The sequence below is a fragment of the Oryctolagus cuniculus genome, chromosome 2 (assembly GCF_051225735.1).
Source record: "Oryctolagus cuniculus isolate XC-2025 breed Fujian yellow rabbit chromosome 2, ASM5122573v1, whole genome shotgun sequence".
Taxonomy (NCBI): Eukaryota; Metazoa; Chordata; class Mammalia; order Lagomorpha; family Leporidae; genus Oryctolagus; species Oryctolagus cuniculus.
The window spans coordinates 88,818,108-88,890,196 of NC_142868.1; the positions used below are offsets into that span (position 1 = coordinate 88,818,108).

At 40.6% G+C, this 72,089-nt stretch overlaps 1 protein-coding gene across 1 annotated transcript; it reads left to right on the forward strand.

The window, feature by feature from the left end:
* The first annotated feature begins 20,580 nt into the window (after window positions 1-20,580).
* KCNU1 (potassium calcium-activated channel subfamily U member 1) lies at window positions 20,581-54,039 on the forward strand. Its single transcript, XM_089327033.1, has 16 exons — window positions 20,581-20,709; window positions 21,141-21,202; window positions 22,157-22,247; window positions 24,171-24,282; window positions 25,228-25,303; window positions 26,894-26,969; window positions 28,967-29,137; window positions 30,366-30,457; window positions 32,738-32,848; window positions 47,180-47,317; window positions 49,881-49,986; window positions 51,081-51,163; window positions 51,299-51,341; window positions 52,794-52,946; window positions 53,170-53,282; window positions 53,958-54,039. Exons 1-16 carry the CDS (start codon window positions 20,581-20,583, stop codon window positions 54,037-54,039), a joined length of 1,638 nt encoding a protein of 545 aa, XP_089183159.1.
* The last annotated feature ends 18,050 nt before the right edge of the window (window positions 54,040-72,089 follow it).

Genomic DNA, 72,089 nt, shown 5'->3' on the forward strand with positions numbered 1-72,089 from the left:
CCAGACCCTTCTGTGTGAGACCAGAGGCAGATTTGGCATGTGTTTGTGTTTGGCTGATGACTTAGGCTGCACTGTTTTTTTTTTTTTTTTGGGGGGGGGGTTGGTGGGGAACAGAGCCACCTGTGGCCTGGTACCTCAAAAGGGTGGCCCATAGGACCACCGGCCACCATGCCATCGTGTTCCGGTCCAGGGCTGGGCCTCCCCTCCCCGCACTGCTGGAGAAGCAATGTCTCATGATGATGATGCATGCAAACTGGAAACTGTGTTGGCTGTTCCAAAAAAGTCCATAAACATTATGTTTATGCCACTCCTTTGCATGTTAAAAAGAGGATCGCTACAAGGGAGGTAAAAGGGATACAAGACACTGATGTCAACCCCACTTGTGTAAATCAGTCATGCGTGAAGCTTTCGGGCTGCTGTATGTGTGCACTGTTGCGAACACAACAAACCAAGCCACCCAGAACTACAGCCAGGAACTCACCCATCTCCCTCACCCCTGCACGAGCCCAGGAACTCACCCATCTCCCTCACCCCTGCACGAGCCCAGGAACTCACCCATCTCCCACACCCCTGCACGAGCCCAGGAACTCACCCATCTCCCACACCCCTGCACAAGCCCAGGAACTCACCCATCTCCCTCACCCCTGCACTAGCCCAGGAACTCACCCATCTCCCTCACCCCTGCACGAGCCCAGGAACTCACCCATCTCCCACACCCCTGCACGAGCCCAGGAACTCACCCATCTCCCACACCCCTGCACGAGCCCAGGAACTCACCCATCTCCCACACCCCTGCACGAGCCCAGGAACTCACCCATCTCCCACACCCCTGCACTAGCCCTCCAGCCCCCAAAGCAGACGCCTGAGAGAAAACTCTCGAAGGCTACAGTGACAGTTCTGTCCCCAGGGGTCACAGGCACCGTGACTTACTAGGCCCTGTGCAGTTGGCTTGCATTTCTGTTTCTCAAACTTTGATTTGTTGTCTGATTGAGCACAGTAATTTGCATAATGGAACATATTTTATTCACTCGCTGTAATTAACATTGAGAATTTGCTCAAATCATCCTTCTTAATGCCAAAAATTGAGATTAAAGTAAACAATGCATAGTAACTTGGTAGAATGCTAAGGTTATATGGAATTTAGGTTTCTGTATGGGAAAAGTATCCAGTGTTGAAGCTCATGGCTTTTGTTGCTAAATAAGTTCATTCTATCAATGGTTACTTCTACATTAAAGACTTGTAAAAAAAAATTAGAGGACAAATTCTGGGATCTGGATAATGGGTCTGGTGGATCTGCCTCCTGGTTTCTACCTTTTTAGAATTTTTTTTTAGTTTTTTTTTTTAATTTAAAGTATACAAATTCCATACATTTCATTTATACAGATTTAGGAATGTAGTTTTTTTTTAATTAATTAATTTATTTGAAAGGCAAAAGCAGAGAGAGAGAGAGAGAGAGAGAGAGAGAGAGAAGCAGAGTTCTTCAACACCTGGAGCTATGTTGATCCAAAGCCAGGAGCCAGGAGCTTCTTCCAGGTCTCACATGTGGGTATAGGGGCCCAAGGACTTAAGCCATCTTCCACTGCTTTCCCGGGCTATAGCAGAGAGCTGGATCAGAAGTGGAGCAGCCGGGTCTTGAACCAGCGCCCATACAGAATGTCGACGCTGCAGACCAGGGTTTAACCCACTGTGCCACAGTGCCAGCCCCAGGAACCTAGTGTTTTAATGAACAATTAAATGTATAGAAGTTTCACTTCTCTTTATTCCTCTGTTGCAGGAAATGTCCCTTCTTACTCTGTTCATTTATATGATGGCAACAATGTGGGAGCACATTTGTCAATTCACATTCCCTCTGTTCTCCTTTTCTTATGAGTGTAATCATTTCTATGCTCCAGTCCAGATGCACTTTCAATTTCAAATATCAAACAAATGGTACAAAATGTTAAGTGGTACCTGAGCAACCAGAACTACACTGTTCTGCCCTTGAACCGGGAGCAGTTGATAAAAACCGAGTGGCTTTTCAATAATGTGTTACATTTAATTAAGTTGAGAGTGTTCTGTTTTTCTCCAAGTCACAACCCTAGGTACTGTGAAAAGTTCTTTTAAAAATTCTTTGGAGAGTTATGATTTCTCCCTAAGTATGCATTTTATGGAATTTGCTGCATCCAAAAGGGTGATTTTTATTATATCTTAGCGTCAATGTGTTTCTCTGCAGAAGGTACCTCCAATTCTATAATAAAATTTTAAATGTATGCCCCATATTAACGTCATATTGAATTATCATATTTTACTTTTTAAAGATTTATTTTATTTTTTTAAAAGACAGAGTTACACAGAGAGGTACAGACAGACAGAGAGAGGTCTTCTATCTGCTAGTTCACTCCCCAGATGGCCGCAATGGCCAGAGCTGAGCCAATCTGAAGCCAGGAGCCAGGAGCTTCTTCTGGGTCTCCCACATGGGTGCAGGGGCCCAAGGATCTGGGCCACCTTCCATTGCTTTTTCAGTAGCATTAGCAGGGAGCTGGAATGGAAGTGGAGCAGCCAGACTCGATCCAGTGCCCATATGGGATGTCAGCGCTGCAGTCCAGGGCTTTAACCTGCTGTCCACAGCTCCAGCTCCTAAAGATTGATTTATATGTTGATTTATTTTTTATGTATTTAAAAGGCAGCATGGGGGGAGGGGTCTTCCATCTGCTGATTCACTCCCCAAATATGCAATAGTCAGGGGTTGTCTGGCTGAAGCCAGGCATCTAGAACTCTATCTAAGACTCCCACGTGGGTGGAAGAAGCCCAAGTATTTGGGGCAGCCTCCACCTGCCTTCCTAAACATATTAGCAGGGAGCTGGACTCAAAGGGGAACAGAGAGGCCTTGCACTGGCATTGCACATGGGACACCAGCGTCCCAGCAGCAGCTTAACCTACTGCACCACCATGGCGGCTCCTGAACACTGTTTGCATCAGTCCTCAGACAATGCAGTTGAGGCATGGCATGTCTCAGAGGACAGGTCATAAGTCAAGATGTGAACTCTGCCATGAGCCTTTTAATGAAACTTCCCTTCCCTCCCTGTAGACTATCTTGAGTAAAACAGGAAGTGATTTTGAAACCCTGGCCCCGCATGAGATGACCTTCTCTGCTAGTCAGAGACTCGAGCGAGCTTGGCACGGCCATTTCTCATTAGTGTACTCCTTGGTGGCCACGCTGGTGGACTTGGAGACGGAAGTTCAATCCCCAGCCCTTTCTCATGGCCGGATCCCGCTCTCCACCTTGGTTTCCTTAACAATGTAAAAAATGACTGAATCATTCCCATTTCATCTACCGCACAGGATTATTGTAGATTTCAAATGTAGCAGTGTCAGGAAGAATTATAATTTCAGGAGAATCTGACTGCAGATAAGGAAGAGAAATTACTGAAGCTTTCCTTCTCCCTCCTTTCTTGGCAAAGCCGATACTCAAATAATCATCTACAATCAATGTGTGTGTAATCTTGAAGGAAAGTGTGGAAACACTCCCAGAGCAGGAAGAAGGGTGCTGCCTCCAGGGTTCACTCAGGTCAGGTTGAAGGGTCTGGGACTGAACAGGGCGAGCATTGCTAAACTCCGGATGCAAAAGCTGTGCCGAAAACAAGCAAAATGCAAGCCCACTACAACTCAGCCCATGAAACACTGAGTAGGCACCTCAGGCATCCCCGGGCTGGTGAGACAGTGGGATTTCGCCCTGATTCAGAGGTCCCATCAACAGAAATATAAGAGATCGTGTTCTGTGAGATGCGCAGCGCTCACTCTGCCAATTCCTTTCTCTTGCTTGCAGGAACTCTTCTCATTGGGCAGCATCGGCCATAACCCGTTAAGAAGGCTTTATTTTTATGGACTGTTCCGTGATCGCATAGAAATGCTGCTTTCGGCACAGACCTTTGTGGGGAAAGCGTTGGTAAGTCCATTCATTGTTTACTAACCAGCTCCAGCCAGGGGCGTGATCACCATCGGTGGGTGTAAAATCGTCCAACCCATAAATGCTGGTGTTCACCGGCAGTCTTCTTGAAGGTGCCACTATCTCACAGCCACGCCTCCTCTCGGCCACTACCACTGTCTATCCTCCATTCGCCATGGTTTTCCTCCATAGTAGATACAGTTGCTTGGCATTATTTGCTGTATTTATTGTCAGCCTCTAGGGGCTGGCGCTGTGGTGCAGCGGGCTTAGCCTGTAGCCTGTGACTGACACTAGCATCCCATATTGTCAGCCTCTCTGATGGGAGGAACCTTGATGAGAGTAAAAATTGCATAGCTTTTGTAAATGCATACTTTTTGTAAACACACTGATACTAAAAGTATATTGCAGGCCGGCGTTGTGGCTCAATAGGCTAATCCTCCACCTGCAGTGCCGGCACCCCGGGTTCTAGTCCCGGTCAGAGCACCGGATTCTGTCCTGGTTGCCCCTCTTCCAGTCCAGCTCTCTGCTGTGGCCCGGGAGGGCAGTGGAGGATGGCCCAGGTCCTTGGGCCCTGCACCCGTATGGGAGACCAGGAGGAAGCACCTGGCTCCTGGCTTTGGATCGGCGCAGCGCGCCGGCCTCAACACACCAGCCATAGCGGCCATTTGGGGGGTGAACCAACGGAAAAAGGAAGACCTTTCTGTCTGTCTCTCTCTCTCTCTCACTATCTAACTCTGCCTGTCAAAAAAAAAAGTATATTGTACACTAAAGTAGATGATAAAAGAGACATAAAAAACTGATGACGTGTGTGTGTGTGTATATATATATATATATATACACATTTGTGTTTGGTAAACTAATTCAGCCTGAAATGTACACCTGTTTTCCCTTCTTTTGATTCCAATAGACCTCTTTCCTTTATTACACAAACTGGCTTTTTAGTTACTTTTGCATCTCTGTGGTATTGATTACAAAGTGCTTCCTATTTCACTCCTGGTAACCTGGGCATGCAAAAGTTTAATTCAGGTGTCACTTCCTCTGGGAATCTTAGCTGACCCTTGTGTGAGGCTGAGACCCCTCCTCTGGCTTCTACAATATCCACTGAGCGCCAGGATTCAAAAGAGTGAGTGCTCACGCCGGTGTCCCCCGTGCCCTGAGAGCTCCCGGGGAGAACACGCTGTGTCGCGGACACGTCTGCATCCTTTGTCTGGGAATGGCAGATGCCTTACAAAACGCTCAGCGCAGCAGGGTGGCCTGATCTGCAGGCTAAGTGGAACCTGTCATTTAGGGCATGCTGCCCTCTGATGGTGCAAGTACGTTCGTGCAAGCTTGGATTAGCCTTTTGTTCTGTTTGGCGTATTTTCAATTTTTTAAGGCGAACAAATTTTACATGGATTAAATAGATGTACAGATGAGGAGTCGCCTTCCTTCCCCATCCCTGCCTTTGATTTTTACAAGGATCTACTCTCAATCTATGTTATACTCACTAGATTAAGCCTACACTAAGTAAAGAATTCCACTCAGAGTAAGAGGAAACAAGCAAAAAAAAAAAAAAAAAGAAAGAAAAAACCAACACTGTGCCCTGTGCTTTTGAGAAGGCGCAGAACCCTGGCTCTTTTTTTTTTTTTTTTTTTCAGGCAGAGTGGACAGAAGAGAGAGAGAGAGACAGAGAGAAAGGTCTTCCTTTGCCGTTGGTTCACCCTCCAATGGGTGCTGCAGCCGGTGCGCTGCTGCTGGCGCACTTCACTGATCCGAAGGCAGGAGCCAGGTGCCTCTCCTGGTCTCCCATGGGGTGCAGGGCCCAAGCACCTGGGCCATCCTCCACTGCACTCCCAGGCCACAGCAGAGAGCTGGACTGGAAGAGCGGCAACTGGGACAGAATCTGGCATCCCGACCGGGACTAGAACCCGGGGTGCCGGCGCCGCTAGGTGGAGGATTAGCCTAGTGAGCCGTGGCACCGGCAGAACCCCGGCTCTTATACAGTTATTGTTTAATTCTGATACGAGCAATTGGTAAAGTTTGCCTGAGTGTCTGCAAGTAAAGCTGCTCTCATACGTGCTACAGGAAAGTTGACTCTGAGAAGGGGCCCCCCGTCTCTCTGTCCTATTAAAGAATTCAGCTAGAAAATTGCAGGCCCAAACCTCCTTCCCCAAAGCTGAAACCCTGTGGGGCGGGGGTTGTATAGTTTCAGTTCCTTATCTTTACAGCTGCACCTGTGTGAGGATAAGGGGCCGAAGCTGTGTAACCCTTGCAGGAGATGTCCTTTGAACTCCCCGCATGTGCTTTGAGTTTCCCTCCGTGTGAGATGATTTGCTAAATGGTACCATAATGTGTGGAATGTCTCTGAAAACCCTATAAAAACCCTGACCCTTGACTTCTCGGGACTGCTCTGTTCCTGCGTGTTCAGAGAGCCCCAGCATGCTGGTCTGAATAAAGCCCTGGGTCCCTTTTCCTGAGATAGCCCCGTGGATGTGACCTGTTGCACAAAGACCCAGTGGCTCTGACTACACCAGGAGTTTCTCGGTTAGGATCGCTACGAATGCTCAAATGCTTGACCCTAAGAGCCATGCTGGGCGGGTCCTAAGGGTCACTGGAGTGAGACTTGTGGCACTACACTATGGGCATTGCACATCGGGACCCGGTGGGGAAGGAGTGATCACTGATTCCTTACCAACAAAACCTTCTTCTTCAATGAACAAAAATGTGTCCCTGCCACCTGTGAGAGCTGGTAACCATCTGGTCGGAATAGCAGGAGGGTGGAGGAAATGCGAGATTAGAAAAAAAGACTGGCATTGAGAGGCGTGGCTGAGACGGGCAGGGATGTCAATCAAGTGTTTATGAAAGACGGCAGAGAAGGAGGTGGCTTACCGATTTCGTCTTTTCCTCCATCTTCCCTCCTTCCTTTGTCATTTCCCTGCTTCTCTCAGCCAACCGTTGTCGTCAGCCTCACGTCGGGCGGAAGTCAGACACATGAAAAGTACTGGAGGTTCTTGGGCTGGTGGAACTTAATTCCTAGCAGGGCTGGTGGTGGCACACACACGCGTGCACCTGCACACACATAAGTAAGCTAAATTCGGGCGATGGGTCTGCTAGTTTTGGTGGTTTGGGATGTCGAGCCCATTCGACTGGACGATTGTAGACGAACGCTCTGAAACTGCCGAGGATCTGGCACAGGGAGTTATTGAAGGGGGAGAGGACAGGGCCCGAGGCAGAGAGAACAGACTAGAGGAGAAGAGAACTCGGGTTCCTGACGGGTTCCTCCTGGGCTGCAGACCAGGGGCCGGTGGGGAGAGGACGTCTTGGAAGGGACTGGAGAAGTGCACCTGTCCTGGGTTTCACGGAGGGAGCCAGAGGACTCACATGGACTCGCGTGGGATCCTCTATTGTAATGCAGCCTCTGAGACTCTCCCCGCGTGCCTGGCAGGGCCAGACTCTGTGTTAACATTCAGGAGGCTCGAAAGGCTGAAAATAAAGCGATCCTCAAGGACATATCAAGCAAATGACAATCCAATTTAAATATATAAGTTTGAACTCAGGGCAAAAAAAAAAAAATATTAAGCGAAGCCAAGTAACTTGGATGAGTTTCACGTGGCTTCTGTCACCAAGTGCAGCAACGGGCGCAGACCAAACAACAGGCTGGGATCCACCTGGAGGAGAGAGTAGGGTGGGTCCCTTCTGAGGCTCTGGCGCAGAACCCTCTCCATGCCCTCTCCTGGCTTGGTGGGTTTGCTGGGAATCTTTACCACGCCTTGGCTTGTAATGCAGCCCTCTGATGTCTGCCTTGGTGTCCACACGGTGCTGTCCCTGTGTGTACCTCGTCCCCTGTGAGAGGTCACCTCCAGTCCTACTATGAGTAAACCCACGCTCGTGACCCCATCTGAGCTCAGATCCCTCTGCAAAGACCTGGTTCCCAAGCAAAGTCATATTGTGAGGGGTTGCGGGTTAGGACGTCAGCATGTCTTTTTTTTGGAAGGGAACAGCAATTATTACCTTTGTAATAATAAAGGTAGCAGACTGCCATAAAGACATGACATTGTGAAAAACCACCATACCAAAAATACAGCCCTAAGGCAATTGAAAGATGATAAAGGATAAATTTGAAAAACCATGTTGGGAGTAGCAGATTTTAGTTCACATGTCTGGTATTGGGATATACTAAATAGAATATTAGTAATTATTATAAGTATAAAGAAGACCCCAGTAACTTATTTAATAACAGAGAGTGAATTAAAAGAATCATATTACATATGTTTAAAACAGAAATCAACCTTAGAACGTGTCTGCTATTTATAAAAATTTGGCAAATATTATTAGGCCGCAGTAAATAATCACAATTATAACACATACCTGAAAACTGTGTAGTAAATAATAAATAAACTTAGAGGGAAAAGAACAAAAATATGGATATAGCAGCTTAAAAATGTTTAAATTTCTCTCTCACACATGACTCATGGTCAGAGAGATCAAGATAAATTGCAGAATATTTATAATAAAAATAATGAAAATATCACATATCCCTTGCACCCCTAATATAAGAGGGAGGCTATTCTGACTTAAATGCAAAGCATTAAAAAGTTATTTTCTAAAGCAAAAATTAATAAGTAAATAAATTATATATTAACCTCAAGAAGCTAGACAAAAAGAACAGATTAAATATAAGTAGAATAAATTAAAGGCTAAATGAGAAAGCAATGAATTACAAAATGGCTGATTATTTGACACAGACAATGAAAGAACTCAGTAGATAGTCTAAAAAAAGGGGAAAAACACAAATACATGAAAGAAGGCATTAAAAATGAGAAAGTAACTATAGATTAAAAGGAAATTGAGAAATACATATGCAAGTCTAGGGACAATATAAATTGCCAAAACTATCCAGAAAAGAAACTTAAGCAGACCAGATGTACAGAAAACTTAAAGCTATCAAAGACCTATTATTGGGGCTGGCACTGTGGTGCAGTGGGTTAAGGTCCAGACCTACAGCGCTAGCATCCAATTTGGGTGCCGGTTCAAGTCCCAGCTGCTGCACTTCCAATCCAGCTCCCTGCTAATGTGCCTGGGAAAGAAGTAGAAGGTGGCCCAAGTCCTTTTGCCCCTGCACCCATGTGGGAGACCTGAAAGAAGCTCCTGGCTCCTGGCTTCAGATCGGCGCAGCTCTGGCCATTGCAGCCAATTGGGAAGTGAACCAGCAGATGGAAGATCTCTCTCTCTCTCTCTCTCTCTTTCTCCTTCTCCCTGTCTTTCAAATAAATGAATCTTTAAAAAAAAAAAAAAAAAAAAAAAGAAGACCTATTGGGGCCGGCGTTGTGGTGCAGCAGGTTAAAGCCCTGGTCTGAAGCACTGGCATCCCATATGGGCACCAGTTCTAGTCCCAGCTGTTCCTCTTCTGATCCAGCTCTCTGCTATGGCCTGGGAAAGCAGTAGAAGATGGCCCAGGTCCTTGGGTCCCTGCACCAGCATGGGAGTCCTGGAAGAAGCTCCTGGCTCTTGGCTTTGGATCGGCGCAGCTCCAGCCATTGTGACCATCTGGGGAGTGAACCATCGGATGGAAGATCTCTCTCTCTCTCTCTTTCTCTCTCTCTCTCTGTAACTCTGTCTTTCAAATAAATAAAAATAAATCCTAATAAAAAAAGAAGAAGAAAACCTATTATCATCCTCCCATCTACCCTTCTTCCCCCACCTTGTGGGAGATTTGTGTTATTTCAAGATGCAGTCTTCATAACCTTCAAGAAGTAGATATCTCTAAGTAAACACTTCCAAGGATAGAAAAATGAAGGAAACAAAGCCTTCAGTGCTTCTTTTTAATGAATGTACTGTGTCTATATTAAAACCTCCAAAGATAACAAAGTAAGAGAGAGAGAATCTGCAGACTGGTCCTTAACTCTTTGAGGATACATGGTCAACCATTTAGCCTAAGAAGAAAGAGAAAGATGAGGAAGAGGGAGGGAGGGGGGTGGGAAGCAACAAAAAGAATAAATAGGGAGAGAATGGAAGAAAAATAAGGAAGAGGAGAAGCCCCACAGTTGGGGGTGGGGGATCCCCTTCAAAGTAGGGTGGCTTCTAGAAACCTCAGAGTGAACAGGACAAGGTCTGTATCAGCACAGTAGTGTCTGTGGGCTGGTGCTTTGTTGTCTCGCAACGAATGTTTGCATGCCAACCACCGGAGGGGGACATTTTATTTTGAACTCACTTCCAAATATGGTGCTGTCCCTGTTGTCTTTGGGGACCTCGCTGGATATTGTTAACTATGTAGCTGACCATGTTACTCTGCTGCTTCATGGCTGAAAAAATCCAGCAACAGGTGAGGGCTTCTCTTTAGCACATAAATCTCCTTTTTAGGCATTGTGTGAGGTCCAAATTCTATCTTTCTGTCTTCTCTGGCTTCGGTTTTTCCAGATAATCTAGCACCGTTTGTCTATGGATTGTGCCTTAAATGATTTCTGTAAATACATAACGCTTGGTGTATGCTGAATTCTCTGGGCAGATAAACAATGTCTCAGCTACAACAACAGTTGCTCATCTTCATAGACAGAGCAGCTGAACGAACAAAGGAACCATCAGAACACATCTAGAAATGAGAAAAAATATTTCAGAAACAACACTAGGAGAATTGACCAAATAAAAACTCATTTTTGTGGTTTTTGCTCATTTTCCTTAAGTAATGCAACTTCTAAGGAAAAGAGAATAACATAAAATGTAGTGGCAAAGAGCAGTCTCTTTATATATTACATCTGTCATGCATGTCAAAATCAACTTCTCCTCAATCTTGAGATGAATTGTATCTTCATGTATGTTTTCTTTCCATTTCTTCCAGTCTTCCAAATTCTTGTTTTCTGAATCCTTCACCCAGTGTCAGTAATTTATTCCAGCATATACGAGAGTAATCCAAAAGATGCATGAGAAATGGAATTAAAAGATATGCTCATTTCAATGCAAAGACATTGCCATTCATGCATGTGAAGGGTCATGGAAAATGTGTGTAATGAAAAAGGTGCTTATGGTCTTCAAAATTTTTGTACCAGCATAAACTTATTTTTTAAGATTTATTTATTTGAAAAGCAGAGTATCAGAGAGAGAGAGAGAGAAAGAGAGAGAGAGAGAGAGATCTTCCATCTGCTGATCCATTCCACCAAATGTCTGCAACTGCCAGACTCAGGACCCCAAAGCTCCATTCAGGTCTCCCACCTGGGTGACAAGGGTCAAGTACCTGGGCCATCTTCTGCTGCCTTCCCAGGGCATTAGCAGGGAGATGGATTGGGATGCCAGAGTCACATGGCTTAGCCCTCTACACCACAATGCCAGCCTCTAACTTATCTTTTAATCCCTGTTTCAATGAACTTTTGCAGTCAGTCTTCTCGTATATGAGAAGGCACTTTACTTCAGCTATCCTTTTCATGCTAATAAAGACTAGACTATAGGAACTACTGCACTGTGTTCACACTGACTTTTCCAGATGATTGTGTTGTTGATCTTTTATGCATTGATCATTTCTGGATAATTGCACTGTCTTTTAGGCACATGGAATAATATTCAACTACAAGCTCCAAAGGGTGCATGATGAAAATTAAATTTCGCCCTTACCCCATCGCCAAAGGCAAACAGAATTTCTTTGTTTAAGATTGTAAGTTCTCTGCAACATTGCCAGATTTCTTTTCCTTAGGTACTTAAGCCTCTTAAAACAGCTCTTCTTCTCCCACAGATGGATCTACAAAACACAGATTTTTGAAATAATATTGTTCATTACCCCTCGTGGCCATTCTTTGTGGGAAGTAAGAAAGTGATGGGCTACTGCAGCCAGTGGGGGTAACTTTGGATCTGAATCCAGGTTAGACCACTTATCCTGGGTGTGTACATGGGGACAGACCCCAGAGGGAGGGGAGTGGGATAGAAGTCGAAAGACTTCTGAGGGTTCTGCAGGTGCCAGTAAGTCTCCAACATTCGTAGGTGTTGTTTCCTGAACGTGATCTGCCTGGAGATTCCTCTCACCAGTTCATCTGTTTTACACATGGGAGGCATTAGCATCACCCCCTTTCAATAAATGAGAAAACTGAGACACACAGAGGGTAGAATACAGAAATTATAAAATGATGGTGAAAATACAGTATACATTTCAGTGGATAAATAATATACAAGAGAGTTAGCATACTAAAATAATTACATGACTGAAGTATAAAATATATCTATGCTTAGCATACTTATTATATATAGGTATCACTATTAAAAACTATAAATAGGACATCTCAGTGCTTACATCCTATAAATATAAACAGGCTAGTATTTATGTTGAATGCTGTGCCATTCTAACAATAAGAGATATCCATAAAATATACATTTATTGGGGCTGCACTGTGGTGTAGCAGGTGGGGCCGCTGCCTGCAGTGCAGGCATCCCATATGGGTGCCGGTTCAAGTCCCAGCTGCTCCACTTCTGATCCAACTCTCTGCTGAGAAAAGCAGTGGAAAGATGGCCCAAGTCCTTGGGCCCCTGCACCCACTTGGGAGACCTGGAGGAAGCTCCTGGCTCCTGGCTTCAGACTGGCACAGCTGCAGCCATTGCAGCCAATTGGGAAGTGAACCAGCAGATGGAAGACCTCTCTCTCTCTCTCTCTCTCTCTCTGCTTCTCCTTCTCTCTCTGTGTAACTCTGACTTCCATTAAATAAATAAATCTTTATAAAATATGTATGTATATTTATTGAAAGCCTTAATCTCATTTGATGAATTACCCATATAATTTTACATATGGCTGAAAATTATCTATTTATAAAAATGTGTTTATGTTGCTTTAATCAATTGCTGCTTAGTAACTATTGTAATGGTTATTCAATCTGGGAGAAATCTGTAAAATAATATTTAAAGACAAATATCAGGAAGTTTAGACTTCCTTTTAGTTTCTTGCACCTGTATTGAGATCTCAAGCCTGTTCCCACGTTTCTCCATTTGACTCTCATTTGTCACAGGTGTGTTCAGCAGTAATTACTAAATCCCCGTGACACTGTATGATGATCACAAAGACAAGTTTTTCTGATTGTCCTAGTGTAATTGTGAATGCATTCTCTTTCATTCTTTGAAGTTTATGTGCTTGGACAATAAATAGCACAAGGGTACTTCAAAAAGTTTGTGGAAAATTAGAATCAAAACAAGTTTATTTTGCTGCAAAAACTTTTAAAATCATGCATAATTTTTTTTTTCATAATACACATTTTCCATGAACACTTTTGAGGACTCTTCCCGTAGCACTTGTTCTTTGTTTTTCAAAGCCACATGACATTTTCCCAGGGAAAGGAGCCACGGAGAAAACACAGCTTTGGAGTTCTCCTGGACTGACCCCACAACTAAGCCCCACTTTGGTTATTAAGACTTGCTTCTCTCTCAAGTCACATCCTTTTTCCAGACCCTGATCTCCCTTTTCATTTTGCTTAGCCTTTGTATATAATGCATTAGTCTCACAAGAACACTATATCTGCATACCAACTCTAAATAGTCATACGCACATATATGCCTAAATGGGTATGTGCAAAATTTATATATACATATACATATTCACGTATACTTATATGTATGTATAATGCATCATTTTTAGCCTTAATTTCAGTATCCTGGTTTTCTCCACTTGTCACATTTAATTTCTTCTTTTCCTGCTCTCCAGTTTTAATGAATGATAGTGCTGTATCACATGCCATACCACCAACGGTTCAGCTTGAGATTTTTCTAACAAATCTTCAGTGATATTAAAACCACTTCCTTTCTTATCAAACGGAGGTGCACCCTGAGCTAGGGAGGAAGGCTGAATGGGCCCTTCCAGGGTTTTTGGAAGAGAGTCCCAAAGGACACGTTTGCTTTTTGCAAGAGTCAGAGAGTGAAGGGCAAGCTCTACCCCCAAGGGAGAAGGGATGCATGAGCAACACACTCAGTCTTTGTAAAAGCTTGCCCTTGAAAAGAACATCCTTGGGGCCGGCGCTGTGGCTCACTTGGTCAATCCTCCGCCTGCGGCACCGGCATCCCTTATGGGCACTGAGTTCTAGTCCCGGTTGCTCCTCTTCCAGTCCAGCTCTCTGCTGTGGCCCGGGAGGGTAGTGGAGGATAGGCCGAGTGTTTGGTCCCTGCACCTGCACGGGAGACCAGGAGGAAGCACCTGGCTCCGGGCTTTGGATCGGTGCAGCGCCGGTCGTAGCGGCCATTTGGGGGGTGAACCAACAGAAGGAAAACCCTTTCTCTCTGTCTCTCTCTCTCACTGTCTAACTCTAGCTGTCAAATAAAAAAAAAAATCCTTAAAGCACAGGTGTTGTTTTTTTTTTTTTTTTGTCTGTTCTACTTAATATGACTGGTTTAATTCTGTAATTATCACACAGTTATTCTTAAGTGTTGAAAATTAACTGAAATGTGATCCCTGTTAAACACAAGAGTGGGAATAAGAGAGGGAAGAGATGTATAATTTGGGACATGCTCAAGCTGACTTGCCCCAAATGGTAGAGTTAGAAACATACCAGGGGATTCCAATTCAATCCTATCAAGGTGGCATGTACCAATGTCATCTCACTATTCCAAGTGATCAATTTCAGTTCACAATTGATCATAATGAAAGGACTAAGAGTCAAAGGGAGCACATAAACAAGTCTAGTACCTGCTAACACTAACCGATGGAATAAATAAAGGGGAGAGTGATCCAACATGGGAAGTGAGATACTCAGCAGACTCATAGAATGGCAGATGTCCTAAATAGCACTCTGGCCTCAGAATCAGCCCTAAAGGCATTCGGATCTGGCTGAAAAGCCCATGAGAGTATTTCAGGCATGGAAAGCCAAGACACTCTGGCAAAAGATCTCTGTGAGTGAGATCCCAGTGGAAAGAACAGGTCTTCAAAGAAGGAGGTACCTTTCTCTGAAGGGAGGAGGGAACTTTCACTTTGACTATGACCTTGTCTGAACAAGATAAGAATCGGAGAACTCAGAGAGCTTCCATAGCTTTGGAAACTCATGACTGGAACATAGGGAGATTACTGATGCCATAGACAGGAGTGTCAATTGGTAAAGTCAACAACAGGAGTCACTGTGCACTTACTCCTCATGTGGGATCTCTGTCCTTAATGTGCTGTGCATTGAGATTTAATGCTATAACGAGTACTCAAACAATATATTTCACTTTGTGTTTCTATGGGGGTGCAAACTGTTGAAATCTTTACTTAATGCATACTAAACTGATCCTCTGTAAAAAAAAAAAAAAAAAAAAAAGAAAGAAATTATCAACTCCCAACTTGACTCTCACTGGGATTAAACATGACAATAGGTCTGATCTGATTCATCATCATTTAAAAAAAATCATCTATTATTTTTCACTTTATGTTTCTGGGTGGGAGCAAACTGTTGAAATCCTTACTTAAGGTATACTAAGCTGATCTTCTGTATATTAAGATAATCGAAAATGAATCTTGATGTGAATGGAAGGGGAGAGGGAGTGGGAAAGGGGAGGGTTGTGGGTGGGAGGGACGGTATGGGGGGGAAGCCATTGTAATCCATAAATCGTACTTTGGAAATTTATATTCATTAAATAAAAGTTAAAAAAAAACTAAAAAAAAAATCCTTAAAGCACAGGTGTTGTCAGCACGGCAGTGTCTCACGTTGATTCTTACGACTTTAGATCCCTCCACACTCCCTGTCCCACAAGCACTGGGCCTGGGCCATCTCCTGCACTCCGTACTTTCTCCTGCTCCAGGGTCCCGGCTGCCAAAAGTCTCCAGCAGCTCGAGTCCCCACAGCCACATCCACGTGGACACTTTGTCCAGGCATCCGTGCTTGTACACTTCAGGGCAGAAAGGGCACAGGCACTGTGGAAATGGCCATCCTTGAGAACAGATGCCTGAGCCCCCCGGACTCGTCCGCACGTGCAGGTCATCAGCGTGGCGTAGAGTTGTGTCCCACGACTGCCGGTTTCTTCTCGAATGGCCTCCTGTCCATGGCCTTCTGGCCTGGGACATGGGAGATGCCCCCTTCCTTCATCAGGACGGTGAACTTGCTGATCCCTGCATATTTAACCACGGTGCTTGTTATCACTGCTCTGCTGGGGCAGCCTTGGTGAGCTGCCTTCCTTGGCTCCAGCTTGTGCTTCTCCTGGGGGTAATAGTCCTTGTCACTCCCCTGGTTCAGGATGACCAAGGCCCCACCTCACCTGACCAGCAAGGAAGCAGTTACTGCGCTGCACCTGCTCCATGCCTCATCCGCCACCTTCTCACAGACTTCACCTTCGGAACAGCCATCCAGGCTGGCCTAATGTTTCCACCTTCATGAGCTGAAATTGATATATAAAACTTTTTCTTCAGAGCTTTTCCTTAGCCATTTCTCACAGCCTCATAGAATTTGACAAGTACCATTCTTATTTTTAATAAGAATGCCTAATTCATCTTCTAAATTGTTTTACATTTTAACATTGATTTCTTGCTTGATTCATGATCTGCATCTTAGAGGAACGTTGAATACTTGTGTGGGGTTTTTTTTTTTTTTCTTTCTCTTTGGAGGAGGGCACTTATGTGGGGACAGAACGACCATTCTTTCTCCTTCATTAGGAATTTGTGGTTCAAAAACAGCTCTGCTTTTATGATTTCTACTTTATTGAATTTATGAAGAAATTCTGTGTTGCCTAATATGTGATCAATGTCTATTACAATTTGATGGCTATGTATTCTGTGTTGATATATAAGCAGTACTAACTGTTATATGTGTGTCCTGTGTCTGCATTATTTGATGAATGATTGAAAGGGACATGCCAAAAATCTTCATTTATGATTTTTTTAGTGCATCTTGCATTTCCCCAAGACTTTGAATACTATATTCTTATATAATAGCAATTGCTGCACATAGTCGCTGTAATATCTCCTCTGTTGCTACTTCCTTTTGCAAATAGGAATTATCAGTTCTGTTGCTGTGAGTGCTGCTTTCTGCTGGAATATTTGAGAATATAATATTAGCATAGGGAGCATAGGCTCTCTCACTTCCATTTTATTAGTGCTTGCTTGGGAGGCCTTTGCCCACTCTTTTTCAAGCTGTCATCCTTCCTGGTGCTTTCCTTGTGTGTCTCTTGTAAATATCATGTAGCTGAATTCCATCCTTGTATTGATTTAACAATACGTTAATTTGTTATTCACCAGGGGGATTTAATCATTCTTCCCTCTGGTCATCCAGTTTATTGGTATTTATAATATTTAGAGATTGAATTCGCTGCATGATAGATAGCATAGCTAAATATCAGTGGATTAGATACAGAAATAAATGGGGGATCTGGTAGCAAACAAACAGAGAATGGTTATTGGCTGCACCACTGAGCTCTATTATGATCTCCCTTATTTTACTTTTTTTTTTTGACAGGCAGAGTTAGACAGTGAGAGACAGAGAGAAAGGTCTTCCTTCCGTTGGTTCACCCCCCAAATGGCCACTACGGCCGGCGCTGCGCCAATCCAAAGCCAGGATCCAGGTGCTTCTCCTGGTCTCCCATGCGGATGCAGGGCCCAAGCACTTGGGCCATCATCCACTGCCCTCCCAGGCCACAGTAGAGAGCTGGACTGGAAGAGGAGCAACCAGGACAGAATCCGGCGCCCCAACCGGGACTAGAACCTGGGGTGCCGGTGCCGCAGGTGGAGGATTAGCCTAGTGAGGCGCGGCGCCGGCCTGTGATCTTCCTTATTTTACGGCAGAGGTAGAATTGTGTGGGATTGTGAAACTTGAGAGAGATGAGTTCAAAAATTGAATAGTACATAGAAGCTTCTCAGGGCACCACAAGCACTTACCATTTACTAATATTTACATTTCTAGTTTATATTACTTTTGTATGCTTTTTTGGCATCTTCTGACATGGATAGTCCTATTTGTAATAGAATACCACAGACATTAGATAAATGACATATAGCCTATATTTCTCTGTGTGTCTCTGAATGCTTATATATATTATAATACATAATAGTTAATGTATTACTTATTAATAATTACTAATTAATATAGCAATATCAATATTACTAATATTATATAAATAATATACAATATGCTGATTTTTAATATTATACATAATATATGACATATTGATTATTATTATATAATGTTAAAATTATGATTTATACTATATTATATTGCTTATTATTAATATATTATTGTATTATATATTATATATATATCATCCTGAGCTTTAGTATGGTTTTCCTGTGTGCCACTCCTCCCTCCCAGAAATTGTTGAACTGATTTGAAAATTCAACTATGGATTGTTATTGTGTGTGTGTGTGCATGTGTGCATGTGTGTGTTAATAAGGGTGGAGTGAAGGTTTAGCATTATGCATATTATAAGATTTGCTTTAAAGTTTCAAAATAAACTAAACCTTAATTTTCCCGGTTTCATTATGTACCTCTTGTTCTTATACAAAGTATTTTATCTTTCTGAATTGTTTCTTGTGTTTTTTTTTTCTTGAGTACTTCTACTTATTTGCAATGAGAAGCAAGAGTATTGTTCTTTCTGGACCCTTGAAAGCTCAAAAAATTAATTTCCTTGCTCTTACAAGAAAATAACACTTTGGTTAGATTTAGAATTCTTGGTTTGCCATCCTTTTTCCTCAAATATTCTGAGTGGTGTTCCAATGTCTTATAGCACGCAAAGTCACAAGTTGCCTACTAAGCTATCACCTAGGTACTTCAGCACCTTCTCTCCTCTGAGTTGTGATGGGGGCCAGGACTCAGGAACTCTCTCCAGTCAGCTCGCCAACAGGGGGAGCAAGAGGAGACGGGGAAACCAGAGAAGTTCTCTCCTTCCATGCTGTCTCAAAGGCCTCACCTGCTTGGGGGCTACTTGTTACAGTAGCTGTGCCTGGTGCCTTACCAGCAGTGAAGGGTCCCCTCCTCCTGGACCCCAGCTGCAAAGGACCCCCTCCCTTTTACGCTGACACATTCTGATCATCCTACCGCTTTCTGTTGGTCCCCAGTTCTCTGTAGGTACAACCTCTGTGTTAATGCCAGTGTCCCCTCCTTGGCTTTCTGGTCTTCCAATCCCACTTCCCAAACTTCTATAATTAAATTCTCTCTTACAATAACTGGTGTGGTTTGTGCTTTCAGGACTAGATCCTGATTTACGCAGATTAGAAATGAGAATTATGAAATCAGTCTTATTCTCTTTAGTTTGTAGATAACCATTTATAAAGTATTTTCCAATACAGAAGAGAGCAGGATGTCTTACTCATTGGTCCTTTTCAACATGGGGGTCCCATCTATCTTTAATTCAAGAGATTTTATTGCTTTTTTTTTTTTGCTATTTTCTTTAGTTATTAAATGTTGTATTGTGAAAATGTTGTTTTATCTTTCCTTAGTGAGATGTTAACTTGTTGGTCACTTTCCCTCCAGCCCCAAGACTCTCAACCTTGTTCCCCTATTGTCCCTCTGATCTTGAGCTGCCTGGATTGGTCATTGTGACCCCTCCCAGATGTCAACAGAAGCACCTGTAGTCATTTGGAAACAAGTGACCTCCTATTCTGTGTTATCTCATTCATGGGAGGTCCTTCCATGCTCTCTGGCTGATCCTCCTTTTTTCTTATGCCTCTCTTATCACTGGCAGTTTTCCAACATCTACTAACATCCACAACCAAGATTTAGACCGGCGGGGGTGGGGAACACCTGTCCCCTGGGCCATATAGGGGTGTGAGATCACTTGATCTGGCCTTGCTAAAGCAACTGCTGGTGGGACTCAAAATTCAATACATCTATAGCAATCTAATTCTTAAGTTGATAATTGTGTATGGCCTGGAAAAGATGCTACATGTATCCACACAGCCCTTGGTGGAAAAAGAGTTTCCTATGCCTGCCACAGTGTCCCTTTTAGCTGCATGGGTCATTGTTTTCTGGGGACACCCCCAACTATCCACTAACTCAATGGGAACTTTTTAAGTTTGTGGAAATCAAAGTCTGAATTGACTGTGTTTCTCCCCTCAAAGGCAACCACGAGGGATAAAGTTGTGGTCACCAACCCTGTGAACGAGGCTTCCTCTGGGTGGGATCCCAAAGTCTTCAGCTGATGCGTCTCTGCCTACCTTCCAAGGTGCTTCTGAGAAGCAGAAGTGCTGCTGCTAACACAGGGGTCCTTCCTCAGGGACTCCAGCTCGGAGGTGCTCCTCTAAGCTGCTCCTCCAATCCACAGCCTCTATAGCACTAGGGCAAGAACTTCTACCCCTGCAGCCTAAGGAACCTTTGCAGATCTTCTCCGAATTATCTCCCGCATCTCTCTAACTCCCTAAACAGTGCTCACAGGGGAAGAGCTCTGAGCGTCCTCTGTTGATTTATTGTACATTTGCTGTGAGTTCTTATTCCTTGATGATTTTCTATGGGTTTGTGTATGAGGTTGGGACTCTTTTGAGTTTCAATAAAACTGAACTTTTCTTCTTTATTTTTTCTTTGTTCTTCATTTCCTTGGTTTGGAGGGTAAACACCTGGCACACTAGCCCCTTGCCAGAAGTCCACCGATACATGATGTATATTTGAACTTCTTTTGGGACTTAGAGAAAAAAAAAACACATTTTGTAAAGAGAAGGAAAAAGATTTCATGAAAAGCAGTTAATAATTATCAATACAATGGTATTAAACAAAGAAACCAGAAATGACTGACAGGTATTTAATTACCTAAAGGTAACCTCAACAGTCATGGAGACTGCCTGCAAATGCAAGAAGGCTTTGGTTGGACAGTTTTCTGATGACATTCTGCAAGCCCCGCTTATCTTTCAGACCAGATACATGGACGTTTTGAGAGCACTCATCTTCTTTTTCCCACTTGTAGCATTTTCACTCCTGTCCAAATTCTCTCTACCAGGGTGGACCAGTTTGGAGTGTTTCTTCCACAATATCATAGGCATTCAAGTTTAGGGTCTTTATCCAACAGTCCCCATTTTCTTGCATGTTAAACATTCAATAAATGTTGAGAGAGTTCCAAGAGAAGGAAAAAAACAAATTCTGAAGTTGGAGGGAGTTAAAATTACATAAGCAAAATGGGTACATGTTTCCTTTATAGCATTCTCGTAAGGTCCAGTAGATCTTTCTTGGACAATGACTGAATAAGCCACTACACATACACAGGGGCATGAAAAGAGAAAACACAACTCCTATTCCATGACCTGTGCAGTAACGGTGTACACAGTACATTAAAAAAATCTCTTGCATGTCAGTAAAATGGATTTGTACACCTGTCCATGTTTTTGTGCTTCTAGGTGATCCTCGTCTTTGTACTAAGCATCGGGTCTCTTATAATCTATTTCATCAATTCCACCGAGTGAGTACAAACCCAAATCTCCCCTCCCTACCCTCTCAGTCACTTGCTGAACTAACTTCAAATTTTCTCCTCTGGGGTAATGCTTAATACATGCACACACACACATAAACTAAAAAAGAATGGTAAGGGTTCAGCTCCCCCATTAAACACTCAACCCCACTTTGCAATGAAAGCACATGTTTCTCCTGTGTGCTGCCATCTTCCATATCTAAGGGTTGGGGGAGTGGGGCAGTGGGTGCAGATCTGCTCTAGGGTCTCTGGTGGCTCCAAGCCCCCAAAAGTCATCTCTGCACCTGAACTCCTTATGAAGCCATTAACATCTTTGGGTTCCTCGGGTGTTGAATCAGAAGTTCCATAGTGGCTCCATCTCGTAGGTTCCCAATGATGTGGGATGATTTTTTGAGAAAGCAAATGCTAGCTCACACCTGAGATAAAGAACCAGATCACTGTCTGCTCCGATTGAAGACACTCCCTCCTTAAAGTGCCAGGTTAAGGCAGGCTTTCATTTCGTTTTGTTTTGTTTTGACAATCTTCAATCTAATTGAACTGTACTGTCTGTCCTCTGATAATTATATTGGACTCAGAGTCAAAGTGAAAAAGTGCAGAAGCTAAACCTTCCAGACAGCACAAATCGTCTTATAAAACAAGGAGAGCCACATAATCTCTCTGGCTCCAAATCCCTGCTGATAAAATTGAAACAGAACCAATAAATCTTAAGAAAGTAATGGCAGTAATTTTCCTATTATTTTTAGTTCCATAGACTGTTGAATCATTTTGTTCATGTATAATTCTACTCCCAAGGGAAAAGTAATTTCCTTGAGATCTGAATGTGTGTGGATTGACCCTTCATGGTAAATGAATAGAAAATCGCCTGCCCTATCCCCTCTGCTTGCTGTTACATAGACATAGCTTTCCCAATATGCATCTTTACAAGTGCCCTTGTCTCTTTTCCAGCCCTGTTAGAAGCTGTTCTTCATACCAAGACAAAACCATCCCTGTTGATTTGATTTTCAATGCTTTCTTCAGTTTCTATTTCGGGTTGAGAGTAAGTACCTGTTGGAAGTGGGCATGAACACCCAACACAGTACAACTGGAGATCTGTGTGTTCCTTACTTACAAGGTCTCGCTAAGTTTTCAGGTTATAAAGATGAAAGATCCATGCCCTAAATTGTTAAATAGATGATAAGATCTAAAAATTCCATCCACCCTGAAGTTGGAATTATAAACAAGGTAAAAAAATTACAATACAAATGAAAATGATTTCTTTGTTAGATGGCATCACCCTATCATAATGTCTTTCTTATTGGTTGCCGTCTACTACTGAGACACCTTTATCAATAATTACCAGCTGGCAGAACCAAATAACAAGTTCCTCGAGATGAGATGTCGTTTTCTCCATTAATGACATATGCACTGAATAATTGTATAAAATGCTTTTGTATTTTTCTTCATTTTTGTAACACTCACTTATTAAATAGTTCTTTGATTCCACTGGCACTTATTAAGCACTGATGCTAGACCTACATTTCAACGTGTTTACCGGTTCCATGTTTGTGGGAGACTGTACTCACACAGTGCACATCCACACCCACCTACCCCACACATGAGGCTAAAAAACTTTGTGGAAAAATGAAACTGAAATGCAAAAAAATTTGAAATCCATCCACAGTGTTTTCTTTTGTTTGTTTGTTTTTTTTAAATATTTATTTATTTATTTGAAAGTCAGAGTTACACAGAGAGAAGAGAGGCAGATAGAGAGAGAGAGAGAGAGAGAGAGAGTCTTCCATCCGATGGTTCACTCCCCAGATGGCCCAGATGATCCGAAGCCAGGAGCCAGGAGAGAGAGAGAGAGAGAGAGTCTTCCATCCGATGGTTCACTCCCCAGATGGCCCAGATGATCCGAAGCCAGGAGCCAGGAGCTTCTTCTGGGTCTCCCACCCAGGTGCAGGGGCCCAAGGACTGGGGCCATCTTCTACTGCTTTCCCAGGCCACAGCAGAGAGCTGGATTGGAAGTGGAGCAGCCAGGTCTCGAACCAGCATCCATATGGGATGCCGGCGCTTCAGGCCAGGGTGTTAACCTGCTGCGCCACAGTGCTGGCCCCAGTAGTGTTTTCAAAATAAACATTTTCCATAAGCTTTTTGAAGGACCTCTCTATATGCATGTATAGTAAAACATGTTTATATATACATGTATACATAGATTTATCTTTTTAATATAAGTGTATTATGACACAAGTGTATCTCAATAAGTTCACGTGAAATAGGATTACAACATAAGTTTGTTTTGGTGCACAAAATCTTGAAGTCCATGTATCTGAGTGTCTTCAAGAGTTAATAAACTTATTATGGAAAAGCTATGCATGAATTTTCAAATTTTTTGCAAAATAGACTTACCTTTGAAATCCATTTTTCCATGAATCTTTTGAAGCACCATCGAATATGTGCCTATGACTGTCCTTTACTGCTTACCCAGAACACACTCATCATCGGAACCTGCTTCTAGCAGCAGATTCTCCCTTCTGGAAATGCGTGCTTAACCTAAGTAGGGCAGCTCATAAACACAGGCCAGGCCAGCCAAGCTTCCCGAAAACTACACCTTTTCCATTGGAGAACGTCCTAAATTATGTGTCTTTGTTGCTCACAAATAAGGGGATTTGTGTATATAATTATTGTACATAATTGGCCAGCAGGAAGGTCTAGGGGAAACTGAGAGATTCAACATCTAGTAAGTAATATTACTATGTATTCATTTGTTGAGTGCCTAGTAAAAGTACAATCTTTTGTACTGCATATGCATATGCATTGGTAGATCTATATAAATATGTGTGCATTTATATAAAAGTAAAACGGACTGAGATAAAAACCTCAATGGATGAATGCAATGTAGCTGAATCATGCTATCTCTTGTGTTCACTTGAGAAAGCTTTGTGGCTAATGGAAGCTTGAATGTTCCATTTCCATTTCATAGTTTTTGGCAGCTGATGACAAGATCAAGTTCTGGCTGGAGATGAATTCCATTGTAGATGTTTTTACCATCCCACAAACTTTTATGTCTTATTATTTGAAGAGCAATTGGCTAGGTGAGTGTGCTGTGGGTGTCTGTGGTAATATCTATTTTAAAATCTCAACTTTCCTTTATTAGTGTCTGTCCTTCATTTTGCTTTAATACTTGACTGTCATGTGAAAAAATCGCTCACCCTGTTAGTGTAGTTTTGTAATATATTTGCAGAAACCATGTTTTGACTCTCAAGACCCAGCCCTATTCCTGGTATACAGTAGGTGCCCAACAGTTGTTGATGGGATATCTGTACACATAATTTGAGAGGCAAATCTCCCACAAGCCATTCCCTTAGAAGCATTTTTATGCTGGGATCCCATAAGGGCTGCGAGAGATGAGAAGCCACCCTTGATCTTTCAAAATTCATCTTCATGGCATGTCCAGTTGAACATGCTGCGACATGTTTGGGAAACATGCAATCGGCTGTTTTGTCTTCAAGGCTGATGCATTGCCAGCGCATGGGTACTATGCAGCCTTGATCAGTTTTTTTGTGACTTGAGGTTATCATTAATTATCTAAAAATAAACACCAGTTCTATACCTTGCCTTATTACCAAATCATCTAAAGTAAAACATCTCATAAAGATGAAGAAACATGCCACGGGGATTGCATGATCATGAGCTCAAGTGATTTATGGAGAATATGTTAAGTTAAATAGAGCAAGGTGAATAGTGCTTATTTTATGTGAGGGGTGCATCTACATGCTTTGTGTTTAATCTGCTACTCCATGAGGTAGGTACTGATAAAATTCTTTTACATATGAGGAGCTGTGAAGTTTAGGAGATCATCTTAGTTGGCAAAAACCCTGGTCAGGATTGGAACTATGGCTCAGGCTCTTGAACCTGTGACATTATATTTGAACATGAAGGGAAAAGTGGAACGTGAGCAGCCCTAGTTGGGCTATGATTCAGGCTATGCCATGGAGTGACTGTCTTTTTGCAGCTTTCTCCTTTCTGTTGCCTTGTAGGTTTAAGGTTCCTACGAGCATTGCGGCTACTAGAACTTCCTCAAATCTTGCAAATTCTACAAGTCATCAAGACCAGGTAAACATTAACCATGCCAGACATACTTCTTACTGACTAGTTTGGATTACAAAATGAAAAATGTGAACTCAATCTTCAACTCAACACAATTTACAACAGAATTTCAGTCAAGTAGTGATATCTCTTTACTCTCAAGCTATGACTCATTTACTTTCTCCCATTACATTGCGTTGCATGCACACTGGATGAAAACTTTGCAATCCTCTTAGTTTGTTTATTCTTTTCTTTTCTGAAAATTTTTTATTTATTTTTATTTTGAAAGGTAGAGTAACAGAGAGAGAGGGAAAGACATACAGAGAGAGATGTTCCATCCACTGGTTCCTCCTCAGATGGGTACAGGAATCAGAAACTCCATCCAAGTCCCCCACATGGGTAGCAGGAACTGAAGCACTTGGGCCATCATCCGCTGCCTTCCCAAGCACATTAACAACAATCTGGATTGGAAGCAGAGTAGTTGGACTTAAAGCAGCACTCCGATATAGATGCAGACATCCCAAAGAGTGGCTTAACCCACTGCAGCACAGTGCCCACCTGCAGTCTTTGCTTTTGAAAGCTACAATATGTAAGCCCATTTAGGTCTTGATTCTGTGTCCCTGCAACACATACACGTGTGCACACACGCACACACACACACAGTGAAATCATTTCAGATTTGTTGTTCATCATTGTTTTTTGAATCATGCCCACCATGGTTAGGTAAATCTTTCTTAGGTTTAGGAATATAAGGCAGTTTCTCTGAGTGTGAGCATTGTCCATTAGCCTCAGTGAGTTATTGCTTACAGAAATAGGGCCACCTACATATCTGCCCAAAACAACAAAAATCCAAACTAGCTTTTAACTACAATACTTCTAAAGTTTTAAGTTGAGTCGGCCGTCCCTTAGAATTCCCATGCTTCTACATTCTTCCTAGAAATACCACACAGTATTGTTCAGGCGAATTTCACTGCTAGGTGATTGAACATTACAGACAGTTTGGAATGGGGAAGGCCGTTCTTGTGTGACAGGTTGTGCTGCGTGAAAGCCACAGGGATTCCAACTAAACTCTGTGCACTACTTAGAAGGAGAGCTTCTGTTCATGCCTCTCTCTTCTCCACGACCTTTGAATGAATGCCACGGTGTGAGTGACTCCACTTCTCTGTGATCAACTCTAAATTCCATTTTGCCAGCCCACTCCCAGGACTCCCGACATAAGGCATTTTGAGCTATTACTTTAGACAATGTAGCAATCTATTAAGATTACCTTTCACTGATCCATGCACAGTATATTTTTAAAGGCTAGGCTAACAGATGTCATGGCAAAGTCCAAATCTTGGAAGAAGTGTTATGTGGCCTGGGGTGTTTGTATTCTGTGCTTCTCAGACTCTAACGTGCACAGAGATCAAACAGAGGGTCTCATGACTTTGCGGATGCATAGGCTGGGCCAGGACCTGGGACTGTGTGTTTCTTCATTCGCTCCCAGGTAATGCCATCATGGCTTCTGGTCCACGAACCTCATCTCAAGTAGCAACATCCCAGGATGAGCTGCTTGTGCTGCTGTGGAACCTGACCTGTCACAGGAGACCCACCAGTTCTTTGTCTCTTTTTCTCTAGTAATTCAGTAAAGTTTTCCAAACTGATGGCTATAGTTCTCAGCAGCTGGTTCACGGCGGCAGGATTCATTCACCTGGTAAGCATCTAGTCACAGTGCCTAATGACCTTTCTTTGAACAGTGGAGGGGAACCTGGTGAGTCCCTGTCTCCATCCTTGTAACCCATAATCTTCCAAAGTGTGTGTCTCCCACCATCAAAGTGTCTGAAACTAGCCACGACCCCTCTCAGTACTCAGGCAGGAGACATTGTCCTGAATAAGTACCACAGTAGCCACAGCAGATGCCTGGATTTTTCAGCCCTGACTCTGGAGTTGCTGGCAGCCCAGTGACCGTCAGTGCCCACTGTGGAGCCCTGTGGCTATCACCTAAGACTACAGGAGAGAGTGTGGGGGCTCGTCCTAGCTGCAAACATAGCAGGTGCTCATGGGTTAGATACTGTCCTTCAAGCTCCTGGCAGCAGACTGTTGACTTCTCAGAGGTATTCACTATTAGCCATGGGAGTTGGGCCCAGAACACACAAGCTCTGTCCTCTCGGGGAGTCAGGATTACAGGAACCCATATTCTCACACTTAAGAAAGAAAGAGTCACTTTCGAAAATGGTGCTTTACTTTTAAAAAGTGATCGGGTAGCTGAGCCAACAACATGATTGCTAATCTCCATTCCAGTTTTCAACAACAAAGTGAAGCACCTATTTCCCCCAGACATCTTCAGCACCTGATCATCTTTCGTGCTAAATAGAAATAGAAAACAACTAGGAAATATGTAGGCTATGAGGAAGAAAAGTCAAAAGGTGGAAAGATGAAAAATTAATTGCATATAAGTATGTATTATATATAAAATATCGCATGCACTAGGGTACTTCAAAAAGTTCACAGAAAATGGAATTAAAACATAAGTTTACTTTCGTATCCAAAAAATCTTGAAACCCATGCATATGGGGGGTCTTCAGAAAGTCTTTGTACCAAAATGATCTCTTAATTGCAGCTTCTATGAGCTTTTTGGAGAAACCTCTTATTTAACATAATAATATGATATAAAAATAATAAATATCATAAAATATGCATTGTGATATTATATTAATATCTTACAGCAAATGTATCTATATGCTTATACACCATAAATAAAAGTGCCTAAGTTACTCTTTATTTTAAATACAAAAAGATAATTGATGAATTTAGTTTCCTTAAAATGTGAAGACTGAAGGAGAAAATCAGAAGAAAATATTTTTGTTGTTTTTCTTTGAAAAGATTTTTTTAAAATTTATTTGAAAGGCAGAATGACTGAGAGAGAAGCACAAACAGACACAGAAAGAGATCTTCCATCCAATGGTTCACCTCCAAATGACTGTGAAGTCTGGGCCTGTGCTAAGTCAAAGCCAAAAGCCCGGAACTCCACCTGAGTCTCCCACATGGGTGGCAGGGGCCCAAATACTTGGACCATCTTCCATCCCAGACATATTAGCAGGGAGCTGAATCAGAAGCAGAGCAACCAGGACTTGAACTGGCAATCCAATGTGGAATACTAGCATTGCAAGCAGTAGTCCAATTTGCTGTGCTACAGTGTCAGTCCCCAGAGGATTTTTACCTTAATCATTAAGTAGGTTTTGCAGCAGAGGAGGAAGTGACCTGGGAAACTTGTTGATTTTCCTTAGACACTAGCATCAGAAGCACAAGCTCAATGAAATGAAGTGTTCCTCTACCTGCTGCCTTCCTTAATGAAACTCCTGAAACAGCTTGAGAATGAGAATGCGTAGTAATTGCTCAGTCTGAGAGCCCCTGGAGTCTGCTGACGGCAGGTGTGATGATGTGCACAAGACACACGGAGAGCCGTCCCTACCAAGTGTTCCAAATGCTGCACTCCAGCCACACAGCCCTCAGATCGCAGCCATAATCCCAGCTAAGGAAGCCACAGCTTCATAGTCACTGTCCACAGTCTGCGAACCCTTTGCAGCCTGGGAATCATTTATGTCCTTGGGGTGGAATGAAGTGAAATCAGCCCAATGATTTGCCTGTTCCTGAAAACCTTCCCTTAGATACCATTCAGTGATCATTCCTGAGTCTTCTTTCTCTGGACAGGTGGAAAATTCCGGTGACCCATGGCTCAAAGGTAGAAATTCACAGAATATATCATACTTTGAATCCATTTACCTGGTCGTGGTGACAACCTCAACGGTTGGCTTTGGCGATGTGGTGGCCAAGACTTTCTTAGGACGGACCTTCATCATGTTCTTCACCCTGGGGAGTTTGGTGAATAATATTTTTAATATTTTTTGAATATAGCTGCTTAAACCAAAAAACTTTTTTGCTAATGGTGAGAAATAAAGCCATACAGGTCAAAATTGCATTATTCAGAGCAGGTGTCATATGAAAATGCAAAGGTGCCTAGGTCCCATAATTTCAGAATTGCATTCCCCGAAGCCTGTAATGTCAGTGCATGGTTGCAAGAGTTAAATGATGGTGGACAAAGAGAGCTGATTTTCCCTTACTGGCTTCTGTGTAGATTTGTGCAACCCTGTCCACCTTCATCTTTGGCCAAGCACAATACAGTCTTTCTTCATTTAAGATTTGATCTGAAGGAAGTTCTGTCCCTCCCAGCCCAAATGAGTAAGCCCTCAGCACACCAGCATTTAATTTCAAACGAGTGAACAACTTGGCTTGGTTCAGGAGTGTAGCAAAGGCAAAGGAAGCATTCTTTCCTTTTAGTGACCTTCAATTCAATTCCCTAACTTAACAAAATTCTTCACTCCACCTCTCTGATAATCCCTATTGATGTCGATCATTACCTCATTTATCAATATTTATTTGTGCATTTATTTATCATCTACTTGCAAAGTAGAGAGGGAGTGTGTGTGTGTCAGAGAGAAACAGATACACAGAGAGAGAGAGAGAGAGAGAAAGAAAGAGAAAGAGAAAAAGAAACATTTTCTATCTACAGATTCACTCCCCAAATGCCCAGAATAGCCAGGGCTGGACCAGGCTTAAGCTAAGCGCCAGAAATTCCATCTGGAACTCCCATGAAGGTAGCAGGGCCCCAAGCACTGGAGCCATCATCTATCTGCTCCACTACGTTAACAGGAAACTGTATCAGAAATACAGTATTCTGGACTCTAATCAGCACTCCAATATAAGATGTGGGGGTTCCAAGTGTTGGCTTAATCTGTGGAGCCACAATACCCACGTGCTTAACTATTCCCAAGGGCTCAAAATAGAATGAAGTCAGAGTCAGGAGGGAATCTAGATATGAAGATGGGCAGAACCAGTGGGAAGGTTGCCTTATGGCTTGGCTTTCATTGTTGAACACAGAGGAGAATTTTCTTATATTTTAACCAAATCTCTCTTAGCATGTAGTTCATCGTAATGACCCTTGTAGACAAAAGAACATTGTATGTACCTTCTTTCTCCTTAATAGTCTTGGACTTTTGGGGGAATCTGTCCAAATAATGAAACCAAAGGTTTTATTTTCTGATCGTTTTAGATACTATTTGCCATCTATGTCCCTGAAATGGTGGAACTTTTTGCTAACACGAGGAACTACACCAGGTCCTATGATGTGGTCAAAGGGAAGAAGTATGTAGCCTTTCAGTTATAATTGCCACAGTTTGAGATATTCTGTTAAGTCCCGTACCCCACGGTAGACATGTGTTGCCTGGTCTAGTGATAGAACCAAAGCTGACAATGTGAGTGTATTTCAAAAAGTTTGTGGAAAGTGGATAGAAAAGATACATTTATTTGGTGCAAAAATATTTTGAAATCCATTCATACAAAGGGTCTTCAAAAAGCTCTTGTAAAAGGCATGTTATGAAAAATTATGCATGGATTTTAAAATTTTTGCATCAAATAAACATCTTTTCATTCCACAATCTGCAAAGTTTAAAATTCACTCATATTGGCAAGTCCTCCCTCAACAAAGAGGACAGTGCAAGAATAAATGCCAAGTGAATGTATTTGCTACTACATACAAACTACTAGGCAAATGCTCAGAAGAGCAGTAAATGAACCACCATGACAGAAAAGTTGTAATTTACTGCCAATAAATATTAATTATGCATCTCTCATCACTACTCTGGTATCATTACTTATTTTCTTACTCATTTTATCATATGGTTAACTAATGGCTGACTTTACACAACGGATCAAATTAAAGCCAACTTTCACATTTTATTTATTTTTTTAAATATTTATTTATTTATTTGAAAGTCAGAGAGAGAGAGAGGGAGAGACAGACAGAGAAAGAGGGAAATCATCCATCTGTTGGTACACTCTCATAATGACTGCAATGGCCAGGGCTGGACCAAGTAATAGGCAGGAGCCAGGAGCTTCTTCCAGGTCTCCCATGTGGGTGCAGGGCCCAAGCACGTGGGCCATCTTCTACTGCTTTCCCAAGCCACAGCAGAGAGCTGGATCAGAAGTGGAGCAACTGGGAATCAAACCCATAAGGGATGCCAGAGCCACAGGCAACAGATTTACTTATTATGCCACAATGCCACCCCTCAAGTTTAATATTTTAAATAATTCAATTCAGTTATCTTAGCCAAAATCCCACCCCCTCACCCCCAATTGTCGAGGGCTCGCTGCGTGCTGAGTTTCCTGAAGGGAGGAGCAGTTTCCACCCTCCCTCCTGCAGCACTTCCAGGGGCATTGATATTGTTCAAGCTCTTTTCCAGGAGGGAAATGAAACTGGAGGTGCCTGTATCTCATGTTTATGTGGATTCTCATCACTTCAGCTGCCATAACTCTTTTTCATATTTAAGAAGAGAATGGATTGGAGGTCTTAAATTCAATGTGTGTATATTTTTATTCAGTTCCTGTCTGCTGTAGGCAAGAGATACAAAGAAGATAACTCTCTTGGGGGAAGGAGGCTATCTCTTAATGCAGTTAAGTGAAAACCACTATTGGCCAAGGAGTACAAAGATGAAAGAATAAAACATAATGAAATTAATGAGACCATAAATAATGAGAAGCAGTGAAACAAACTAGATAAGCCAAAATCAAATCCCATTTGCGTCAGGAAAGGCATAGGAGACTCATGCTGAATCAACCACTAAAGTAGGGGAAATTTATGGTTAATGTAGGTTAAAATTATGGTTTCTGTTTTCTTACATGGCTAATGGGAAGAAGAAGCATAGCTTTTTAAATATATTAAAGTAAAAAAAATCTGCAGCTCTTTTTCATCACAAACACCATGCGCATAGGTTTCTGCACCTGTCCTACTTATCTCTCCATCGCACTCACTTTTCTATAACTACTAGATAATTTTAGGCATAAAATTATAAACCAAAACAACCTAGAATGTGGTGCTACCTCAGCCACAATATTTGGTTATGGAGAAAGTTAATGAGCCATTTCAGCATCAGCTCTCTACCAAGGGGAGGAAAAACTCAGTTAATTAGGAATTAAGTGAAAGGTCATTACACAGAAACACCTTCAAAAAGTTTGTGGAACATATGGATGATGAAAACACTATGCATGGATTTCAATTTTTTTTTTGCTCCCAGATAAACTTACATTTCTCTTTCCAATTTCCATGAACTTTTTGAACCACTCTCATAAGTTAGAACTAACTGAGAAAAAAAATTAGCAGTAATGATAGTTACTCTTGTGCTCCTGGAACGCTGTGTGAAACTCAGAAGTCTGGGGCATGCTCAACTTCAAACAGTCTAGAAGACTACAGAAGTCTACTTTTGCACATTGGCAATGCAGTCCCTAATGTTTTTGTCTTTAGAATCTGGGTGATTCAAATGCCAGATTTATTTCAAACTAACTCTAAGTGAATTGTCCATGTGTAAACCTTGACGGGAAGACGCTACAGCTCCTCACGGGTGCCCCTCCCCTGTCCTTGCTGCCCAGGTACATCGTGGTCTGTGGCAACATCACTGTGGACAGTGTGACGGCTTTCCTGAGGAACTTCCTCCGCCACAAGTCGGGGGAAATCAACACGGAGATTGTCTTCCTGGGAGAGTAAGTGTGTCCATGCAGCCTGTGAGTTCTGTGTCGGCGCCGAAAATGCGTGTGGATGTGTTTTAGCGGAGTAAAATGATCTTGGTCTTACTCATAGAAAATTCAGAAAGGAATAACAAAAAGAAAACAAAAAGAAGAAAAAGGAAAGCAATCTCATGACTAGAGTAATATGTTGGAATATATCCTGCCAGATGTGTTTCTGCATGTATGCTAGTATTAAGGGACTGCTAGTTGGCATTTAAGTTACTTAATATCATCATCATACACAATGATAATTTGGGGCACAAGTCTGATGCACTTTCTAATTTTTTAACCTCTTAATTCTCAGAAGGTGAAGTTCAGATCCACACAGAGAGGATCGTTCTCGAAGGTGTTTTCCTTCTCAGCAGTTTACCCTGCCACTAGCAGTCCAGGCTACATTGCTGGTCAAACACTGGGGAATACAAATTTAAGGCAGAAAGAATTTTTACTGCTATTTAAATACAAAAACTTGTTTCTTATTGCTTTATTTTACAGTTACGATCTTGGTTCCTAGTGAGATGGAACAATTTTATACTTTTTGACAGTTCTCTTCCTTTCATGAAATTTCTCTTTATTTTTTTATCCTCTTTCTACCACTTTCCTGTGCTTAAATATTTTGATATTAAGCCGTTTCCTCCATAGGTTGTATGTATTTTGCCTTCTAATTTTGTTTATGCTTTTGTCTTAATGCAGAAGCAGTTGATTCGCACATGCACCAATCCACCCACTCTTCCCTTTTGGTTCCTTGCTTTTCTGCCATTCTTAGGCCTCTCTGTTCTAAAATGAAATGACTATTTCTCTAGCATTTCCGAAAGGTTATATTGTAATCTTTAATACTTAAGCTCACTATACTTGATTTTGTGGGATGTGTTTAGAGTTAATCCCTTTATTTTTCTCAAATGATTAATCAGTTATCCAAACAATTCACTGAATTTTTTACAAGGGGTCTTCACAATCTTCACAATTTCATGGAAAATGCATATTACAGAAAAATTATACATGAATTCAAAACTTTTTACAACAAAATAAGCTTATGTTTTTAATTCCATTTTCCACAACTTTTTGAAGAACCCTCATAAGTCAGCTGGATTTACAATATTTTGATCTTATATGGCATTGTATGTGGGATCACATATGACGTGCCCAATACATCATTACATTGGAGTCTCATAAATGTGAGCTCCAACGGCATTGTCAACCACCTTATGGTGCTGCTAATGTTTCCTTACTATGGCACTGCCTATCTTTTCAGGAAATTCTGCATTTTTTCTGAGAAATGGAACTAAAGCTTAAGTTGATTTGAGAGCAAAATAATCGAAATCCATACACACAAGGAATCTCCAAAAAGTTCATGGAAATGTATATTATGAAAAAATTATGCATGATTTTTTCTTTGTACTTAAAAATCTTTATTACTCTATAATCACATGGGCAATTCTGTTCTATATTTAATTTTTTTTACTTTTTTCATATAGAAACCTTTATTTAAGGTATACAAACTTCATGCATTTCATATATGCAAATTTAGGAACATAGTGATTCTCCCCACCCTACCGTCCCTCCTGCCCACACTCCCACATGTCTTTCTCCTCCCTCACCCATTCCCATTCTTATTTTTTACTAAGTTCTATTTTCAATTAACTTTATACTCATAAGATTAACCCTACATTAAGTAAAGAATTAAACAAATAATATAAAGAAAAAACTGTTCCTCAACAAGGAGGCAGGGGCTATTCAAAATCATCACATCTCAAAGTGTCAATTTCATTCTATTAACCACTCTGTTAGTTACCACAGATCAGGGAGAACATATGGTACTTGTCCTTTTGGGACTGGCTTATTTCACTAAGTATAATGGTTTCCAGTTGCATCCATTTTGTTGGAACTGACAGGATTTCATTTTTTTTACCACTGTGTAGTATTCCATGGTGTACCTATATCATATTTTGCTTTTCCACTCTTCTGTTGATGGACACCTGGGTCGATTCCATATCTTAACTATTGTGAATTGAGCTGCAAAAAAACATGGGGGTACAGATAACTCTTCCGGATGCTGATTTTATTTCTCTGGGGTAAATTCCCAGGAGTGGAATGGCTGAGTCATATGGTGGGTCTTAGTGGGTGTAATAGTCATCCACACCGCCTCAAGAACCACACAAAGGTTCCATGCGGTCCTCAGTGTTAGCACAGACCCTGCTGCAGTGACCCACCCCAGGTATGTGGAGCCGCCCACTGCAACTGCCCAGAGACCCAGCCACACCTTGCTTCCTTCCACACAGCCACAGTGTTCACGCAGTCCCAGCACCCAAGGCTCGGGCAGTCATGGGGCACCGACGATCTGCTCCGCCTTGCCGGCCTGTCCTGTCTAGAGAGGCGAAGATGCTCCCAGAGCAAGTTACCTGTGGGTACTCTCCCCAGGCTGTTTGAGTCCCAGAGCCTGCAATGTGTGGGGAGGCTGGGGACACTTCACAAGTGCTCAGCCCCCATCAATCCTCCTAGCCGGACTCAAGTGTCTCCTTTCTGCTGGTTGCTGGCGCATGGACCCAAGCTGTCACAGCTGTTACGTATATCCAAAATGGCGCCCGCCCTCTCTCTCGGCCAGTCGCAGGGCACCATTGTCAGAGGGACAGGGAGAGAGAAACGTGCCTCTGTTTTTCCTCTAGGTTGGTAGCTACTCTGTCCCTGACAGGACTCCAGGCTCGATTCACAGCAGGCTCACCCTGCAGCTATATCATCAGTGGCTTGGGCTGCTACAGTCTGGTCTCACCTCACTCTCCAAAGCTGGTGGTGAGGCTCTCAGCTGCTGGGGTCCTGTGTTGTGTCTGTGCTCATGCTGCACACCCACACCCTCCACGTAGAGCCACAGCATCCTTCTTCCTGCCACAGCTCCTTGAAACAGCCAAATGGGCATTCTCTTGGTAATCCTGTTCTCCCTTAGCCTTGTGTATACTCCCATCAGTCCCATCCACTTTGTTTCATAAATAAATCCTAATTCTACTTCTACCCCATTTTCCCACTACCACAGCCTTATTTTAAGTTAAATTGCTGAAAAGACCACTTTATTGGTTTGTGCTTCTTGCTCCGAGATTTATTCTCATCCTTCAGTACTCAAGAGACCTCCGCATCCATCCTGTCTAAATAGGTGTCCTTGATTTCCTTCTATCTTCTTACTCCACTTTGTTTCCTTTCAAGCAATTGTTACAGCCTGTAACTACAGTTGATTTCCCTCTGAATACAACTCTCAACATTTTCTTCTTTTGCTATATACTCATGCTACTCCTCTCCTTGAGTCTTGGTTTGCTAGTGACTTGAGATGATAAGTAGAATGCAGATGATGCCACACTTTGCCACTTTCAGGCTAGGCTTTAGAGGAATGACAATTTCAACTTTCACGTGGAGTCCTGAGCTGTCATGAAGAGAAGACCCAGCCAGCTTTCAGCTCCCCCAGTCACACGGTTGCAACAGCAGTCAAATGGGCAGTCATTCGGGGTATCCCTGCTCCCAGACAAGCCCTCAGTTTAATACGGAGCAGAAGAAATCACATGGCTGAGACCACTCAGCCCACAAAAATAGGAACATTATGTTGTTTTAGACCAATAAGTTCTAGAATGGCTTGTTTGCAGATGGATAACTGATAGCAGAAGAGGTTCTGCTGTGTAACAAAAGCCAACACACAGCCTCGTCTTAGGACCTGACGGTAGAGACAGGCTGGAAGGTTTGAATGGAGACTTTTGGCAAACGCTGGAAACGCAATGATAAAATCACAATTGGAGGACAAGCCAGCCATCCATGTTATCATAGCAGAACTTTGGTGACATCGTCCCCAGCAATAGTACAGAACACACAAAATATAATAAAATAAATACAATATCAAATTATATATCATATATTATATACGATATATTACATATTAATACATTATATTATACATAACACAAATTAATTATATAGTAATATATTATATATGGTACGTACTACATATATATTATATAATATATTACTAATAAAATTATTAATATATATAATTATACTATTATATATTAATACATTGTATATAATACATTATATATTGTATATTAATATATATTACACATTTTATATAATACAATATACACTACATAATACATAAAATATATATTATATAATTATATACTGTATAATATACACCATATAATTATATTATATTATAATTATTTATTATATATTATATATCATTATATATTATCATATATTATATATTATATTATACTTCATTGTATATTATATATTATATGTATTTATGATATAGTATATTATATATTGCATATTATAATATACAATACATTATATAACACTATAATTATATTATCATATATTCTATATGTTTATACATTACACTATATAATATCAAATATGTAATATAATATTATATATTATACATTATATATAATATATACATACAAAATATATCACATATTATATAATATATAATATATTACACATTATATCACAAATTATATATGTAATAAAATATTATATGATGTGTAATAATATATAATATATTTATATATTATATAAAATATAATGCAATATGTAATATAATATTATATGTTTTATATCATATAATACATATTTATTATGCATCATATAATATGTAATACATAATATATTTATAATATGTATTATATTAAATAATATAATATATGTTATATTATATTATATATTTATTATAATATGAATATATTCATAATATGTTCATATTATTATATTTATATATTTATGTATTTGTATTTATATGTGAAGTATATAATAATATAATATAGTATACAGTAATATAATATATGTATATTTATATATTTAGATTATTATGAATATATAATTATATATTGTATAATATATATGATATTTATATAATGAAATATATGATATATATTATATAGTATATAATAAATATTATATAATGCTATAATTATATTGATATTATATTTATGTTTTATGTATAATTAAAATAATATAATTATAATATTATAGTATAATTATATTTTTATATAATTTATAAAAAGAATTATAATATTGCATTATAATTATAATAGTATCTTTACAATATAATTATAAATTATAATTAGATGCTATATATTATATAATGCATTATTTAATATATAATGTATACCATATATAATATATTAACATATAATAAAATATATAATGTATACCATACATAATATATAGATATGTAGTGCACAATATATACGATATTAAATATATTATATATGGTGTATATATTACTATATATCTATGACATATTGTATATTATATAATAGATGTAATAATACATTATATAATATATATATAATATGTACATGTTCATATTATATAGCACCTACATAATGTGTTATGTGTTTATATATTATATGTATAATATATATGATATATAATAATAACGAAATTATGAGGTTTGCTAATAAGATTTCCCAAAAGAGTGCTGGGTCTCCTTTACTTCATTATGTATGATAAAAAACTATAAGACAATTGAGCTAAAAGAGAAACTCTTCAGTTTTCTTTTTTAAAAATTTTTAAAAGATTTATTTAATTTATTTGAAAGAGAATCACAGAGAGAGGTAGAGGCAGAAAGAGAGGTCTTCCATCTGCAGGTTCACTCCCTAGATGGCCACAATGGACGGAGCTGCACCGATCCGAAGCCAGGAGCCAGGAGCTTCTTCCGGGTCTCCTACGCAGGTGCAGGGGCCCAAGGACTGGGGCCATTCTCCACTGCTTTCCCAGGCCACAGCAGAGAGCTGGATTGGAGGAGGAGTACCTGAGACTAGACCGACACCCACATGGGATGCTGGTGCTTCAGGCCAGGGCTTTAACCTGCTGTGCCACAGCGGCGGCCCTGAAAATCTTCAGTTTTCAAACAGAACTAGGAAGAAATATAGGAAGCCCAGAACTGCATCTGGACCCCCCAAAAAAAAATTAGAGAAAAAATTAGAGAAAAAAAAATCAATTCTGGCCCACAATCTATAACACAGGACCTCAAGGTCAAGATCCAATTGAGGATGCAGCTGTAGGAAGCTGTGTTCAGACTGGAGAGTGATTTAGGATATCCGGTGACTCTTAGATGCTCCTAGTCAGGCAAAAAAGGATTTCAAAGGTGGTTAATGGCATTCTTCCCAGCAGCCCGATATTCTCAAAGTAAAGAGAGTTCTGTCTCCAAGGAATCATGTGTATGACGTTCTGGGCATGACATGAACCTAAGTAAGATTTACAGACAGTTCTCCATGCTTTAAACGAGATTTCACTGGTCTAAGTCCTGTCAATTTGGAGTAAAAGGGCCAAATAAAGTTCAAAGTGAACCAAAAAGGTCTTTGGGGCCCAAAGTGGCACATAGAGGAAATCAAGCAGACAGCAGTCCTCAAAATATAAGCATAGGGCATTGATTGAGAACAAAGAAGGACTCAGAGGGTCAAGCACAGAGCCAAGACACAAAGAATGAGAGCAAGATGAATGTGTTCATGAGGACAGACCTGGCACACAAACATTCCTGCTCTCTGAGGAGTCTAACAATGGGTACTCTGCTATGGCCCGGGAGTGCAGTGGAGGATGGCCCAAGTGCTTGGGCCCTGCACCCCATGGGAGACCAGGAGAAGCACCTGGCTCCTGGCTTCGGATCAGCGCGATGCGCCGGCCGCAGCGCGCCGGCCGCGGTGGCCATTGGAGGGTGAACCAACGGCAAAAGGAAGACCTTTCTCTCTGTCTCTCTCTCTCACTGTCCACTCTGCCTGTAAAAAATAAATAAATAAATAAATAAATAAATAATAAAAAAAAAGAGATTCCCAAGCAACCTCCATGACTGGCCTTCCTCTTACTGCTGCAAGTCTCGGTTTGCAAGTGTCCCACCTCTGCTGGCTTCAGAGGTGGCGAGAGTAGCCTGTTCCGTTCAAAGAGCTTCAGATGGCAAGGAGCAGTGCTGGGCAGCCCCTGCCCACATCTAGACCTGTTTTAGATGACGAGATTCAGGACTTTGAGCTGATACTGCAAAGATGTGAGGCTCTGGAGGCTGAGAGTATCTTGAACAAGGCAGGGATATGACTTCTTATGGCCGGAGCAAAGACTGGGATGGATGTGTTTAAGGATGGACCGTAGCAACGTGAAGTCTGTTCTCCCTTCTACTGAGTCTTGGCCCATTTCTCCCAACAAAATATGCACAAGTCACAGTATACCAGTTATGATCAGCCCACATCGGCCAGGCAGCTGCTGTGCTCAGTCTCTGAGAGTCATGAACCACTATATGTGAAAATCAGCTACTCTGGTGGAGAATCGGACCCATGCAGCAGCCAGCTTCCTAGGCCATCCTCGGTGAATGTTGCCATCTTGGATGCTGTCACCCAATGCAGTCATGTGACTCCAGCAAAACCACATGGGTCAGAAGTATCACTCCACTGAGCTCAGTTAGAATAAAGAGCATAATAAACAATAGCTTTTTATTGTTTTACACTATGAACATCTTGCAAGATTCTATGCACAAAGAGACAACTGATAAACACATTATCGCATTTCATTTCTTTCTGTGGTTATTTATTACTTAAATAGAACACTATCTAAGATACTATACTATAAAGTGCTATAAAGTTAAAGTATTATATTTCTTTAAGTCATGGCACTGATTCGCATACAACAAAAATTAACTGAATTAAGCAGAAAGGAATCTACAAATACAAGTAGGAATTCTACATTTCCTAAAGCCTCCAGAAGAGGTAGATACCTAAGCTTGGAGTAGACTGCACAACAAGGAGCAGTGACAGCATGGTGCTTTCTTCCTTGCGTGACTTTGTTATTATTGTGTATGAGTACATAAACGTTGCATTTACAATCATTCACTATATTGAATGTATGATAACATAAATTGTATTTGTGCCACTTTTCACAATAGAATTTTAAAGATGAGAACTTTCTAGAATTGACAAAAGAGACTAGTTCTCAGATTGGAAGCATACCATAATGTTGATCAGGATAAATGAAAATAATGTGAACATGAGCTTACTTGAAATGTGAAAATCAAAACGCAGCAATGGGGAGATGCATGCGTGTGAGTGCTGGTATAAGACAAAAGAGATGCCTAATTCAGCCATTGTTAGGGGGAGGGGCAGATCAGGGCCGGTATCCAGAAGGAAAACTCATTCAAGAAAGTAATTCATGAACATAATTTACACATCAAATAGCAAAATGTTTATGAAATATTTATCCCTTTCCTTTCCCCCAGTACTACTCCTCAGAGGTAATTTTGCTGTAAGAGCTTGCTGAATAAATATTTCTCCTAACTTTAAACACTTATTTTGTCATTTTTGATTCCTCAGAAGTAGGCAATATTTGTTAAATGCCAGCTATTGCAGATATGCCACCTCCTTTCCCATTATTCATTGTAGTTACCTTAAAATTTGTATTATACCAGCAGTCAGTTTCTGCATCACTAGGGCTAATAAATACTTCTTCCTGTAGATTCATCTAGTGTATTATGATACACTGTAATATACTGTACATTTTCTCAAAATTGTTCAATACTTAATGATTGCCTCATGTGATGTCTTTTATATATTAAATATATCATGTATCATATTTATTGCATCACAATTAATGATTCTAACTTCTCCAAAAAGTAAATAATCCAACAGAACAAGAGTTCAATGAAAAACTTTTAAAAGGTGCACGTGGGTTATTGAAGTATAGAGAAATAAACTAGAAATTCTATTAAGTTTTAAAATAGCAAGGAAATAATTAAGCACCATGTTTAAACTTGCTATAGAAAATTAAATACAATTATAATGCACATTTAAATGCAAGGTTATAAAGTGAACAGCCGTGTAATCACCCCTCAAAGTAAGAAATATTTCAATGCCAGCATATAAACAAAACCTTCCTCAGTTGCAAGCCTATATTTATTCCTTAGAAGTAAGCTCAGCTCTGGCTTTTTATCTTATACATTTTAAATCGCTTTTTCTCTTTTGCTTATTTAGAATATTAACTTTTTCAATCATAGACTTACATAAATGGGATATAAATTATTTCCAGCCATGTGATGATTGGAAAACCCACCGATGCTGCAGCTGTCTGCAGCTGCCTTGCTGCCATCGCTCTGCACTATGACATTCCACGACGTGGGTACACCGCCATCTTCCTCAGTCCACTCTGGGGTGGTGGCACTTCCCCACATGCACTGGCAGCTATGGACAAGGATGCTATGTAAATTCCTTTAGATGTATCCATGCACTGGGGGTAACAGTTCAGGATAATCAAGTTCAAATGTCTTCCTGCAATCAGATGGTCAGTTGTCCCAAATGGTTTGATCACCTGTGCTTCCACAGCAGCTGTGAGAGTTTTTATTGCCCTGCTTATACACCTGCACTTGGAAATGCAACTGCATTCTACCTAACACTTAGAATAGCATTTTTTAAAAATTTAAGCCATCCTTATAGATAGTATTTTCTAAAATAGCAGTGTCTTACTGTTGTTTGAATTTACATTTTTCTGCAAATTCTCCCATGCATTTTACTCTATTTATAAGCCATTTGAATTTTCCCATAAAATAAGTATTAAATTATCTTGTCCATTTTTATCTTGAATGACTAATCTCTTCCTTATTTCTGTAAGATGATGCATGAAATGAACCTATATTGGCTATATACAAATTCTAATTAAAGTTCAAAATCTACCAATTCAATTTTATACCAATTTCATTGAGTTATTCTCATATTTAACCATTTTTCTCAGCTTACTTCTTGCATATTTGGTCTTCCTTCCCATTGTAACTATTTTCCTTCTTACCAAATAGCAAAGCCTTTATATTTTCTTAAAGACAGATTTGCTATTGTTTTAATGTAAAGATATCTTCATTTTCCTTATATTCTTGAAAAATAATCTCACTGAGATAGTTATAAGCTGGGAGTTGTTTCCTCAAGAACCATGAATGTATTGGTCCAGTTAGTTCTGACTATAGCTGTTGCTATTAAGAAGATAGTTGAACTATGAACTCTGGTGGACTTAGTATGAAAGTGTTTTGTGTACTTACTGTGATGTGCATATGGGTTTTTAAAATTTTTTAAGGTAAACAAATTCCATGTATTTCATATATACAGATTTAAGAGCATAATGATACTTCCACCCTATCCCCTTCCCACACATGCTCCCATACTCCCACCTCCTTCCTTTCTTATTCTTTTTAAAAAATTTTTACAATGATCCACTTTCAATATATTTTATACTCATAATATTAACCTCACACTAAGTAAAGAATTCAACAAATAGTAAGAAGAAAAAAAACACTTCTCCTCAACAGTAGACAAACGCTGTAAACAATCATTGAATCTCAAATGTCAATTTTGTTCGTATTCATTACATTTTGTATGTTATTAGTTACCACAGATCAGGGAAAACATATGGTATTTGTCCTTTGAGACAGGCCTATTTCACTAAGTATGGTGGTTTCCAGTCGAATTCCTTTTTTTTTTTTTTCTAAAGGACAGGATTTCATTATTTTTATGGCTGATTAATATTCTATAGTGTATGTACATGACATTTTCTTTATCCAGTCATCAGTTAATGGACATAAGGGTTGATTCCATATCTTAGCTATTGTTAATTGAGTTTCAATAAACACTGGGGTACAGATAACTCATTCATATGCTGACTTCATTCCATGTAGGTACATTTCCAGGAGTGGGAGCTCTGGGTCATATGTAATACCTATTTTCAGCTTTCTGAAGTATCTCCATACTGTCTTCCACAATGGCTGTGTTAGTTTACATTCCCACCAAGAGAGGATTAAGGTATCATTTTCCTCATGTCTTCATTAGTGGCATTTATTGTTTTTTGATTTCTTTATGAGAGCCATTCTGATGGGGTGAGGTGAGACCTACTTGTGGTTTTGATTTGCATTTCCCTGATGGCTAGTGATCCTGAGCGTTTTTCCTTTGCTTTGATTGCCTGTGCTTCTAGGATCTTTTCCAAGAAGTTTTTGCCTATGCCAATGTCTTGCAGAGTATCCCCAGTGTTATACTCCAGCAATTTGGTGGTATCATGTCATAGACTTATATCCTTGATCCAATTTTAGTTAATTTTTGTGTAAGTTGTAGCATACAGGTCTTGTTTCATATTTCTGTACCCAGAAATCCAGTTAACCAACACTGTTTGTTGAAGAGACTGTCCATTCTCCAGGGGTTGATTTTAGCTCCTTTGTCAAAGATTAGTTGGTTGTAGATGTGCGGATTGATTTCTGGAGTTTCTATTTTTTTCCACTGGTCACATGCCTATTTTGTGCCAGTACCAGGCTGTTTTGATTATAACTGATTGTAGTATGTCTTGAAATCTGGTATTGTGATGTTTCACGCTTTGTTTTTGTTGTTCAAGATTGGTTTAGCTATTTGGGGTATCTTATGTTTCCATATGAATTTTAGCATCATTTTTTTCTAGATATGGAAAGAATGTTGTTAGTATTTTGATTGGAAGCACATTGAATCTGTAAACTGCTTTTGGTAGTATGCACATTTTGATGATATTAATTCTTCCAATTCATGAACATGGAAGATTTCTCCGTTTGGGGAGGTCTTTTTCTATTTCTTTAATTTTTGCTTTTTCATCATTGAGATATTTCAACTTCTTGGTTAAATTGATTCAAAGGTATTTAAATGTTTTGTTAGCTATTGTGATTGGGACTGATCTTTGAGTTCTTTCTCAGCCATGGCATTGTCTGTGTATATTGAACCATCCCTGCATACCAGAGATAAATTCCAGTTAATTCAGGTGAATCCTCTTACTGATGTGTGTTGGATTCCATTAGCTAGTATTTTTGTTGAGGATTTTTGCGCCTATGCTCATCAGTGATATTTGTCTATAATTCTCTTTGTTTTATCTTGTGCTGGTTTTGGAATTACAGTGATGCTGGCTTTATAGAAGGAAATTGGGAGGATTCCCTCCCTTTGAATTGCTTTCAATAGTTTGAAAACAAATGGAATTAGTTCAACTTGAAAAGGCTGGTAGAATTCAGTGATGTCTCCATATGGTCCTGGGCTTTTTCTTTGTTGGGAGGATCTTAACTATTGATTAAATCACCATGTTGGTCAGGTTTTCTATGCCTTCCTGACTCAGTTTTGGTAGATTGTATGTGTCCAGGAATCTATCCATTTCTTCTAGATTTTCCAATTTGTTGGCATACTGTTTGTAATAATTCCTAATGATTCTTTTTATTTCTGTTGTGTTCATTGTTACATCTCCTTTTTCAACTCTTATTTTTAATAAGGGTCTTCTCCCTCTTTTTTGGTTAGTTTAGCCAATGGTGTATAAATTTTGTTTAATTTTTCAAAAAAAGCAGCTCTTCATCTCACTGACTTTTTTATTGTTTTTGGTTTCAATTTGATTTCTTCTCTAATTTTAATTATTTCTTTCCTAATACTAATTTGGGGTTTGGTTTGTTGTTGTTGTTTGATGTCCTTAAGATACATTTATAGCTCATTTTTTGATGCCTTTCCAATTCTGTGATGTAGGCACTAATTGCTCTAAACTTCCCTCTGAACAGTGCTTTTTGTTGTATCCCATAAGTTTTGATATGTTGTATTGTCATCTTCACTCATTTCCAGAAATTAGAAATTTTTTATTTCTCTTCTGATTTCTCCTATGACCCACTGTTCATTCAGGAGCATTTTGGTCAGTCTCCATGTGTTTGCATATATCCTAGAAACTCTTAAGTTGTTAATTTCCAGCTTCATTCCACTGTGGTCAAATAAGATATATGGTTTGATTTCATTTTTTTATTTGCTGACACTTGTTTTATGGCCTAGTATATTGTGTATCATAGAGAAAGTTCTGTTTACAAATATATATACATACATATATAGAGAGAGACATATACATATATATATATATAGAGAGAGAGAGAGAGAGAAATTCTAAATAATTGGTATTTTCTGATGTTAAGAAAAATATCACTTTTGGGTCTGGTATTTTGTGTATCAGGTTAAGATGCTGTCTGCAATGCCATCATCTCATATGGGCACCAGTTTGAGTCCCTACTGCTCCACTTTCAATACAGCTCCCTGCTAATGCACCTGGCAAAGCAGCAGAGGGTGGTCTAAGTTCTTGGGCTCTTGTCACCCTTGTGGGAGACCTGAATGAAGCTCCTGGCCCTTGCCATTAGCCTGGCTCAGCTTTGGCTATTAGTAGCCATTTGGGGAGTGAATCACTCAATGGAAGATTTCTCTCTCTCTCTCTCTATTTCTCTCCTCTCTCTCCCCCCCCTTCTTCTCCATCTCCCTCTCTCTGACTTTCAAATAAATAATCTTTTTTAAAAATCATCTTTTTAATATATTTTCTAGTTATTTACTATTGGTATAGATAACACACAATTCACTTTTGCATATCAATCTTATATTAATCTACATACATTCCTCTATTTTTTTCTGCAGTAGTATTAAGGGACTCTGCATAAATAATCACATCATTTGATATGAATACAGCTTTTTTCTTTTCTCCAACCCTTATTGTGAAATTTGTATTTTTTTCTTACTGTACTTGTTGAAGCATCAGATAAGAGTTTTTTAAAATAAAAAAGAAATCCTTTATGATAAAATTATGTTTACTTCATTTTTAAAAAACACTTCAATATTTTATCATCAAAGATTCTTTTTTATTTTAAAGATGTTCTTTATTATGCTAAAGAATTATTTTCTATCCTAATATACCATGAAATACATTTCAATATAAACCCACCACTTTCAGTGCCAGCATCCCATATGAATGGTGGTTCAAGTCCCGGCTGCTCCACTTCTGATCCAGCTCTCCGCTATGGCCTGGGAAAGCAGTAGAAGATGGCCCAAGTGGTTGGGTCCCTGCACGCATGTGGGAGACCTGGAAGAAGCTCCTGGCTCCTGGCTGCAGATTGGTGCAGCTCAGGCCATTGCCACCATCTGGGCAGTGAACCAGTGGATGGAAGACCTCTCTTCTCTCTCTCTCTCCCCCTCCTTCCCTCTCTCTGCCTCTCTGTAACTCTGCCTTTCAAATAAATAAATCTTTTTAAAAAATAAATAAAAATTAAGAAATATTTTTAACAATTTGTCTCTGCAAGACTAAATAATTTTGGACTCTTAATATATTAATATATTGTATTACATTAGTATTTTTGGAATGATGGTTATCTTGGTTTTCTTCTATTTGCTGAGCACTATTACATATTATATGACTTTGAAATATTTCACATAAAATGAAATTATTTGCTTGGTGCAAACCTGTAAAACAATCTAGGACTAGTGGTACTATAAATTTTGTTTGATCTTTTTTTTTAAATAGTCAAGAATTATATGAAAAAATGTCGGCGTTGCTAATCATCAAACTGAAACCACAAGAACAAATGCAGATCACGAAGAGGTATTACCTCACCCTAGCTAGAATGTTAGCTAGCAAATGGACAAAAGAATACAAAAGTCGGTGAGGATGTGGAGAAAGGGGAATGTTCATGCATTGTTGATAGGAATATAAATTATTGTAGCTATTTCATAAAATGGTAGGATTGTTTCTCAAAAAAGTTAAAATGGAATTACATGATTCAGCCATCCCAATGCTTGGTATTTATCCAAAATAAATGAAATTAGTATACTGATGATGTGTTGGCATTCCCACATGTTTACTGCAGTATTATTGACAATGCCAAGATATAGAATCAACCAAGATGCCATCAAAAAGTAAATAAAGATGTGATATCTGTCGCTCCCCCACGAAGACGGGGAGCGACAGATATCCATACACAATAGAATTCTATTCAGTCTTTGAAGTCCTGCCATTCATGTTAAATGATACTTCATCACAGTTGGATAGAAGCAATACGTTTCAAGAGATCTATTTTCCCACAAGGTGATGATGATATATTGTGTTCTTGAAAAATGTTAAGCAGATGTTAAACACTGCCACCACAAAAATGGTGACTGTATGAAGTATTGTGCTTGTTGGACTTAATCATCCACAAAACCATAATGTTCTACATAATAAAAGTCACATAACATTATCTGTTGTTTTAAAAAATAAGATTTCTAGCCGGCGCCGTGGCTCAATAGGCTAATCCTCCACCTTGCGGCGCCGGCTAATCCTCCACCTTGCGGCGCCGGCACACCGGGTTCTAGTCCCGGTCGGGGCGCCGGATTCTGTCCCGGTTGCCCCTCTTCCAGGCCAGCTCTCTGCTATGGCCAGGGAGTGCAGTGGAGGATGGCCCAGGTGCTTGGGCCCTGCACCCCATAGGAGACCAGGAAAAGCACCTGGATCCTGGCTCCTGCCATCGGATCAGCGCGGTGCGCCGGCTGCAGCGGCGGCCATTGGAGGGTGAACCAACGGCAAAAGGAAGACCTTTCTCTCTCTGTCTCTCTCTCTCTCTCACTGTCCACTCTGCCTGTCAAAAAAAAAAAAAAAATAAGATTTCTAAGTACATACATTTTGTTTAGTGTGTGTGCATGTGTGTGTATGTGTGTGTGTGTATGTTTCCTTTGATTTTGTTTTGGTTCTAAGCCAACCTTCAATTTCTTTCTTTCATCCTTCCACAATCAGTTCTGGTAAAATCTCTTTAGTAATCTGTCTATTTTGCCTGTTTTCAAAGCTGTTGGTACATGGTTGTTTGTTGTCTACTTCATATTCTACATTTATTTTTCCTGGAAGCATTAAATCCTCTTCATTCAATCTAAGTCATTTTTGTCTCCTTTTTTATCTCCATCAATTTTACCAATTTTGCTTGTTATGTTAAGTAATTTTTCAAAGAACCAGCTTTTGATCTTGTTTATTTTCTGTTCTTTTGTTTCTCTACTTCATTTTATCCCACCCTTGTTGTTATTATCTATTTCTTTCTTATTTCTTTGGGTTTATTCAAATATTAGTGTCAAAAGCTATCAATCTCACCCAAAACACTGCCATTGTTGTATCCAAAGTCATATTTAATATTTTAAAAATATTTTATTCCTAAGAACAATTATAAGAATTATTTTAATTTCTTCTTAGCCCACAATATTTTGTGTCTAATTTTTATAATTTCTAAATATGAGGGATATTTTTATTTATCTTCTGGTTATTAACTTGTAATTTTATTATACTGTATTCAAATATCATCATATGGACAATATCTTTTGTAAAGTGTTGAAACTTTCCTTCTTGGTTAATTAATTATCACCTTGGTAAATATTCTTGGGCTACTGAAAATAACTAACCTTTCTGAATGTTGGTTGAAGAATTTATAAATATGAAACTTACATGCTTGATTTTTCTGTTTAATCTCTTAATAATCGAGACATACTGAAATTCTTCTTCATAGTGGCAGATGCATCCATTTCTCCCTCTAGTTTTGCCATTTTTACCTCATGTATTTTATTACAGTAGTTGTTTTAAAATGTTATGTATTTTCAATTAGCTCTCTTTTTTTTTACTATGTAGTGAACTTCTTCACCCATAATATTGCATTTTTTAATTAGCATTCACTTGTTTCTTCATGGGAATTTGACTGAAAGAGCCTGAACTAAATGCCTAGCCGTGGAGTTAGGTTAATGGCATCAACATCACCTAACTACCTGGATTCCTTTTTTAAAATTTATTTATTTATTTGAAAGTCAGTGTTACACAGAGAGAGAAGGAGAGGCAGAGAGAGAGAGGTCTTTCATCCACTGGTCCACTCCCCAGATGGCTGCAACAGCTGGAGCTGAGATCATCTGGAGCCAGGAGCAGCTTCTGGGTCTCCCATGTGGGTGCAGGGGCCATCTTCTGCTGCTTTCCCCAGCCACAGCAGAGAGCTGGATCAGAAGTGACGTAGCCGGGACTAGAATTGGCACTCATATGGGTGCCGGCGCTTCAGGCAACAGCTTTATTTGCTACGCCACAGGACCGACCCCACCACTTGGATTAATATTGGAGGACAGATGTTTCCCAAAAGCATAGGTATTTAGAGCCTCTTATGAAATGCACCAATGACGTATAGCAACCTCTGAATGCGAGTCGGCATTCTCTTCTCCTTTTCGCCCAGGTCCCCTCCTTCTTTGGAGCTGGAGACGATATTTAAGTGCAATTTGGCCTACACGACTTTTATCTGCGGATCTGCACTGAAGTGGGAGGATCTGAAGCGGGTTGCGGTAAGGCCTCGATCTTACCCTCCTCCCAGGTTCCTGGAGCTGCAGCACTTACGGTGCTAAATACACGGCTCTGCTGCAAGGGTATTGCTCCAGACTCCTTAATTGGGGGAAAATACTGACTTCATGCACTTCAGAAACTGATCAGAAAGGAAGTGCAGTAATTAACCTCCAAATCCTCATGGTAACTATCACGCACACCTCCACGTTTCCCCCACATGTGTTTAAATTATTCATGTCATTAAGTTCTCTGTTTATCTAGGGCAGTTTTGTTTTCTCAGCATAAGAGACATGCAAAGTTATGGATAGAAAAACTGTGTTTGATCATGCCCCCCCCATCAGTGTCTCTTCGTAAACACACTAGCATGCCTTCTGATGGCAGAAACATGAGGGAGAATAGCAGGAATCCTATGAAGATTGGAACTAAAAATAACGAGCCACAACCAACTCTCTGGAGACAGGTTTCGTTCAAGATCAAAGACAACTTCTGTCATGTTCTAAGTTTCGCAGAATCAATAAACCCAAAAGTTTTAGTTTAAAGCAGAGATCCATAGAGTCAATACAATGAATTGAAGCAGAAAAAAAAATGACAGATCCAGCACAGTCTTTCTCTTTCTTGCTATTTAGTACTATAAGATCGTTCAATAACTTCCTAGGCACCTCAAGATTCAAAATCCACATTTTTGAATGACTGCTTGCCTTGGCTAAGCAGACTCCCACTTGTTCTATGCATTACTGTGCTGAAAGACAAATAAATATACAGGCAGTTTCTTTAAAAGGTTTTATTGCTCATTACTAGACATAAAATGATTGTGATAGACAGGAGGAAAAGCATGACTTGGTACTTTACCTATTTAAAAATAATCTTAACATCTACATTAGGGACACGGTGCCCTGGTCCATCAGCTGTAGTCCTCACAGGCCTTGCAACACTAACAGGACTGATACTGGTGTAAAAATACCACAACTGCTTCTCAAAAGCATTCCCATTCTTGTTGGCAATTCAGTGACAAAAGCCATCAGAGAACCCAAATGGGAATGCTAGAGCATTACCCGTGTAATTAACAAGACGGCTTCTATTTCGTCTTGAAGAGCAGGTGGAATCTGCAGAAGCCTGCCTGATCATAGCCAACCCTTTGTGCAGCGACTCGCATGCTGAAGACACTTCAAACGTCATGAGGTAAGAAGCTGGCACTGTGTTTCCAGAGTTTCCACTTCTTCTACTTCTTCTGAAATAAAGCCAAGTGCAGAAAATGCCATCTACGGCAGAGCGAGTTTCATCATGTTTCAGAATTCTGCTTCCTATTTGCCTCAGTCCCCCTCTGACTAGGCAAGCAGCTGCAAAGCCCCCTGACTGCGTACGTGCTCCTCTGTGTATGCACCGGAGGTTTCAGTCGATAGCACAAGGTGTCTTCAAAAAGTGCATGGACAATGTACATTTTAATTCCATTTTTTTCATGGTGTTCCTCATAGCTGTCTGAATTTTTAAAAAAGCAATTGCACCAATAACTGGTTGCTATTCAGACAGGAGCAGTCAAATAATTAAGACCTTCTCCTCCTCAAAAATCAAGATGACATTTGGGAACTCTATTATCACAAATTATTTATTGGGATTGTTTTTCAGTAGTGCTAGGGAAGAAATTTCAGTCAAGGTTCAGTATGCTGGATATTCAAGAATGCCAGAGTTAGTATCATCACCTTTAACTGTGATTGGGAATTTGACTTGCGGTAATAGTCAATGACGATTGTGATGGCAGAGGTATTGTGCACAATCCAGGTGAACGTCTGTCTTCCAGAACACAAATGCACATATTGAGAGAGATTCTACAAACAGCAAGGAACAGCCAAACACGTGTAGGACCATGCCTAACACAGTAAATATGAGGGAGATAGCAGTTCCTTGGTTTCTAAATGAAGAAGTTGAATTACACAGTCTGTGAGCTACTTCAAGCTACACACAGCAATTAAACTTCCAATGTTTCCTGTAATTGTGTTTGGGTTTGAGGGCTAAAACATGTGAATCTGTTTATTTCTTCCCAAGAACTGGCCCCAGAAGACCACGATCTTTTAATATCAACATCTGACTTTTCAGTAGATCTCATTTACTAACTCGGTAAAACAGTACCACTCTGCAGTGTATGTTATTCAACTGCATATTTTTAGAAAACAGCATAGGAATAAACTGTAGAATATGTTAAGTTTCCTTATATTACCCACACACCAATTTAACTTGGAATTGAATTATATTACAAAGAGACTTGGCTTCATGTGCATTGCTAACGAGTGCATTTGCAATTTTTGAAGGGTACTCTGCATCAAGAACTATTACCCCAAGACCAGAGTCATCATACAAATACTTCAATCCCATAACAAGGTATTATAACATATTAAAATTTTCAGACTCTTCCTTTTTTAGTCTATAAAATGCTGTAAACCTTATTACTATGTAATGAGTCTACAAATGAAAAGTTTTTGCCAATTGCAGATGAAATTTGGAGTCTCATTAAGATTGTTCATCACTTGGAGTATAAATTGGAGGCAGAATTAGTGGTCTAAGCCATCTGACCTGATTTTTCAACTCCAGCTTTTTATACTTTTATTTTTTTAATTGGAAAGGTTGGCCACTAATCACTTTCAAATGTTGCATTTGTTCTTATCACCTCCATTGTTCTGGGTACCAGTTTTGTGCCCAACAGTAAAGTATAAGTGATTTCAAGCAAATTAAATGAAAGAAAAATACCCCCATCTAAACGAGCTTTCTTAAGGTATGTGTACGCTGAATGGTTGACCTACTTTCTCCCACAAAACAGGTCTACTTGCCAAGGATTCCCAGCTGGAACTGGAGTACTGGAGACAATATCATCTGCTTTGCTGAATTAAAGCTTGGATTCATTGCCCAAGGCTGCTTGGTGCCAGGCTTGTGCACCCTTCTAACGTCTCTATTTGTTGAGCAAAACAAAAAGGTAACCTTGTAAATTGATTTTGAATCTTGACTCTAACCTGATGTCAAGACCAGGTATAGAAAAAAGAACTTAAGGACAGCAAGTGGTCCCCCAAGAAATGAGATTTGGCTCCTGCTTGAACTGGCAAGGAGACTAATTTGCCACTTCACATAATGTAGAACTTCATTGAGAGCATCCTGTATCCACACGAACATGCTATGTGTGGCGTGATTCTGTATTCCAGATCATTCCTAAACAGCCCTGGGAGAAACATTTCTTGAATGGTCTGAAGAACAAAGTTCTAACTCAACGTCTCTCCGATGATTTTGCTGGAATGAGTTTTCCTGAAGTTTCCCGGTAAGTTGACGGGAAATTCTGTCCTTGTTCTTTCATTCCACACTGGTCATCCAGGGCTCACCATTGAGTGGACTCCATTATAAAGACTGAAGATAAAATAGTGAGTAGCTCAGAGTCTTTGTGGCGCAGCTTCTTCCCCGGCCCACTGGCACACTGGCTGGCAGTTGTTTCAGGTGGATTCACATGTAAGTGAAGATTCCTTATTTGGCCGGCGCTGCAGCTCACTAGGCTAATCCTCCACCTAGCGGCGCCGGCACACCGGGTTCTAGTCCCGGTCAGGGCGCCGGATTCTGTCCCTGTTGCCCCTCTTCCAGGCCAGCTCTCTGCTGTGGCCAGGGAGTGCAGTGGAGGATGGCCCAAGTACTTGGGCCCTGCACCCCATGGGAGACCAGGATAAGTACCTGGCTCCTGCCATCGGATCAGCGCGGTGCGCCGGCCACGGCGGCCATTGGAGGGTGAACCAACGGCAAAGGAAGACCTTTCTCTCTGTCTCTCTCTCTCTCACTGTCCACTCTGCCTGTAAAAGAAAAGAAAAAGAAAAAGAAAATTCCTTATTTGAGAGTTCCTTCTCCCTCCTCTACACTCTGGTATTCTCCCTGGCATGGCCACATTCTGGTAAACTAGCTCTCTGCTTCTTCCTCTCTTCTCACACCTTCTTCTTGTCTTTCTTCCTAGGCTCTGCTTTGTGAAGATGAATCTCATGCTCATAGCCATCGAACACAAATCTGTCGTTCACGGTGGTTACTGGTACCAATAAGGCTTCTCATCTCTTCAGTTATTTTTTAAGGAGACTCTTTATCATTAAGACTTTTCCAAAGATTCAGCCATTGCTGGGCTCTTTGCCATGTGTTGAGAGCCAGCCACACAGACACGGGGCTCCCACCACTGTGGTGGGCTCAGGGCTGTCTCTAAGACTGGGGTTGGAATGGTTCATCTGAGGGGGTAAACACCACGCCATTATTCCAGTGACCCTGCCCCAGTTTTCTCTCATGAGCATGGGAGAGAAGAAATGGTCCCCTTCTCAGATCTGCTCTTCTTAACAATATGACCAGATCGTGTAGGTCTTGGCCTTAAAATAAAACTATGAAATAAAATAGCCTCAGATAAGCTGCAAAATTTTGCAAAATTGAGATTTCATTGGGCCACTGGACAAAGTCTGCTATTGATATAATGGAGAAAGGGTTAGAGGTGACCTTATCAGTACACGAGTGTGTCCAGAGAATGCATAAGTCATAATATGATAAGTATGAGAAGTCATGTCATAAAAAAGAAAATCTGTGTCAAAAAACCTACATATACATAAAAGGAAGGAAATGGAGCAAAAGAACAAGAATTAGCTACAATAATACTTGTGGAGAGACAAAAGATGCTGAAAAATAAGAAAAAGTGACGACTAAATGGGATGGGGAGCAAGAAATGCTATTATGTTGGTGTTGGTTCATGTGTTTTTTGTTTTTTTTTTTTTTTTTTTTTTTTTTTTTTTTTGGACAGGCAGAGTGGACAGTGAGAGAGACAGAGAGAAAGGTCTTCCTTTGCCATTGGTTCACCCGCCAATGGCCACCGCGGCTGGCGCGCTGTGCTGATCCGAAGGCAGGAGCCAGGTGCTTCTCCTGGTCTCCCATGCAGGTGCAGGGCCCAAGGACTTGGGCCATCCTCCACTGCACTCCCGGGCCATAGCAGAGAGCTGGCCTGGAAGAGGGGCAACTGGGACAGAATCCGGTGCCCCGACCGGGACTAGAACCCGGTGTGCTGGCGCCTCAAGGCGGAGGATTAGCCTGTTGAGCCACAGCGCCGGCCTCACGTGTATTCTTTAGTAGAAAACTAACTCAAGCTAGAAACTGACATCCACAGCCTAGATTCTGATCTGGAATTATGATTTGCTAGCCCCGTGGCTTTGGAGAAGTGCTCATCATTTACGGAATGAGGAAGTCACGTAGATTAATCTCTAAGATCCCTTCCACCTGAAAGACTGGCATCACTGAGAATCCTAGAATTGTAGTGAAACGTTAAAAATTCTGCAATATTAAATGATATCAGATGGGCCATGAAGGAATGATTTTATAGAAAATGATTTTATATGAAATTTATATGGAAAGAATAAAAGTCCTATCTCACTAGAGAAGACCTAGACAAAAAGCTCGGCAGAAAAAAATCAGTAGGATACTGCAGCAAATTGTTAAGGGGAGAATAGCAAGTAGTGTTATTTGGCTCGTGAAATTCTATTTAACAATCCTGCCATGCTCAAGAAAATCTCACAGTCTAAACCTGTGCATATTGTCATCTGCACAAACAGACTCTCTTCTGGAAACAGTTCATGTACAATGGGTAGGCTTACAATCATAAGCCAGAAAGTTTGGGTTTCAGACTGACCTAACTCTTGATCAAGTTTCAGTAACTTCTTTGACCATCAACAACCTGTGCTATGCACCTAATTTTTTTTTGCAAACTTTTAAAAAGACATATAAGTTCTAAAACCCCATTTCTGACCTGGCAAAAACCTGTTTCTAAAGGTGGGACCTGAGGATTTTTTAAGTCTCCATAATATATATTTAGTTTGTTCACTGGCATTTGGAAACTACTAGATCACATGTTCTTAATATCTTTCCAGATCTAACACACCAGATTTCTGTAAATTGTATTAAGATGACTGTTAGGATATGATAGACCAGAAACATGAGCATTTATTAAGCTACTAATTTTCACATATGTTCAAGAGGACTTGGTGCTGTTTACCACAGAGCACCCATCCCTCCCAATCAAAGAGGGACAAGTTCCAACACAGATTTAACTTCAATTTCTCATTGAAAAGTCACATCTTTAAAAGAGTTTAGCAAAGACACTGACTGCAGTTTCTCAGAAGACTGCTACTTCATGGACAAGATTGCTATAGGTACTGTACAGGCGTAGATTCTTTAATCCCACACAACACTATGATATGGGTACAGTTACTAGTCCCATTTTATGGAGACAGAAGCTGAGGCCCAGAGAGATCAAGTAATTTTCTCAAGCTCACAGGATCCCCAAATGGCAGAGCTAGGATGTGAACTCAGACAGTCCATCTCTGGGAGATATACTTCTGATCACTATGTTACTAAGCAACCACAATCATTGTTGATGTGTGGAAGCCTGGACATGTTCCCTAATCGATACACTTGAAAAGACCAAGACTTGCAGAAGTACAGGGTAATCATAAAGAATCATCTTGGGCAATTATGTATCACCTGCTAAGGGATGCCACTGCAGCTGACCTCCGTGGGAGAGCGTTCTGAGTTTGTCCCAGTGGCAGACCATTTCTCCAGGAGAGTACCTGGCTGAGCTTTAGGAAGGAGACTGTCAAATAATAATGCCAGATCAGCATAATCCTCAGGAGACACTCATATCACCTCTCAGTGCAACCAGATATATTGTCATTACAATATCTTCATAGCCACATATTTGACATAAGTTCTAAGAACACCTCCCCGCCCGCCCACACGCACACATCTTTAAAGCAGAAAAGGAGATATGTAAGACACAATTAGGTATATCAACCAATGATATTCAGGGGGTCAAAAATCCACACTCTTTCCCTTTTGAATACAAATCCAAACATTCCACTCATTCATATCAGTCAGTAAACACTCAGAAAATGCCACCCATTGTCTCAGGTAATAATTCACCTGAACATAGCTGTTCAGCTCCCTTTAACTCTTGGCATAGGGCTGAAGAGTTTTCATTGTGCAAGCCCTTTTATTTCTGTAAAGATTTATTAACATTTGCAAATGTCTTTGGAGTATCCTAACAACAGAGTAAGTTAAAAATTGCCAGAATTAGGACTTACCCTCATTCCAATGTGAATATAAAAAGGGAGTGACATTTAGAGGGAAGAAGTACGTTCATCATGCCCTAAAGCAAACCAGAAAATGAGGTTATGAGACCTCACCCTAACGGAGGTCTGAACAAAAGGAAATAAAGAGGAGAGACCTTGATAAACAAGGAGAAATGTAGGTCACTCAAAAACCCATAGTGGAGTTCTGCATCAAAGAATATCATGGGTAGAAATTTGTAATACAGCCTTTTCAAGCACAGAATCCATAATAAAACAGAAAAGCAAAATGTTCAATTAATGTAGAAATAGAAAGAAATTGCATGGCTGCTGCTCTCAAAAATCTTGCAGTCTACAGGAGCACAATGAAAGCCAAAAGCAATGTGCACCTTCAAAAACTATATAAATAAACAAAATACACTTTTGGATCCATCTGGTTAATTAGCTATAATTTAATTTGAAATGGCAGGTGACCACAAGACCTAGAACAATGTGGTCGTGGACTACTCATCATGTGATAGCCTAAATTAGCAAGGCGGGATTCACCTGGACTGATTGGACCATCTTAGATTCACGACACAACCAGGCAAGAACGGCCCCTTCCCTCAGCTGCATACGCAGCTCAGCAGTCAAGTCGTTTCCGGCAGCAATCAAACAAAGGATCAAATATAGTCAGATTCTCACTTTCCACTGTGTTTGACAGTAAAAGGAGATTGAATTCTATTAACTCAGCAACTTAGAGAACCCCACTGGTGATGACAGAGTGAAATACCAAATCTTGTCACAGATATTAGAGGGGGAAATGACTGTATTTTTATTTTCCATTTCCAGTGGCTTGATACTCAATCCCCCTGCACAAGTTAGGCTGCGTAAGAATACATTAGGGTTCTTTATTGCTGAATCTTCAAAAGAAGTCAAAAGGTAATTTTTTGATTACTTTATGGGGAAGGGGAAGCACTAAAGCAAATAGAACTTAATGGGAGGCAGACTGAGTCAGCACCTCGCATCCTTAGTGTTAAGTCTCACATAAGTCATTCTTGATTTGTTTTCATTGTCCAGAGCCTCCTTTTACTGTCTCAGCTGTCACAGTGATGTGACTACTCCTGAGCTAATTGCAAAATGTGGCTGCAGAAATAGGAGCCGACAGCACCTCACAGGTAATTGCACTTTATGTCTCGCTGCCCTTAGTCCAGCTACTAGGGGTCTAGCCAAGGAAAGAGAGGAGAATACCATTTCGCTAAAGACAATGCCCAGCTGAATTTGGCTAAGATGTGGCAGACATTTCAAGACTGGAGAATCAGTGGTTTAGTGCTGAAAGAAAACCTACTAGTTGTCTAATTCAACTCCATTAAAGGCCAGGCAAATTAATTCCAAAAGAGATTGTCATGTTATCCAAAGTCAGAGAGCCCATGGTTTTCAACCTTTCACTTCTTCATCACACACTGGTTTTCCCAACATAAGACTGGAAGTTCAGCCTGTATGTGACTGCTGGGTTACCAGTGAGGGTATCAGTTTAGGACCATTTCTTGAGTACCCTGTTCACTAATGGATGATAAAGAGTTTAAAGTTTGCTCATTCTGACACAGTGAGGAGAGAATGCAATTTTTTCTATTTTTCTCTACTTGAACTCCATGGCTTACAACAACCCTTCCTATAATAGTGGGAAAAGAAAAATTAATCTGCAGCATTTATGATCACTCAGTTCAAAACTTAATCTCTTCCATGTGCATTCAGATTCTTTGAGTTAAATCTCAGCAGTTTAGAACTTACACAATAAATTCAACGTTTGATTCCCTTATCACCTCTATTCTTATCTCAAGGGTCCTTAGCCTCTCCTTCTGCCCAGAATGCTATTGAAATGCAATGTGGGCATTCTTGCAGTTGGCAGCAAGTCCTCCCTGCTCCCTCCTGAGAACAGATGCTCCTCATCCCCTTTAGTCTGCTATCGCCACCTTCTGTGACCTACACATTGACACTCAGTGACTCTGTCCTTCATAGCTTTAGGTCACCTTCTGTCATGTGTTAATGAAATCCAGCATCCCTGACACACAGCCTTGTAGGCTTGAGACCTGCAAAACCTTCCTTTTCTGTACCACCAGTCTTTTCACTCCTTGTTATTTGTGTTCTTCTGCTGTTGGGGACCCAGGGCCTTTCTTACAACACCTGTGTTGAAATATAATTAAAATGCCATAGAATAAATACTACATCCATTGGATGTCTATAATTCAATGAGTTTTAGTACATGAGTGGAATTGTGTGATGATCATGACAATCAATTCTAGAATGTTTTTCCCACCTCAAAATAAAAACCCATACCCAATGGCAGTCATTCCACATTCTCCCCTGTTCACACACCTGGAAACCACTGGTCTATTTTTGTCTATCAATGTGATTTTCTGGTAATGTATGAACAGACCTTTTATGTATGGCTTCTTTCATTCAGCCACACTGTAGCATGTATAAATATCTTATTTTCTTACAGCTGAATATACTCTACTTTCTAAATGCATGCCACTTTGTTTACCCATCCATCTGATGATGGATATTTGGACTGTTTCCATACCACTTTTTGGACATTTTGTATAATGGTGTTATGATGATAGGTACACACATATTCTGTTCATTTTCTGCTTTCAGCTTTTCATTTGTGGATAGATCCAGAAGTATACTTAAGTAAAATGTTAATTATGTTTTTCACTTGTTAGGAAACCACTATGTTCTTTTGCCCAGTTGCTATACCACCTCACATTCCTACCAACAACACACAAATGTTACAGTTTCTCCACATTCTCACCAGCACTTGTTACTTTGCATTTTTTATATGAATAATCATTCTAATGGATATAAAGTGGTATCCCATTGTGGTTTTGATTTGAATTTCCCTTATATTTAAAGATGTTTAACATCTTTTCCTGAGACTATTACTGACCATTTACATATAATCCTTGAAGAAATGCCCACTTAGAACCTTTCAATTAGATTATTTTCTTTATATTCTTAAAATGTAGAAAGACTTTATGTATTCTAAATGCAGATCCCTTAAGAAATACATGGTTGATAAATATTTCCTTCTATTTCATGGTTTATCTTCATTTTTTAATTTATTTTGAAGTGCAAACTAATTTTAATTTTGATAAAGTCCAATTATAATTTTAATTTTGATAAAGTCCAAGTATATCTTTTATTCTTTGGTCATTTGTGCTTTTGTGGAATATCTAAGAAGAGTTTGACCATCATAAGATCATGAGATTTACTGCAGTATTTTCTTCTAAGATTCTTATATGTTTGGCTCTGACATGTAGATCTATAATTTATTGTGGTTGATTGTTTTATATGGTATCAAAAAGGAATTTAATGTCATTTATTTTCAGTGTGAATATCTAGTTGCCCCAGAATCATTTGTTCAAAATTATATTCTTTCTCCAACTGAATTATTCTTGTCACTTTTGGCAAAAAATAGTGGTCTAGGAGTTAGTATTTGGCATAGTGGTTACGCTGCTACGTGAGATCCTTGCATTCTATATCAAAGTGCCTGAGTTTGAGTCTGGGCTTGGTTTCCATTCCAGCTTCTTGCTAATGCACATGGAGGTGGGCAGCAGGAGATGACTCCAATACCTGGGTCCTGGCACTCATGTGGAAGACCTAGGCAGAGTTCCCTGTCCCTGTCTAGCATAGCCCAACCCCAGCTGAGGACATCTGAGGAATGAGCCAGCAGATGGGAGATCTCCATTTCTCTTTCTCTTTCTCTTTGTCTCCTCCTGTCAAATAAATAACACATTCAAATAAAAAACCGCTTGATTATAAATGAGTAGGTTTATTTCTGGAGTCTCAATTCTATTCTATTAATTTATATGTCTAGCCTTCTGCCAGAGGCCTACTCTCTTGATGACTATAGTTTTGCAGTAAGTTTTTTGACACTGGGAAATATAAAACAAATTCAATTGATTTTTGTATATTGATCCTGTATTATGCAACCTTGCTGAATCTGTATTAGTTCTGGTAGTTCTTTGATTGCCTTCCATTCCACTTGTTACCTAATTGCCCTGGCAGAAGCTCCAGCAACTTGCTGAATAGAAATAAGGGAGCTTACATTCTTATTTTGTTCCTGACCTCAAGGGGAAATCATTCAGTCTTTCACCATTAGGGGTAATGTGAGCCGCGAGTTTTTCTTAGATGCCTTTTATCATGGGGAGGAAGTTCTATTCTGTTCCTAAATTCTTGATTTTTTTTTCTCTTGAAGGGGTTTTGATTTTTGCCTTTTTCTTTGTGTGGGTGTATGCTTGCATTTTGAGATAATGATGATTGCTTGTTTTATATTGCATTACTATGACATATTATATCAATTAATTTTCAAATGCTAAGTAAACCTTGTGCTTCTGAGACTTTTTTTTACTTAATCTATGTTATCAAGTTTATTACCTGCAAAATAGTGTATGCATAGCTACACTTTATATTCCTTTTGGTTCTGTCAAGTTAGTAGTAATATTCCTTCTTTAATTAATATGAGTGTTCCCTCTTTTTTCTTGTGGCCAGGCTTGCTAAGAAGTCTGTAAATTCTTTTGTTCCTTTTCAAAGAAACAACTTCTTTTCTAACTCTACTGTTTATTTATTCATATTTATTTTTAATTAGTGTATTTATAATTTAACTTTTATAGTTTCCTACTTTCTGCTTGATTTGAGTTTACTTGCCTTTCTTTTACTATATACTTTTCACTAATTTTCTTGGTGATTCACCTACAGTTTTCTATTGACATCATAATCTATAACATCTAGTTTGAATTAATAGCAAATTAATTTCAATACCGTACTAAAATACTGTTCTTATGTAGTCCTGTTCTCACCTTTTATGCTGTTACTGTCACAAATTATATGTTCATATATGTGTGTCCATCAACATAGAGCTATAATCATTGCTTTATACATTCATCTTTTAATCAGATAGAATAAACCAGCTAAAAAGAAACAAAATTATGGATTCTCTTAAATGTTGTTAATGTAGTCTTTATTTGAACAACAGAGAGATGCAAAGAGACAGTTCCCATCTGCTGGGTCACTCCTCAAACACCTACACTGACTGAAGCCGGGCTGGATTGGGGCTGCAGTCAGGACTCAGAAACTCGATTCAGGTCCCCCATGTGAGTGGCAGGAGCCCAATGACTTGAGTTATCACTGCTGCCTCCCAGGCTCAGCACAGGAAGGAAACTGGAGTCAGGAGCCGGAGCCAGGATCTGAACTGGGGCACTTCAGCGTGGGACCCAGAAATCTTAACTACTAAGCCAAAGTGTGTATATATATATTTTTTTCTGTTGTATTTACCCACATAAATATGTTAGCCAGTATTTGTTTTTTCTTCATGTGGGTCTGAGTGACTGCCTTATGACCTTTAATTTCAACCTCATGAACTCCCAACAGTATTTATTGCAGGGCTTCTTTGCTAGCAAAAACTCTCTAAGTTCTCGTTGATCTGAAAATGTCTCTAATTTATCCTTCATGTGTGGAGGACTATCACGCTAGCTATTGAATTCCTCATTAACAGTTATTTTTCATTCAACACTATAACTATGCTGTTCCATTTTTCTCTGGCTTCTATTGATTCTGATGACGAATCAACTGTAAGTCTTATTGAGGACCCTGTGTATACAGTGAGTCACTTCTCTCTTGCTGCTTTGAAGACTGTCTTTGGATTATACCAGTATTATTATGAAGTGTGTGGACTGCTGGATCCCTTGGTATTTCACCTACTTTCAGGTTTGTGCCATTCATAGTTGTGTAGGTTAGTATTTTTCCATCTAATTTAAGGAAGTTTTGGGCAATTATTTCCTAAAATATTCTTTCCACGCCCTTCTTTTTCTCCTCTCCTTCTGAGACGTTCATTATATCTCTGTCAGTACCTTTGATTATACACCAGTAATCCCAGTCATCTGTTAGACTCTGCTCTATTTTTTCTTCTCTGAGATATTATATTATTATTATATTATATTATACATTATATTCTATATTATATACAATACATATTTATTATATATTATATATTATATACTTATATTATATAAATTGTGTATTAATATATTTATATAATATATGCTTATATATTATATATTATATTTATTGTATATATTGTATTATTATATTATATTTCAGTTCTCTGATACTTTCTTCTGCACGGTCAAATCTGCTCTTGAGTTGCTATAGTGGGTTTTTTATTTCATGTATAATACTTTTAACCTCCAAGATTTCTATTGTTCCTGTTTATAGTTTATAACAGACACCCCATTGTATATTCTCTATTTTGTTAGACATCATTCTCTTGGTCTCTTTAGTATTTTTTTTAAACACAGTTTCCTTTAGATCTTTGAACATATTTTAGATAGCTGACTTAAGAGTCTCTACCAGTAAGTTCGATCTCTGAGTTTCATTAGGGACAGTATCTATTATATCTTTTCTCCTTTGTATGGGTTACACTTACTTTCCTCCTTATTTCTTTGCCTTATAACATTTTGTCGAAAAACAGACATTGTAAATATTAGAATGTGGCATTTATGGAAATCAGATTCCTCCACCTCCTCCCCAGGGTGCTCTTTGCTATTACCACTCATTGTAGTTATATCAGTTTGATTAATGATTTTCTGACTAATCTCGTGAAGTCTGAATCTTTGTAATTTGTGGCTACTGGATAGTCCGTTAGTTTCATAGTCAGCTTACAATTGGAGAGTGATCATATTAAATACCTGGAGCCAATGTTTCTCAGTTTTTCTCATGGATTTCTGTGTTTGTGTTAAGGCATTTCCTCAATATCGAAGCAAGTCATACAACTGTGCTTTAGCCTTCACTTCCTGCCTGCACAAAACTTTAAGATCAGTCAAATGAGAACGCTTACGGCCTGCTCAGGCTTCCTAAGCTTTCACACAGCTGTGTGCGGTTCTGGGCATGCGCGTTGACGCGTAGATCTCAGGACTATTACAGAGCTTTGCAAAGTTCCTGTAGACATCCCATTCTTCAGTTTTCCCTGTAAGTCTGCATTTAGTCCATGAATTGCACTGTTAGCCATTGCCTGAGGTGGCTGTGATATTAAAACATTGCATTATACTCCTGGAGAGAGGCTTTTCATAGCGGGTAAGTTCAAGTGGGATTGAAAAAGACAAGTCAGGGCCAGCGCTGTGGCATAGCAGGTAAAGCCGCCTGCAGTGCCAGCATCCCATATGGACATCAGTTTGAGCCCCAGCTGCTCCACTTCACATCCAGCTCTCTGCTATGTCCTGGGAAAGTAGTAGAAAATAACTCAATTGCTTGGGCCCCTGCACCTGTGTGGGAGACCCAGAAGAAGCTCCTGGCTCCTGGTTTTGAATCAGTCCAGCTCTGGCCATTGTAGCCATTTGGGGAGTGTCGTGGTTGGGGGACCTTTCTCTCTGTCTTTCCCTCTCTCTGTCTATAACTCTGCCTCACAAATAAATAAATGAATCTTAAAAAAAAAAAAAAGGAAAAGACAAGTCACTCAAATAGTGTCATTCATGGAGCCACAAGACAAGTCCAATGATGACTTTTTTCAAAGGAATCTTGGAGAGAATTGCAGTTCTGCTCTGCACAAATGTACATGCTCCCTCCAGTACTGAGAAGATGGGATAGTTTTCAGTGACTGATCAGTTGGTGAGCTGGATATGGGACTAGTGTGATTTAACACAGCATTGACATTGCTGTTCTTACTAAAATGTATTCATTTTTCTTGATTAAATAGCTCCTGAGTTGCTGCTGGTTAGATTTCAGAGTCTCCCCCAAAATAATAATTCTATGAATTTAAGCCAGTTTTCTCTTTTTATGCAAGGACAAACATTCTGAGGTCTTTCCTACACCAATTCTTCTTGGTATCTTGTCCTTATTTTATTTAATGTTTCTATTTTATTTATTTTCATTTCTTTTTTTTAAAGATTTATTTATTTATTTGAAAGTCAGAGCTACACAGAGAGAGAAGAGGCAGAGAGAGAGAGAGAGAGAGAGAGAGAGAGAGAGAGAAAGAGGTCTTCCATCCGCTGGTTCACTTCCCAAGTGGCTGCAATGGCCGGAGCTGTGCCGATCCGAAGCCAGGAGCCAGGAGCTTCTTCTGGGTCTCCCATGTGGGTGTAGGGGCTCAAGGACCCGGGCCATCCTCCGCTGTCCTCCCAGGCCATAGCAGAGAGCTGGACCGGAATAGAGTAGCCGGGTCTCAAACCGGCGCCCATATTGGATGCCGGCACTTCAGGCCAGGGTGTTAACCTGCTGCGCCACAGCACCAGCCCTTGTCCTTATTTTTTAAAATCATTTTTTCTGAATACAGAATTATTGGCTGACACTTTATTTCCGCACTCCATATGTCACCCCACTGTATTCTGGTCCCCATTTTTTCTAATGAAAATGTTTCTTTTTTCTCTTTATCCAAGAATTTCTTCTTGTCTTTGCTTTCTGAATTGTCACTATAATGTTTCTGGGTCTGGATTTCTTTGCATTTATTCTACTTGGAATTCATTGAGATCTTTGATATGTGAAGTTATTAGGTTGAATAATAGCCTCTGAAGATACCTGTATCCTAATCCTTGGAATATGTGAATGTTATCTTATATGGCAAAAGGAATGGTGCAGCTATGATTAAATTAAGGCCCTTGAAATGGGATCATCCTGGATTTTCCAGGTGGGGGCCATATGCTATCACCAGAGTCTTTATAAAGAAGAGGCAGAGAGCGACGTAACTATATACATTAATGATATTCATAACCAAAAAAACTATACACATGTTACGATAGTGTAGGATAACAGTCAGAGACAGAAATGCTATGCCTTTCTCTGAGTGTGGAAGAAGCGACCTCAAGCCAAGGAGCACAGCGAGCATTTAAAAACTGCAAAATTCAAGGAAAATGATTCTTCCTCATAGCAATCCTACCAATACGCTGATGTTAGCTCAATGAAAACCATTTCAAGCCTCTGACCTCCCAAACTGTAAGAGAATAAAGAAATACTGTTTTAAACAGCCACGTTTGTGGTTAATTTGTTACAACGTCCACAGGAAAATAACACGGACAGATGAGGCTTGCAGTTGGCCACCTTTTGTTGTGTCAGAGAAAGAAGACAGGGCAGTAGCATACTCCAGTCCCTCTTCAAGTATGTCAAACAATGGCCCTGCCCTTGGCACCTCATTTTCTCATTTAACTTTAGTAACTTCTGTAAAGTCATTTTTCTCCAAATACAATCACACTAAGGGTTAGAGCCATAACAAACCAGAGAGTACACAATGAAGATCACAGTTGTCACACGTTCAGGTTCTGGGTACACATGAGTTGGTGGGGGGATGCATTCAATCCATTCACCTTTCTAATGAATAAGTAACTTCATTTAGTGTGTTTTTCAACCCCAGAATTCTATTTAGCATTTTATCTGCCTATTGATATTCTCTCTTTGAAGAGAGGCTGTCACCACGCCTTTCTTCTTTAATCAGACTTCGCACCTTTGAACACTTTTACAGTGGCTGCTCTGGGGATGTTGTCTGCTAAGTCTTGTAAGGAAAAGAGCGCAGATCGGCGCCGTCTCACACAGGGTACCAAAGGTACAGAAAAAACAGGTGCCGAGCAGAGAGGAGACAGGGGACGAACTCACAGCCAGACCGAATTTATTTGGACAGCCACTGGGATGACAGTGGGTTTTCAATAGTCTCTTCCCCTGATCTCTGCTACGCTCTGTGCCTCTGTTGTCACCGCTCCCAGCTCTTAGGCTACAGGAACCAGCCACTGATGACTATTTTTGACAATTTTCTGAGACGTCTGCTGCTCCACACTCATGCCTAATGATATGTGTGCCGCTTGGCAGGAGAGATTTTTTGAGACCAATCTTTGAGGTTTGTTCTGACACTGAACGGGCGCTTAGTCACTGTCTCTTTGCCTGGTTCACTGTAACAAGTTCTGGCCGAGGTTTACCTCGTCATCCTCATGGGACTACCAGCCTTCGCTGAATTGCTTGCCAAAAAATCACCACTGTTGTCAAGAACACCGCTGGCCTTGATTTCTCCACCCTCTGTTCCAAGTAAAGCCATTAGGCAGAGCTTCAGAATGATCCTTAAAAAAAAAAAAAAAAAAGATTTGTTTATTTGAAAGGCAGAGTTGCAGAGAGAGAGAGAGAGAGAGGTCTTCCATCTGCTGGTTCACTCTCCAGATGGCTGCAACGGTGAAAGCTACACTGATCTCACTGATCTGAAATAGTAGCCAGGAGCTTCCCTCAGGTCTTCTATGCAGGTGCAGGGGCCCAAGGACTTGAGCCATCTTCTATTGCTTTCCCAGGCCACAGCAGAGAGCTGGACAGAATGATCTTAAGGCCAGCCTCTCCTGCTAGGCAAACTGTCTCCAAGTCACTGCTCCTATACAAGGGGTGGGTGGGTCAGTGGCCAATCTCCCTTAACGTGACACAGCTGTTTTTTGCAGCATGCACTGGCCATGGTGGAAGTTTCTAGCCTTCTTTCTTTGTCTCCCCCCACTGTGGAATCAGCTTCAGGAACCTGTGCAGGAGGGAGGGAGATTAGCGTTTAGACTGTGTTAACTTGTGTGTGGACAGAGCCTCCCCTTTGCATAAGGACTGTGTGGAGGGAGGACACCTTCTCAGCTGTGCTAACGCAGAATTGAGCCTCTGCCATGTGGACTTTTGGGGGGAAGGGGTGAGAAATGCCTCACAGGGACAGCCTCATACACCTGGACTGGGAGCTGCAGGGAGGGAGAGCCTGTGTCCTGGAGCTCACTCGTCCAGGGCGCAGCTGGAGCTGAAAAAGTAGAAGCGGTCAGTAGCATGCACTGCTCTTCCCAAGGGTCAGTGAATTCGTGTTCTCAGTGAACGCGCAGGGTCTGCTCCGTGGCTGTAGGATCATCTCCAGAGGGTGTCAGTGGCCTCGTGGGGATTGGCATGATGTCTGCTGCTTTTGCCGATCCACTGAGGAGCAGACACACAGACGCTCTCGGGCAGCCACTCCGCACACACAGCCGAGGTCTCTGCTGTGAGCCTTCCCTGGCATTCGCAGGATCTTCCCAGCTCCTCTGGGGAGACCAGGACAATGGCAGGCGTGGCAAGAAACTGCACCTACTGTCTGTGGGGTTTCCAGCTCAATGCTTTAGTCTGAAGACCAGTGTTTCTTAAAGGAGATCAGCCTGGTTCTGCGCAGTGGCCATTTCATTCATTTGGCAGTAGCCAAACATTCTGCCGATACATGACGCAAATGCACAGAGCAGCTGTCAGTCATCCAGCAAAAACCAAAGTATAAAAATGAGTCGTCATCTTCTATTATTCTGTAAGTGTGGTTTTATAAATAAGTGTGATCAAATAAGTATTTAAAGCAGGAAGTTGATTTAGAATAAAAATAAAAGCTCTGCCTTCTTATTTGTGGATAAGCCAAATTATACTCATTTCTATGACCGGTATTTTATAGTAACTGGAAAACAACTCAGCGAGGCTTTCAATTCACAATCTGATTTCTCCGCTTCAACCCAGTTATCACACTCCAGAGAATCTTTTCATTCCTCTCGAGATGGAATCATTACTTCTTCCTGATGCATCCCGAGCCTTAATCATCACTGCCAAGTCTAGGCTGCCCTATCAGTGCAGCTGAGGTTCTCAAACAGGCCATGCAGTAGAGGGTGGCCCAAGTGCTTGGTCCCTGCACCTGCATGGGAGACCAAGAGGAAGCACCTGGCTCCTGGCTTCAGATCAGTGCAGCATGCCGGCCGTGGCGGCCATTTAGGGGGTGAACCAACGGAAGGAAGACCTTTGTCTCTCTCACTAACTCTGCCTGTCAAAACTAAAAATAAACAGGCCATGAATGAGTCCGCTGTCGCTGACACCGACCTGCCAGACGATGGCAGCAGAGTGCCACAGAATGCTTGGAGTCAGGCGACCAGGGTGAGGACTGGAGTGTGAATCTTTAAGTTTCTGGAGCTTATTCAAGCCAAGCAACATCCTTATACGAGGGGGCTGCTTGGCCCTAAAGATGTAAAGGTCACAATAAGATTTTGAAAAACCACTAAAGTACTATCTTTAAAAAAGGGCTTAGGAACTTTTCGACAAATGACAAGGTAGAAAATTTCCTGACTTTGAATTAGTTCACGGTGTCAGAAGTAAAGGAAGGGTATCCCCTGTCTGCTCCCTCAAATAATTCAATTTTTGTTGGTCTCCTTACTTTTCTTCATCTCGCCAATTTCTCCCTCCTGAGCGCATCCGATGGGAGTGGAGAAGACTCGAATCGCGATCCCAGCCGTTTCAGTGCTTAGTCCTGGTGTAGAAGGTGGTGTTCTTTTGGGCTCTCAGTGTAATTGTCTCCAAAATGGAAAGCCTTCATCATCTTGGAAACCTTTTCCACTTCTGATGCTCCAGGATGTCTACTCCTTCATTCTTTGATTGCTTCCATTTTTTCTAAAGAAGAGCTTCCCTTGTGGTTGTCCATTTAAGTTCACCACCTGATATGACAGAGAGATTTCAAGGTGGTTGAGGACATGGGTTCCAGACTGGCCACTTCCTAGCAGTTTGACTTTAAGCAAATTAGGTTCTCAATGTGCTTCAGATTTCTCTGAGATATCAATAATAATCTTGCAGATAGCAGAGGGTTGAAAAAGACTTAGTACATAAAGAATTAACAATATTATAACAAAAAGCATGAAGGCTAGTGCCTGGCAAATCGTTGAGTTTTCCATATATGTTAATCATCCTATTACCCATGGGAGCAGAGACTCAAAGAATCTCATTATTTCTTTTCCCGTCAATGAACTGCAGATAAAGTAGGAATTGGAAGAGACGTTCTAGCAAATTATTAACCCATTTTGACCCATTGCCCGACAGCTTTCGGGTTCAAAGCATGAACTCAGATATGGCTAGTGTTCAGAGTAGGAGGGGCAGCTGGTTTTTTTTTCTGCATTTTTATTTCCATTGGGATTGGAGCTAAGTTACTGGGCAAGAAGGGTCCCCATCCCAACTACACTGTGCAGCTCACTGCTACCTCTTGTTACCTACAATATTAGAGCAATGCTCCCAACCAGGGTGAGTAGGAGCAAGAGAAGTCTCTGTACATCCAGGAGAGGAAACAGCCAACTTGAAAATGGCCCTTGGGAAAGGGGTGTCCAAATCCTCCTCAGCCCCACCCCCAAGGAGTCTTCATTGCAATGCCACCACTCTGCAGGAGAGCACACCTGGAGGACAGCAGCATTCTGAAAAGGGAATTGCACAGAGAGAGTAAAAGGGGTCAGGGACAGGAAGCAAGGAGAAGCCATGGTTTCAGTGTGTCTCTAAACACGCAGTTACTCTGCCTCACAATTTTCTTTAGGCGTAACCTGGGTCCATTTTTCATAAACACCCATTAACCCCTTTGCAAAACAAGTCACCTCAGCCAATGCCCCCTAACGAAGAGAATTCCAAACCTGCAAGGTTGAAGCATATGACAGTACATCAAATACTTCATGGGAAACTGAAATTTAACCATTCTTTGGTGCAAAAAAAATTTAGAAATCCCATGTATATAGTGTTTTGCTGTTATTGTTTTTCATTGTCTACAAGTCCTTGAACTCTTTTTAAGACCCCTTGTTACTACTCTGTTGAGTCTACCAGCTCATCTTCCCCACTTGGGCTCCCTAAGCAGCAGTGAAGTCTGTTCACAGCCCTGCTTCTATCCCAGCAGCCTTTGGTTGGAAAGAAAGTAGAGGCTGTTCCCACACAACTCTTCTTCTCTAACTCCAGGATCAAGGACCACATGTGTGTCAAATTCCAATAAAAGGGAAGGAACTTGGTTCTAAGTCCACAAAGGCCATGTACATAGATAGGCCTGGTACTCCCGTATTCATGGCAGTTGCACTCATCCTTCTAACCCTGCAGCTGACCGTGGCTGTCCATTATCTCCAGTCCGTAGCACCATTTCCACCTTGGCTCCATCCTTGCTCCTTACCCCAGTGACCACCACAGCTCCCTACCTAGTTTCCCTGGCTCTGATATCTTCTCATGCCAAGCTGTGCTATTTTTCATAGCTCTCCGAATTTTCCTGAATTTCAGCTTGTGAATGGATATATAACCAACGAATAGATGGACAGATGGTCACCCTACTTTTGCAGGACCAAAGCATGGGCTTGAGCTGCTGCCCTGTTGCCTTTTCAGCTCCTGAGAGTAGTGGTTCTGAGCCAGAATTTATGTTCAGGTGTGCTATGATGACTGGTAAATTACTAAATTTTCTAAATCATTACAACAATTCTGCTATTCGGTGAATACAGCAGATTCAGGATTATCTAAATAATGTAGGTGTTATTTTCACGCATTCAAACCATAATAGGATTTCTTGAGGGAGATGAAAAAAAGTGGAGTCATTTCTATCCATATGGAAATCGTATATGAGGCTTGCCAGAATAAGTGATCCCATCATGTAGGCCCTGAATGTAGGCTTGTGGTTGTCAAGAGAATCACTTCTTGAGAGAAAGAGAAAGAGAACCACACTATTGGCCATGTACAGAGGAACTTTAGCCCTTCCCGGGTCTCACGTGCCATGTCTTTTTTGGTACCTAACCCTTTATCCAGAACTATTCTCTAGTTTCTCTCTAGGGAAGTCATAGTGAGCCATGGCAACACATAGACAGTCTAGCTAGAGTGTTAGAAATCCATTCCACTTTTCCTTGCCTAAAACTTGAAAACATAATTACTTGCATACTGTCAGCTATGAAATAAGTGAAAAGATAACTAAAGTGACCAAAGTGTCTTAGACTGAATCAGAGAAGGTTGCTTATCTACCATGTTGAGGAAAGGACTTTGCCTTCCTGTATAGTCTTTGTTTTTCCCCCATAAATATTTGAAGCAGCATTGACATTGGCAGGAAAGGTGACAGTAGACTCAGAGCTTCTGCTGCTAAAGACTGGAGATCATCAATAGCCACAGTCAACTGCAGGATTAGAACAACGGACATGAGGATGGGAGTACTGGATATCTGTGTATGGTTGTGCCCTGTCTTGCAACCTGGTAGAAAAAAGCATGTCATT

Coding starts and splice junctions, on each gene's coding strand:
- KCNU1 (XM_089327033.1), top strand. CDS start 20,581: ATGGAGACTGCCTGCAAATGCAAGAAGGCTTTGGTTGGACAGTTTTCT. Junction 29,138..30,365: donor TCTTCACCCTGGGGAGTTTG/GTGAATAATATT, acceptor TGATCGTTTTAG/ATACTATTTGCCATCTATGT. Junction 51,164..51,298: donor GACACTTCAAACGTCATGAG/GTAAGAAGCTGG, acceptor TATTTGCCTCAG/TCCCCCTCTGACTAGGCAAG.